The 53,997-nt window shown below is 38.3% G+C and overlaps 3 protein-coding genes across 10 annotated transcripts; 2 read left to right on the top strand and 1 right to left on the bottom strand.

Annotated features, from left to right (window-relative positions):
- Positions 1-4,813: 4,813 nt before the first annotated feature.
- On the bottom strand, positions 4,814-13,859 carry bag5 (BCL2 associated athanogene 5). 3 transcript variants are annotated; one of them, XM_015036940.1, is made up of 4 exons: positions 11,638-11,975; positions 11,164-11,563; positions 7,361-8,254; positions 4,814-5,881 (listed from the first exon to the last, which is right to left on the bottom strand). In XM_015036940.1, the coding sequence occupies exons 2-4, from the start codon at positions 11,193-11,195 to the stop codon at positions 5,341-5,343; spliced, it is 1,467 nt and encodes a 488-aa protein (XP_014892426.1). In that variant the 5' UTR covers positions 11,196-11,563; positions 11,638-11,975; the 3' UTR covers positions 4,814-5,340. The 3 variants fall into 3 exon arrangements, with proteins under 3 accessions (XP_014892426.1, XP_014892425.1, XP_014892427.1); XM_015036939.1 differs by lacking the exons at positions 11,164-11,563; positions 11,638-11,975 and adding an exon at positions 13,405-13,859; XM_015036941.1 differs by lacking the exon at positions 11,164-11,563 and having other exon boundaries at positions 11,638-11,976.
- On the top strand, positions 12,553-16,205 carry coa8 (cytochrome c oxidase assembly factor 8). The gene is made up of 5 exons (XM_015036942.1): positions 12,553-12,826; positions 13,892-14,089; positions 15,311-15,374; positions 15,596-15,686; positions 16,062-16,205. Exons 1-5 carry the CDS (start codon positions 12,701-12,703, stop codon positions 16,180-16,182), a joined length of 600 nt encoding a protein of 199 aa, XP_014892428.1. The 5' UTR covers positions 12,553-12,700; the 3' UTR covers positions 16,183-16,205.
- A 585-nt stretch (positions 16,206-16,790) lies between these two features.
- On the top strand, positions 16,791-51,383 carry klc1a (kinesin light chain 1a). Of its 6 annotated transcripts, none has more exons than XM_015036934.1 (16): positions 16,791-17,307; positions 22,712-22,979; positions 24,951-25,181; positions 25,948-26,026; positions 28,382-28,610; positions 29,745-29,832; positions 32,244-32,345; positions 35,623-35,796; positions 35,936-36,035; positions 36,950-37,002; positions 37,215-37,282; positions 37,556-37,664; positions 38,151-38,285; positions 46,764-46,897; positions 49,409-49,475; positions 50,624-51,383. In XM_015036934.1, exons 2-16 carry the CDS (start codon positions 22,713-22,715, stop codon positions 50,687-50,689), a joined length of 1,902 nt encoding a protein of 633 aa, XP_014892420.1. In that variant the 5' UTR covers positions 16,791-17,307; position 22,712; the 3' UTR covers positions 50,690-51,383. The 6 variants fall into 6 exon arrangements, with proteins under 6 accessions (XP_014892420.1, XP_014892418.1, XP_014892421.1 ...); XM_015036932.1 differs by having other exon boundaries at positions 16,792-17,307; positions 38,151-38,312; XM_015036933.1 differs by lacking the exon at positions 16,791-17,307 and adding an exon at positions 20,865-20,976 and having other exon boundaries at positions 38,151-38,312.
- Positions 51,384-53,997: the final 2,614 nt, after the last annotated feature.

Genomic DNA, 53,997 nt, shown 5'->3' with positions numbered 1-53,997 from the left:
AGTGATAACTCAAAACATTTATTTTTAAGAGGAGATTAGATGTTTTTAAAAAGGATTTTTATGCTGTACTTTTGTCCCGTTTATATCATTTCAAGCAAAAACGTCAACAGTGTATCTGCAGATTGGCCTGTTGTACATTTCAAAGCCCAGGCTGGAGTTTAGTTTAGTTTACTTTATGAAGCTATAGCCCATCACATGGTGTGCCTCGTGTATATAAATGCAGTTTTTCTGCATATTTGCACAAACCTCTAATTTGCATTTCACATAAATAAACTGAACCTGCACTTGGATGTTGGTTTGGTGTGTAAACAGCAGACTCCACTGCGTTTCCAAACAGTTCAGTGACCTAAATACGAAACTCAGCTGTAAACAGTCATGCCAAAAAGAAAAAGGAAAAGAAAAAAGAAAAAGCACTTCGATGTAGGGAGTGCAGACATCACTTTGAAATAAAGAGGCTGAATTTATCCTATATGTTTATACGGAGGTTTGGGAAGGTTTTCAAACCACTGGAACTTTTTCACATTCCCTGAAAGTGAAGCAAACTGTTATTTGAAAAATAGCTGAAGTTTAGTAATACTGGATGGAGAACAGCTTTCAAGTGCTGCCACAAACTAATCTAATTAATAATTAAATATATTAAGAAATGTGATTAATAATCTAAATCAGCTTCTTTATTTTTTAATTTGAGTTCAATTTATATCTCTGAACAGATTCTAAAAGCCTGCTGAAGAACATCCCCACAGAATGATGCTGCCACTAACATGCTTCAACGTGGGGATGGTGTTTCCATGGTAGTGCCACTCAGTCAGATTTGGAAAGTGGATTGTCTTGTCATAAGCAGTGCACAGGTTTTAACTTAGGGGCATCAGAGTAAATACAAAGTGCATTAAAATGCTTCTGAAACTTTCATTTGTTAGGAAAAAAATTGTATTACTTAATGCACTGATGAGCAAATTTTGGCAGATACTGATATCCGACATTAATATTGTTGTTTTGACTGATAAGCGCAGATATAATATATTGTTTCTCCATATTTTCAACACTTCCTGCTTTGGTTAAATGCCCCCAAGCGTTTAACCCAACGCTTTGGGGCGTTGGATCGCTATCACTTAAATACCAAATGACCAAACCCATCCTGTCCCCCTCCTGAAACACATAAACAAAAGGCAACAAAATGGAACTTAACATCAGTCCGTAACATCGGCCCAGTTTTACTTGTTGGACCGATACCGATATGTTAACTATCTACTGACATCCACTGATACCCATGTTAGCAAATTGGTAACATTGGTATCCACATCGGTTATTGTGGATACCGATTATATATTAGGGATATCCTATCCCTAATATATAAATTATATAAATAAATCTAAATATTGTGTTGTTCCCTATCTTAAAATTCCAATAAAATACATTGACGTTTGTGGCTTGTGACGTTTGTGAAAAAGGTCCAGGAGGTATGAATATTTTTACAGAACACTGAATCTTATTTGCGGCACTCCAACTAATGATAAATGGTTCTGTCAGTAGATTATTGAGCTACAGTTGACGCCGTAGGAGAAAGCAACTCGTATAGTTGCCTGATTAAGGTGCCAGTCTAATTGGAACTTTGTTGGGAAATAAATACGCATTTATATATATAAAAAAGGGGGGGAGAGAAGACAAAAAAAAAAAAAAAAATAGACTCCGACCAGTGCACACATGACGTGATACTGGCCAAAGTGCTCTCTCAATAAAACACATTCAGTACTTGGTGTCCTATTCTAGTGCATTGATGCATACCATAAAATACGCGTTCTATTTTTGCTGCACTAAAACACTGTCTTACACAAACTGATGGGTAAAAAAAGGCTGAAAAGTAAAAAGGCACAGCTTCAGACTTCTCTACACGTCCTTTCTCTCTCTTCCTCCTTCTCCAGCAGCTCTGAGAAGTTTCTAGAAGGTTCTGTCGACTGTGATCTCCGTCAGTGCCTCCCTGCCGAGGGCCCTCCAGCGGGGCCCCCAAGCTTCCGCCTCGACACGCCAGTCCTGCGGATATCGTCGCCTCGGTCTCTTTCTGTCCAATTTCCCCAAAAGGCTTCAGTCGCGCTCCTTCGTCAACAGAAAGCAGTGGGTAGAAACAAACATACAGACGAGAAGCCACAGAAGCAGCAACGCCGAAATATCGCCTCGCTTCTCCTGAAAGGATTCATATCTGATCTATTTCCAGCCTTATGTGATCATATCACGGTCAGGACAAACATCTGAGAACAGACGACAAGAGATGCAGCTAAAACTGAAGTCTAACATCTCTGCAACATCCTGCTTTCTGCTTAAAAAAGAAAAGATAAGAAAAGAACATTCTTCCATGACTTCCAAGTAATCTTAAAATAGATTTTTAGTGCTTCTTTGTCAACTGTTAGGTTGTGTTTTTCGAGTGGAGTTTCGGCGCTACGGCGGGCCTGGGCCCAAAACCGAGACTCGGGAGTCACGGACAGGTCGGTGACTTGAAACACACCATTTCTTTTAACTTGCTTAGAAAATAAAATCTGTGAGAGAGCGAGACGTGGGCTGATAACATGAAGGCTTAGCAGCAAAGTCGCTCTGTTTTCTCCGTTTGAGCTAGTTGTAACCTCACTCTGCCTGTCATCGAATATGGGAATCTTTTTGAAGCTACTGGTTTGGTAGCTTATCATGCTAATTGTTAACATAAGATGCTAAAGGTGGTTTTCAATGAGTGTCCTTTACTTTAAATGTTCTTATAGGGCCAGTTGTCCAGAATATATTGATAAAAGGCATCAACAGCTGTTAAAAATAGTAATAACTAGCTGTCTCTGCATTTGAAACTTTACTTCTTGAGCCCTTTCCACATTGAGCGGTCCCTCCACGATATGGTGATTGATTTTGTGACTTTTTTTTGCTATCAGAATCACAGATTTTTCGGTGCTAATTTAGAAATATTTACAAAGAATTTTTGACGTATTTACACTAATATATGGTGGCAAATGTGGCTTTGTTGATAGTGGATTATAAACTTGATGAATTCTGAGGCAGTATTGTATTAAAAGTAAGAAATACTGCCACCTGCAGGTGAGGATTAGCATCTCTTAAACAAAATGTTTTCGACAATTTGCAGTAAACTCAAAATTCTGCGTTAGCGCCCCAAAAAATGTGGATATCTGCTGATTTTGTGTGAATTTCTGTGATCGATAAATCTAAAGAAACTGTGGAGGGACTGACTGATGTTATATGGCTGTTTACGGATTAAAAACTGCTTAAATTTGATAAAATTATATTCAAGCACAAAGCTGTTCTATTGGAGGTTCTATTTATGTGCCCCTCTGGAGCAGAGGTATCCAAACATTTTATCTCAAGGGGCAAAACGTCAAGTCTGCTGAATAGATGTAGGTCTCACAAGAGAATACAAAAAGCTTGGTTATTGAATACTTTGTACCATAGCCAACATTTTTAAGATTTTTATTTGTAACAGTTTTTCCCTGGTTACAAATAAAAATCTCCATTTGCGTCAACCACCTGCCGCAAAAGGCACCGGGAGACACTTTAGATTCCTCTGCTCTGGAGACTAGAGGGCCACATAAAAACTAGGGGGGCCCACATTTGGCCCCTGCACCTTAAGATTGACGCATGCTTAAGTGATCAAAACTGTATTTTACAGCAACTGCTGTGGTGTGATGTCGCCTCTCCTCCTGATAGATAACCTGATTTTTCTGGCCTTCTTGCTGTGAAGGAGAAATTATTCTGAATGCTGTAATTAGATGTGGCTATATTAAAACTCAAGGGGAGAAATCAGATCTGATCTAAATCTACATCGGCAGGTCAAAGCTTTACAAAAATCAGAGATCAGAAGTTGGCCCCAAAATTCAGATCCTTGCTTCTTTATTGGAGAACGACCGTAGATTAGCAATATCCTACTGTCTAATTCCATCTTGTAGAACAGATATGTTATTAGATCCATTTGCTTTTCTGCAATCTGACCTTTGAAGCTGTAATAAAGTAGAAAATGCAGTAAAATCAGCCTGAAGTAGCTGCGTTTTCATTAGAAATGTGCACAAAACGTCAATATTCTGCTGATGTAAAAAAAACAACACAATTTTGCAATTGCTGTGTTTCCACTAAATAAGAAATAAGTTAAAATCGCACATGAATAAGTTTGTTCAAGTGATATTAAAAATATGCAGCACCATGATCTTTCTGTTTCCTCCTGTTTTCTTCTTTGTGGTTTGCGCCAGTGGCAACATCTGGTTGTTGTTGATAATGTGAGTCGTGTGATGCAAAAATGTGTTTCCATTGCAGTTTTGTGAAATACACTCATTTCTATCCTAGTGCCAAAACATTATCAAAAAACGAGTTATTCTTTTTAAATTGGCCTGTTTCCAGTAAGGAAATTTATTTTAAAAATGTTAAATTGAGCATGTCTAATAGCTGTGTTTTCATTGGCCATATAATTACACAATTTGACATTTTGAAAATAAATTTGCTTACTGGAAACATGCCTATTTAAAAAAAACTAATTTTTCTATAAAGTTTTGACACTAAGATGAGGTAATTTAGAAAAATATTGGTTTATTTCGCAAAATTGCAAAGGAAACATTTTCTTTGATTCACATGATCAACAACTGGAGATTGTTGAACCACGTCTCACGTCTTTGTGGTTTTTGCCACTGGTGAAAACCACAAAGACGACAACAGGAAGAAGTTGGAAGCGCGGCATGGATCTTGATGACTTACCGCATGAACAAACTTGTTCACATGTGATTTTTATTGCGTCTCATCTAATCGGAACACCGCAACTTGTGTTTTTTTTTTTTTTTTGACACTAACACAATAGACAAAGTTTTGCACGCATTTGGAACGGAAACACAGCTACTGCCTGGTTTTTCTAGTTATACAGGATGAGCCACCCCTGCCTCTGGTAGCGTATCACCAGCTGTCTCCATTAGCAACTGACAGTCAATTTAATAAAAGAGGCCACTGCTTTACAATCACTAACTGAACGTTTTATCAATATGAAGTGCAGTCTGGAGGAGAAGACAACGAGCGTTACTCAGTGCTTTGGCTGCAGGCTTCTACTATCATACACCAAATACAATGACAGCAACAAGCAAATCACACACGCACACACACACAAAGAGCACACAGAAAAATACGTGTCAAAATGTGTTTCACAAAAGGAGTTTCAGATGGGTTGGCCTTGACTACCACAAAGAGAAAAAAAAAGCTCTGCTGCAGTGGATTCTGGGTATTTCAGGCAATATTTACAGCTGACGGAATGATGACGCTCCATTTTCAAGCTCCTTTAATTCCTGCAACCGTGTCCGACCCAACGTGGTCTGGGATTAATCAATACTCCCACTCGTCCGTCTTCATATCTAGGTAGTTGAGAATGTTCTGGGCAAACTTCACCGCTTGCTTCCGTGCCACCTTGGTGGACGCGTCGCCCTGCGGATCCACAGCGTCCAGCGCCAGCAGCTGTTTGGTCAGCAGTTCCTCCAGCATCATGTAGCTCTTGTCGGCCCGCTTGCCGTCAAAGCCCAGAACTTGGGCCTGCAGGTCGGAGAGGCTGCCCAGGACCAGCCACACGGCCCGGTGCGACGGGTGCTCCTCGGGACCCGGCTGGCGGCACACCAGGGCCTCGCGGAGGTCCAGGAAGGTGATGACAGCCTGGACCTCGACCACGGCGCGGCGGCGGGCCTCTCTGATGCATGGGTTTTTGGCCGTGTCCACCTGGTCCAGGTGGGTGAGGAGGCTCTGGAGTTCGGCTTTGGGCCGGAAACTGAGGTCACCAACCACGCAGTGTCGCAGGACGCCCTCTCGTAAGTGGGAGACGTGGGTTCGGATGGCCTCGATCTCACGGATGGAGTTGTTCTGCGCCAAATCGTACCTACGGTGACAGACACAGGTTCACCATACTGAGCGCTACTTCCGATCATCGCTGGATAATGGAAACCAGAAGGAAAACAGAACAGGGTTCCAAACTTTCTTAGTATATGTGTTCAGCTCCCATAAGACAAAACTATGTGGAACAATCTTTTGCTGCAATGTCCAGGTACAAGTGTTTTCTAACATGTGTACCAGCTTTGAACTGCTTGTGGTTCAAAGCTGCTCAGGATGGTCAGGATGCAGCTCAGGATGCTTTCTTCTCGCCACCGCGAGAAGAAAGCATCCTGAGCTGCGGATCTCTGAGCTGCTGATCTCTGAATTTACTTTTACTATTAGAGGTGCATCAATAAATCTGCCTGTTAATTTCAGCGGATCGGCAATCGACCAATATTTATCCCCATGTCCAATCCCAATGTTTTCTTTAGAATTTTGTGGAAATGGAGTCAGAATTTATTTGGACATGATTTTTAGAGGCCTGTTATATTTTTCCTTTAATGCTATTCTTGTTGACTTTTTTTTCGGTACAACTTAAAAATTAGAAATTTTGTCTCTGTGACAACTGCAACCATTAATACGGTCCTGACAAGCAACATGCAAGGGCGGCTTCAGATGTTAGAACAGGACCTTAAAGACAAACTGACATATTTATTTCATGTCTTATTTTCTTTTTAATTATTTTATTTGCATGTGACAGTTGCTGCTCTCTACAAACTTTGGATTTGTGGATCTTTGCCACAAATTTTGCTCCAACCACAACACAAAGTGGTGTGTGTAAACCAGCAGTGTCTGTTGATACACATTTTATGCCGATTCAAGCAAATTTACATTTTAAATACCAAAACATTAATTTACAATCTGATGGGCATCAAAAACAGAATTATTTTGTTATAAATTCAGGCAGTTAAAGGTTAGTATTACTTTTGTTATGTCATTATAATTAGGCTTCTAACATAACAAATGTTACTGGACCAGAATAATTATTGCAATAAATGATAATAATGTTGTTGAGACCATTTTCAAATAATTAACTGATAATGGCATATTAATACAGATTCGCCCTCTCAAACTGTAATCTTCTGGAAATCACACTAGAACTGAAATGTATTTTAAATATCCAAAATAAAATATGACAACCAGAAACGGGAATAAAAATAAAAAAAACAATTGAAACTATAAATACAATGTATGAAGAGGACTCTAAACAAAATTGCCCTTCAATCATCAGAATGAAAATTATAGAGCTCATTACGGTGTGACGTCGCTTTTTGATCCGATATCGGCTCTTCCTATCATTGTGAAGCAGAGTTCACAAGCGTTGGATTGTTCACTCATTATAGGGAACATGAACTGGGTTTAGACCGTCGTGAGACAAGTTAGTTTTATTCTACTGATAATGTGTTGTTGCAATAGTAATTCTGCATTTGTCGCAATAGTAAATTGCTTATTGCGACAGTCTTAGTTGTAGTAAACTGAGACGTACCTGCGAGTGTCGTCCCCCTCTCCCTCCAGGTCCAGGTGTTTCAGCAGGCCGTTTATTTCCTCCACCACCTGTTTCCTGTAATTCCGGATCGCCGCGTTCCCGGAGACGTCCAGGGCGTCCAGCTCCACCTGCAGCTCCGTTAGGATGCGGGACAGGTGCGCGCAGCTGTCCCTCCCGCTCAGCCCCATCAGCAAAGCCAGTAGCTGGCTGCGAGCCATGCTCACCTTCACCATGACCTGGTTGATGCGGTTCACGGCCTCGTGGGTGTCGCCCGACAGGGGCAGAGAGAGGGTCTGCTGCGGCGTGCGGCTCTCCAGCACGTCCTGCACGGCGCAGAGCCGCGTGAGCGCTCGGTAGCGCGCCTTGCGGAGCGGCACCCGGCCTTCAGTCTTGATCTGGGTAAGCCTGAGGACGAACTCCTGAAGGGCGTCCACCAGCTCGTCGTTTATTTCTGCCACCCCGCCGGCCCGCTGCGGCGCCACCACCCGCTCGTCCACCAGCTCCCGTGCCGCGATGCTCAGCTCTTCGATGGCCAGGCGGGACGGGTGGGAGGCGTTCTCCTCCAGGTACCGCAGGAGGCCCTCCACCTCTTGCGCAGCCCTCTTGCGCGCTCCTTGCAGCTCCAGCTTGCCCTCCGTGTCCACCTGGTCCACCTGCAGCAGCAGCTGGGTCAGCTCGCGCTCCATGCGCTTGTATTCTCGGTCGTTCTGTAGGCCGCTGAAGGTGCAGACCTGCGGCCCCAGAGTCGAGACCTCTTTCTGGACTTCATACAGTCTCATCATTGCAGGATGCTGCGGATGGTAAGGCTGCTGCTGCTCCGCCGGATGCTGCTGCTGGTCCTGTGGACCGCCATGGTCCATCCTTTTTCCACCATCAAAAGGTTTCCCAAAGAGACTGAAAAAGAAGCACAATGAAATCAGATCAATTAGCAACCAGCACTGAGGCCTTGTGCACACGTAGCCAAAAGTCTGGGAAAACAAATTTTTATGGGTTTTGGCCTTTCATGAGAACTTTATCACTACAAATTATTATTTAAGAAAAGTCAGACTAAGCAAGAAATTTGAGAAAACTGTATATTTGTGTTTGCATGTGTACATGGGAAAACTTAGGTTCTGCAACAAATAAAGCGGCAATATATCCACATAGTTGATATGACAATCTCAATCGGCATCATCTTGTATTTTAATAATGTTATTTTCTAATACGCTACTTAAAAGTATTTCAATCTATATTTCTGTCCACACAAATGCACCTCCTATCGCCATGTTTAATGTTAAAAGTTGGGATTGTTTTCAAGCAGTCTGATTGATGTTTTAGCTTTGCTACACTGCCCCCTATGTGTTTGGCATGTTTAAAACAACACAGTGGCAGATTTGTGTGGGTTTGTAAGGATGCAAACTTTTCTGAAAACAATCCCATGTGTACGATATTCTTTTATAACAATGTGGGAGAGACATTCATTTTTATAAATTCCGGGCTAAGTGTGGATAAGTCTCAAGTCTGAGTGGAGACAGGATTGTGTTGAAGGTTACCTGCTGAATTAGACAACCATCTAATAGAAAAACTAAAAATCCTCAACTAAGCATTGAAATTAGTTGAGGATTTCAATGTCCAATATTTATTTGGACAGTTTTATTTTTTTTTTTTCAGATCAGTGAAAGCACTATAGTGCTAACAGCAAGAGGAAGTTCAAAATGTGTAAGCTTCTAGATAGGCTGCAACTTTTAAACAGGACATGGAAATTGTCAAATAACAGGAAGTGACACGTTACAAGAACACTAATCTGTCTTAGTCCAGTTCTATTACTTTAATACTTAGCTGGCAATACACACAGAGAGGTTTACAGTTAATGTTTACTGTCTAAGAGTGGCTTAGCAATCTAATTAGATAGTTATGTAGGTAGCTCGCTAGCTGGATCGCTAGCTAAATATCCCTAATATTTAGTACCATTGTGGCAAATCAGATTTCATACAAATAATCATAAATTCTAAATTTAGCAAAGCAACAATGACAAGGATCCACAGTATCATGTTCTAAAACTGAGCAGGAAATAATCACATAAAATAGAGACAAAAAAAACTTAATGTAATATATTCTGTCCTCCAAGATACTAAATGAGATATGCTGCGATGCCTTTTGGTTGGGTTTAGCTCTAGAAACACATCTGTGCCATAACCCTAAAGGATTTGAATCTATCTGAACACTTCAAGTAAGGCAGGGCAGCAGTTATTTAACTGTGGGCTGTTTTTGAGAAAATAGTTTTCATTTAAAATTTTATTACTAAGATGATTACATTTTCAACTTAGAAAAAGTATTTTGTCTTTATTCCTAATTCTTAGAGAGAAATTTGGAACCAGCAAGTCAGCTTTACAAACTCTCTGCTCGGTGTCTGCGGATGCATTTACAGACTCCTGATTAAATGTTAAATCACCCCTAAGTTCCTCGGATCCAGCTAAATAAAATATCATTGCACAAATCACCATAAACTAACTACAACCTTTGTAGTTCTGTGTGTTTGAGCTCTGTTGTGATTGATGCCTTCTGTGTCTTTTAGTTTCATTGTTGTAGTTCTGTCTTTAGCTTGATTTCTTTGAAGCTCTCATAGTTTTGTGCATGATTCCCCATATACTCATGTCAACCTCTTGGTCATTTGTTTTGAATTCATATAATATTTTGTCATTTCGGATGTTCATCTTTTGATATAATTTCTGAAGCCAAATGTGTCACTTTTTAGCTAAATATTTAATGAACCAACTAAATATGCAGCTCCAAGTTACATATATACTCAGTCTGCTAAGCATTTAGTTGGTAAACTAAATGTTTTGTAAGTTCAGAGCTAAATATTTAGTTGTTAAATTAAGTATTTCGCTTGCTAACTAAATATCTAGCTTCAAACTAACAGTTAGCTTGCTAACTAAATATTTGGTTTGAAGGTATGACATTTATAAATGAATGAATAAAATTGTGAAAATATGACTGAAAAATTAGCCCTCATTTTTCTACAGGCTAAATAACCCAAATTATTGCTGTTATTTATTTATTTTTGTGAAATTTTACAAACAACAGCACTTGGTGTACTCCGTGACCCGGTCTCTATGTTAGGGTTGCCAAAGTGAAGATTTTGATAAAAGAAAGTAATTAGAAATTCTGTTTTAACTCCCTCAAGTCTGGAAGGGCAGAGGTCTCCCACCCTGGTCCTATGGGCCCTCTGTCCTGCATGCTAAAGAGCACAGTTTCATGGTCCTAGAAAACAGGTGCTGTTCCACAATATACCGGTAATGTATTTATTTATTTTTATCAACAGCATAATGACTGTTGGAATAAATGTTATTTGGAGTCAACATTCCATTATGTAAGAGGGCGAGGGGATGTGCATTTCCAGAATAGTGGATGATCACATGCCAGACGAAAGCTTCCAAATCCGAATATCTAGTAGGATAAGCTCAGGAAAAACAAATCCAGCATGGAAAGCCACTCCTCTCCTGCTTCCCTCACGGCATTCAAGATTAGGAAAATAACTAATGGGAAGATGCGAACAATAACGTCCGCAGCTAGTAGCAAGCGGTCACCCAGCATGAAGGCTTACAGGGCTACAGGTAACATGCGATCCACCACCAAGCGCCATCCCCAGCTCCAGGCTGCCTGCACCGGCATTGCGCATTATGTCACCACGGAATACCCCGATCGGCCGACTGGTTGCTAAGGGATCAGGAACCAGCGCGCACACACCTCGAAGCATCTCCAGATGCTGTCAGCTGCATCCCCGCTCACACACACACCGACACATCATCGTTAGGTCTCACCTTTTCAAAACGCCGAACACATTCGCGCACATTTTGGCCGAGCTCTGTTTCCATCAGCCAGATCGGCCCGTGAAAGAAAAAGGCTTCCGAACGTGGTGAGACGAAGGCAGGAATTTCGGTTATGCTCCCGGTCAGCTTCACTACCTCACCACCGAATCTTCTTCTGTCACTGACTGAATGACTGCGGTTGGAATGGTGTCGCCCCTCCCACGATAGAAACCACGGTCTTCATTTACTACCATTTAAAGCTACTTAGTTTAGAAATAAATGCGTAACTAAAGCATACACACAGATTAAATGAATGATTTCAAACCTAAAAAGCACCGATCAAAAAAACAGCTTCCATCCACTGTTAAAACCTTTGTGTTTCAGTGCCGATGATCACCTGACTCTGCCCCACCTGCTGAAACAAAAACGGGTTTTTAGATCTAAAATAACCCCTCAATTTAAAAATATACCAGCTCTCCTCCTTACCTGCATAACCAGCGTACAGCCATCTGAACTGCTGTGGGATAGAACGCTCCTTCGTTGATTAAAGCTTAACATTAGCCTACCTAGCTACCTTCTAGCAGTTACTTTCCTGCTCAACTGTGTAAACTTACACGGAGTTGGATTTTTCCCAATTAGTATACGGTAATTTACTTACGTTGTCTATGTAATTAGAAAGCAATCTATGTATAAATGTTTGCATAACGCATGCAAATTATTTTTACATAGTGAGAAAAATACAATGAAGTGCCGACTTTCTGATAAGCGACTTTGCAATTTTCTAACTCGGTGTAAGTTTTTGTTGTCCAACATTTGGTGCGCTCCTTTTACTATCGCAGTCTCAAGTGGTCAGAGGAGAGGCAAGTACGTCCGAAAGCACCTGGGATACGGGCGGGGTTTCAAAGAACTGGGTGCGCGCTGGTTAGGTTTTCGAGCGCACCTACACACCCCATTGCGTTAACTTGATTAAACGTAATAAGGAACCGAGGTATCCAACGAAATACTCTCCCCTTGTCTATGCGCTCTGACTTTAATACACTGTATTTGTTTCGACTTGGTCGACTATTATAATCGATCTGCACCTTGGAGCTTTTATTTTAAAAAATCTGATTAATTACATTGTTTTTTATTCATAGGTACATATTTTAACAAATAAACTCACACCCCATATAATTTATTTGGGAATTACCTGAAGTTGGTGAAGAATCAGAAAAAGCTTTATTAATCATGATACAAAATTATATTTGTTAAATTTCTGTGTAGAATGTTATATTTTTTGTTCAGATATAATGGTAAAGACTAAGTCTGTAGGTATAAATATTTAATAAAGCATGTTTTCAAAGGACAGCTAGAGCACGCTGTTGTGGCAAGTTGTTTTCATTAGGGTGACACCGACCGGTAGGTGGAGCTGCTGGCAGGAACATTTGTCGAAGTAGTAGAGTTTGTCTGAACAGAGTAGAAACAGGAGGGCGCTAGCACATTGTGCTAGCAAAGGGCACAATGTTTTTCTCCTTTATCACAGATACGGATTAATGTCGAGGTAATTAAAATGGCAAACAAAGCAGCGGTGACCTGGAGGAGAGTCAGTGGTTTCTTGCTGCCCCCTCTGCGGCTGCACCAAATGTCAGGAGCCAGCAGTCGGCTCTGTAGTTCCGAGCAGAAAAAACCTATAAAGGTCCGTATCAGAGCTTTTATTTTATGTGTAGACTACTCGCTTAAAGCGTTTACTATCCACTGTTACTGCCTAGTTTATTTTAAAAGCATGGGTTGACTCAATATCAAAGAGAGCGGGTACATTTTCAAGATTATTCAAGCTTGTGTTGTGTTGTTTTCTCCTTGAAACCATTCCCATATTTGTAAGCAGTCGCCTCTAACCGTCATAGTCTGAGCTTTAGTAACCAACTTTAATGGCTCTCCGTCCCCCCCTTTCATCTGAACAAACCACAAGACTCCTACATTAACAGTCTATATGTATTTGGAGGAAACCAAACAGCATCTCAACACAAACCAACCATGTGTGTATAAAACACGGTGGAAAGGGGTGGTGATGATTTGGGCTTGTGTTGCAGTCAGTCAGAAATTTAACCCTGAACTTCTCTGTTTACTAAAAAAATCTGGAGTAATATGTGAGGCTATCTGCATATATGCAACAGAACATTAAATCTAAATAAGCGACAGAAGGATGAGGAAAGAAAATAATCTAGGTATAAGTCATTTGGTTGCTGAGAAGCTGTGTGTTTCAGGTGTGTGTACCTTTTTCCTGGCCCCTGCCTCCTGGATCGTGTTTTTCTTCTTGCTTTTCCCATGATGACGGCTGCTGAGAAATGATAAGCACAGCGTTTTATCATCTCAGTTAAAGACTTGTGACGTCCATCTGTGCCCAGGACAACTGCAATGCCTTGCAAAAGTATTCATTCCCTCTTTTTAGCACTCTGCAAAGTGACGACCATAAACGAAGAGTTTAAAAAAAATCCTGTTTGAATCATTTTATTTAGTTGCACTTTAGGTTCAGTGCATCATTTGCTCAAACTGTGGTTATCATTGAAGGAGAGAGGATCAAAAGTGGTGTGTTCACCCTCACTGGTGGAGAACACAAAGATGTTTTCACTGACGGCAAATTATTTCCAGAGTCTTTGTTCAAACTAAAGGAGAAGTGGTTGTAAACAACTCGCATCATATATATTTTTTAAAATTAAGTGCTTCTTTGGCTTGTAACCATCCCACTTTTTGATATATGTAGATATCTACATCAAGGCCGGATCCCTGCTCCACACATGACTGGATCGGTCCCCCAAACTCTCTGTCAAACCTGCGACCCATTGTCTACCGCATCAGTGAGAACGAGTCTGATCTGGAAAAGCAGCTGAGAAAACTGAGGCAGGAGACCGAGGACTGGAATCACATATTCTGGACCAGGCAGAATGTCAACTTCAGCAAGGTTTGAATTCACGTTTTCCAACTAGTTTTGTTTGATTTGTTTATCGGGTTACATAAGCATATATATTGTTTACAGGTAAAATTCCCAGAAGATTTCAATTTCTTTAATTCATAGCTCATGGCTGTGTAGAGCCTTATTTCTACCAGCAGAGGGCAGCAATGTACAACAGTCTGTAGAAAATATACTAAAATAATTATGCTTTCAGTGTTCCTACAGGTACATCTAAAAATAATGATAATAATAACAATAATATATTTTTTGTAAAAGTTGTACATATTATTTTCACTCATTTCAGAAATTGAAATTCATATATAGATTCATGCTATGAAGTCAGATGGTCATAGGTTCGAATCCCAGCCTGAGGTCTTTTCTACATGGAGTTTGCAAGTTCTCTCTGTGTGTGCATTGTTTCTCTGCAGTTACTCTGGCTTATTAACTTTATTAACTCAAACCACCAAGCCATGAAAGGTCATTGCTGAAGAAGTTGGTTGTTTATAGAGTTCTGTTGAAGAAGAGTGAAAGAAAGTTGAGTGGAAGGAAGGAAGGGACAGCTGCAGACTTAAGTAGATTTCCAAACAAAATTTGTCCAAAAATTTGGAGAAGCTTCACAAAGGATTGGCCTGAGTTCTGGATACAGATGAATCCTACACACCAAGAACATGACTGTGCCTCAGTGGTCCAATATTCTCTTTTCAGATGAAAGTTTAGTTTCCATTTCATCTAGAAATCAAGATCCCATCCTGGTCACCTGCTGCTGTTGGCCCACTGGGTTTTCTTTTGTCTGTCTACCAGGACATTCTAGAGAGCATCATGCTACTTCCTGCTGACACGCTGGATGGAGATGCTGATTTCATTTTCCAGCAAAACTTGGTACCAGCCCACACTGCCAAATATACCAAAAAATAAATAAAATACCGTGGTGGTACTGTGCTTGATTAGTCAGCAAACTGACCTTTAACCCCATAGAAAGTATCTAGAAGGTTTTCAAGAGGAAGATGAGAGACACCAGAACCAACTAGGCAGACGACCTAAAGGCAGCTACCAAAGCAACCTGGGTTTCTGTTGCACCTCAGCTGAACCAGTGGCTGATCTCCATGTCATTACTGATGCAGTAATTCATTAAACAGGAACCATAACAAGAACTCAGAGAATAGAAGTGAATATACATTTCAGAAGCCAGTTTAAAAGCAGAAAACAACTTTGTTTTCCTCTTCTCTACAGGAAAAAGAAGCTTTCATCATCTCACAGCTGAAGGCAAAAGGCTTGACTTTGCGTGGAGAAGATGGTGAGGATATATATATATATATATATATATATATATATATATATATATATATATATATATATATATATATAAATACACTTAAAAGGATTCAAGGTGTACAGTAGACTAGAAGAATAGTTGATGAGAATAAAAATTCCTTTAAAAGCTGCTCTGGGTTCACTCTGATGTTTTAAGATGACATTATAGTGAATTAATGTGAAGCATCTTGGTCTCTCCCTCAGGAAGACAGAGTTCCCTAAGCAGTGAAGAGATGGCTGTGTTTTACAAAAGCTTCTTGGACAAAAACAGAATGCGGCATGCAGATTACAACAGGTGAGTTGTTTTTGTACGCTTGATGTTTCCCATGATGCTGTTGGTGCATGTCCCAGTGCCCCAGCAGCGTCATACCACTCTGTGTGCAGAGACCAATCACGACAGGCTCTAGAGAGAGTTTTGTAAATAAACATGCTAACGTAGTGGACTTGTTTTCTGCCTAAATGCATCAACTCTTAAGATGATTTTGTTGTTTTCCTTTTTGCTCATTTTTAATTATTCTCATTATTTTTATAAGCTGTAATCAACCAGCTAGTAGCTTTTTTTTATGCAAATGTGTATCAAAAGCAGCAATTCAGTATTTTAACAGCACACTGCAAACTAAATATTTTTGCATGACTGAATTTTTTTTTGCCTTTTTTCCCACGCATCAAGAGAGTGGTACAGACGTAACTTCACCATCACTTTACTCATGGCTCGAATTGCCCTCAACGACTTTTGGAGGACTGTAACTGCAAAACATCACAAGAAGAAAAACAGCACGCCAACAATTTAATAAATAAATATTTACATACCATCCATGTGTCTGACTGTGTTTTGATTTCATTAGCATGATGTATTCAGAATGTTTGTAAAATTCTGACAGAAAGTAAGGATATATCTTTTTAAAATCAATTAAAAAGATCAAATCAATGGGGCATGCAGCTAGAAGAGTAATCACAAATCAAATGACTGGAGCATAAATGGCAGCTGCTGACTCACTGACTGCAACATAACATACCTGGTGACACTCAGAAACTAACAGCCAGATCCTGATTTTAACAGTTTTATTATATCATTTGGGAGCGAGAATAAGTAACGATCACTCAAAATTGGCAGGCTGTAGAAGAACAAATGTACAACCATACATACATTTATATCTTAAATTTATTAAAACTTCCCTCATGAATTAAATTTGCAGTAAATATGCGTTTAAGACTATCTGGCAAGGATGTGCACCAAATTTGCCCCCCCTTGATGGCGCCAACTAAACAGTTTTTTTGTTTGATTTGTTTTTTAATCTAACTTGGGTAAGATGTTTTTCATTCCCATTAGATAATATACTCTGAAGCATACATTGAAAGCCACCACTTTTTTTTCAACGCTTAAGATTTTATCACAAATGTGGCTCATTACTGTCACCGCAACTTCCTCTTTTATCCTGTCAAGATGACATCAGTATTACCGGGGGAGGGGTGAGGGGGCGCCGGTTAACGCCATTTTCACGCTCCGAGCAGTCACTCATCGTCTCGCGGAGCTGTCATCCGCAGCACCGATTCATTTGTTCAGTCCGTCACGTGACGCCTCGGTCTGGGCAGTGACGCGGAGCTGCTGTTGGTATGGAACAGGACAGGATATTCACCTGAGCGGCTCCGGTTGGACTCAATGTTTTGACGTAAGGCTGCTAGGTGCTAGCATGTAGCTAACCGGACTGTAGCATTTGATGCAGTAAGGTCCAGCTAACCAAAACACACCCAACCACTGGACAAGCCACTGGTTGGAATTTCTGTTTTTTCGTTCTTCATAGTCTTCACAACCATAAGCTGTTGGTGACAGAAAAGGGGACAGCTCGGGGGAAACGAGAAGGGTAAATTGGAACGACTCAGTGGAGCTCCACTGGCAACGAATGTCCCACAGAACGGTAAGAATGGCTCCGAGTATTCATTGGGCGGCACTCATCGGCTAATTAACACATCTCCCTTACATACAACGTTCAGAATGTGCTTTTTAAACAATTTTCTCAGCGAACACATATTTGAAATTAAAGCGTGTAAATAAACTGAACAGCGGTGTTTCAGGGAACCTGCTGGCTGTTATGTGTTCAGTGTTTACGTTGATGCCAGGAATTAGACGCCACAAACAACTGTCAATGAACGCTAGCTCGGAGTGTGCTCTGTGGTTCGACAGGAAAGTACTGGCTAACTAGTTCTTCTGGTTAATCCACTTGGAAGTGAACAAATAAGAGCACGGGCCGGACAGAAGTATGCCTGTCAGCTTCTGAAAACGCCTGAAAAAAAGTCTGTCTTTTGCATCTCATTGATATTCAGAAGAGATTGAGTAGTGTCGGTCAGTCCCCCTTCTAAGAGACAGTGGATCTCAGTGTGCAGCTCACAGCTGGGAGACCAGGAAGACCTGAAGGTGTCTGCTGTGGATGTTTCACATTTCAGGGCTCGTGCTGATCCACAGGGAAGTTTAATTGTTTTCACAGAGATACTCCCACTCCTACAGGTCCACTGCCACACCTGGACAATTATACCGTCTGAGTCAACGTCTTTTGAACAGAGTAATGATGACGCTCAGGATGTACTGCAAGATTTTCAATGCAGTTCAGTGTCATTTTGTTAGCGGAGTCCGCTAACAAAATGACACTTAACTCCAAAGTCATTTTTTAATTGGGCAACTATGCTATTAGGCTAACGATTTGATGACTTGGCACATGTGTTCATGTTAGTTTATTTTTAATGCAAATGTACAGAGAACCTTTGTAAATAAGACATGGGCTGGTATAAGACTCTTGTGTTGACCAAAAAGTTAAATGTGTAACATGACTTAAGTGTAAATATTTTAATCAGTAAAGAATTTTTAAAATTTCCTGCTGAAATAATGTTACATTGACTTGGACGGTTATGGTTACTGGACTGGACTAGTCATTCAAAACACTTTCACACAAGAGCCACAGTTACCCACAAGCAGGGACACGTCCACACATCCAACACAATGGTAGGCAACTTGAGGGTAGGAATCGAACCCACAGCTTTTCCGATTGCAAGATATGATGCCTATTACCAGTCAAAAAAAAAAGATGATCATTTTAGCAGGTTAATTAGATTGCAGATTGCAGGTGGCCAGCCTTAATAAGAGAGATGAGACTATTTTAGTTGCCAGACTCTGAATGTTTTTCATCACCAGAGATATCTTTAAACTGTAGAATCTTTATTTCTTGTAGAAATAAAGTAGATTATAGAAACCTTCTTTCTGGCTTCTGACCAGCAGTGCATAGCAACAGATGGGGGAGGGACACTACTTGTCCTCCTCCAAGCCTCAGGCAGCCAGAGAACACTCTGATTATGGTGGTGTTTCACCATATTTATGTTTTTTCTGAAACACAACCTTTATGTACCTTGATACAAGTCAACAGTTCATGTCTGTTGTGGATCAAAGTCTAACTTCCCATCAGCTCTGGCCAGCTGAAAAAAAAAAACAGGGTCACACAAAGCAGCAAAAAACTGGAGACCAGTCTGGACTGATTTACAGTTGCCAGATACAGTTACTGTTTCAAATTTCTTAGAGTCCTCTGATTGATGAGTTTTAGGCATTTTTTTCCATGATAACAGTTAAGTGTTGGTGGAGGGATGAATTTTACCACCAAGTGGATTTCTTCCAGAGTTGATGAACTGGAGCTCCAGCTGATGTGTAAATGTTTTGATAAGAAAATTACAGACAACCTGTCTTCATAAAACTGCTGCGCAACGATGGTGTCTTCAGTCAGAGGCATTTTCAGATCCACTGTAACACAGACTGCTTCAGGAGCTCTTTCCTGCCCACAGCCATCAACATCGACAACAACTCTGATTAAAATGACGCATTACATTTATTCTTGCTCTAACATTAATGAAGTATTTTTGAATTGCAAATTATTTGCAAATTTTGCTGAACAATAAATTGACCCAGAAATTATGATAGACTATAATATCATTGTTTTGAAACCGTTTTCAAATAATATATTGATAATCACATTATAATGCAAGTTTGCCTTCTTAAAGACCAATAAACTGTAATTTTTTAAAGAACTGGAAGAGATTTTAAATATCCAAAAACAAAACAACCAAAATCAATAAATTAAAACTAAATTAAGAACCACACACAACTAAAACCATTAAGAAACTATATTATGAAGTCTCTGTAAACATAATTGCTGTTCAAAAAGTATTAATCACCTGAATGGAAATTATGGAGCTCATTTTAAATGATCATGCAAATTAATTAACCGCTGTTATTGACCACGCAGGCTTAGCGGTTGTAGGCCAACTTGTGTGACTAGAACATTGCAGAAAACCTTAAAACTTGAACTTCATCATATTTAAACTCCGGTGTTTAATTTGTGCTCTGAACAGTTTTATAGAAAGCAGAAATGTTGATGTTCTTATGCAAGCACAGGGCAGGTCACATGACTGAGGAAACCACAGCTCCGTGAGATCAATGTGAAAAGGTGAAATGCAGGAAAAGCACAGATATTTTACATTAATGCAGTTTATATGGGCGTGTTATAATAAAGTTTTGCAAAACATGTATGCAATAAGTAGCTGCATAAATTGAAGCCACACAGCTTGCTAGGAGTACAATACAAGACACCAGCAAGTATAGAGTATAAAAACAATTTAAAGTTTAGTTTTTATCGCTGTGAACTCGTACTGTGAGTCAGATCTGTACTAATATTGTCTCTATTTTCAAAGTTTTGATTGCTGTTACTATTAATGAAGATGTCAATTATTACTGATATATTGATTTAGAAAGAATTTTAACATGTTAAAATTGATGGATGTTTGCTCAAAATGGCATGAAATATGAATGAATGTGTTGTATCAGTTATAGATATGGATATAGAAAATCCTAACGAAGAGACTGTTAACATGAGTAGTAATTTATTGGGTGATGCTGTAGATGTGAGAGGGGTGGGTGAAATAAGTTTATACGTCTACCAGCTCCTTTGAATGTGTAAACATAATTTACTACTGTTTTTAAATTTATTTTACTTTTATTATTTTATTATGCTCATTCAGTAAGGTCAACCTCAGTGTTTACATCAGATAATAGTCCTGCTGTGATTTGTAATATGCAAAAGCCAATCTTCTGAGCTGATGAACAACTTTCTAATTAAGTAAAAGATTAAAAGAATAGTTCTAAGTTGCATTTTATCATTTAACTGCACAAACATTTCTGAAACCCTTTTGGTTCTTAAAAAAAAAAAAAAATCAGCTTTATCTTAACTTAAATATTTTGGGGGCTCTATAGTTTCTCCTCGCTTCACAAACCCCGTTTGTCACCGTCTGCTTCTGCGCCCATCCGTCCCCGTAACATCAATACGCATGCAGCGTCAGCTTCCAACTTCCTGTGGATCTGATAGGCTGCGGGCCGGTTGCCGTGTCACATGGAGCAATCGGAGCTGCAGGCTTTCCTCGCTCCGTTCGCCTGGTTTGGTTTGCGGCTCGCTGTCTTGTCTCTGGTGCGTTCACTGACATCTGAAATGTGTGTGGCAGCTGAGGCAGAACTCGACGTCTCCACCTGGACCCGTAGAAGCGCTTACACAAAGGTGGGCCGGCTGCTTCGTAATGCTATCGGGGAAATGAACAATGATACACACACAGCACTCCACTATAATCCTCTTACGCAGTGAATGCGTGTGCGTGTGTGTGTGTGCGTGTGTGTGTGTGGGCGTGTGTGGGTGTGTGTGTGTGTGTGTGTGTGCGCGCGCATAAAGAATAGAAAGCAAAGAAGCAACAGAGTGTGGAGAAGTCTAAAGTATGTGAGGTTATTAAAAGTTGTCACTAATTAAATCTGCATAAGAGCATATATGAACTGATTGGTGTAGAACTTTATCATATCATTATGAGGTGTTTATTCCAGGAGATGTTTAAGGAGGCAGCACATTTGCCTCATTATTTGTGTCAGATGTTTGGAGGTTTTTATGTGCAACAGTCCATCCTTTGTATCACTTATCTGTAAATCAAACCCAGATCACATCCCTCACAACCATCAGCAGACAGCCGTCTGGTTTGAACCGGGTCCTCCAACGGCACCAGAGACACCAGGATGCTGCTGCTCTCAAACGGAGCGCTGTTCAACGCGTTTTATTGGATAATGTCTCGCAGTCCAAGACTATGTGAAGCATACTCAGAAGGATTCATGACGTTGAAATTACCGTATGAATCAAATCTGAAAATTGTGCTATTCTCATCAACAGTGAGTCAGTATCTTGCAGAGAAACTGTTTGTTGAATTTACAGCTGCAGTAATTCTACTAGTAGAGACTGAATGGTTGCCTTGCAACATTGCTCAAGCTTAGCCAGATACAATAGTGTGTGTGAACTATTTTCAAAGTTTTGCCTCACTTTTCTTTTTTTTCTTTTTCTTTGTAAAATCTGACTTACTTCTGTCTGTTGGACAGATGGAAATTAATATCGGTTATTGAATATCGACCCAGTTTTACTTGTAGGACCGATCCTGAAATACCATAAATATCAATGTGTAACATTGGACGATTCTAGAGCTGGATGATATTATATGTTTTTATGAAGTGTTTCATATCGGGCAGTATCAATAATTATTGATCAGTTTTTTTATTGTAAATACCTGAAACACTGCCAAACTGGCGGTGTGACGTTTCCTGTTTTATCCAGAGTTTTCAATCCAGATCGTTTTTATATATATATATATATATATATATATATATATATATATATTTTTTTTTTTTTTTTAAGCAGTTATCAGGCCCGGGGGGGAAACCTGAACCTGCTGCTCCACAGGTTACTCAACAGGTTGTTGCTAGGCAACCAAGTTCTGATGATGTTGATGCCACCCACTTTTCTTATCTAGCCTTGAGAGGTTGAGCAGATAAACTCTTTCCTCTGCCTACATCTCCCAGAAAGGAGTGCAGTTCTGGATCTATTCTAGCAGATGTTTTATCTATTAGTATTGATCATGTGTTCATCACCATATATATTGTTATTGATTTATTGTCCAGCTCCAGCTGATGCTGATATAGCGCTGTCATATTGTGCATCGCTACAGAAAAGTTGATTTTCTCTTTAACAACTTCCCCACTGAAGAGTGTAGTGTGACTTGTGTGTGTTCACACAAATTTCAGTGCATCTCTGTTAATCTAGACCACACCTTGTTCTTTAGAAAGGTATTTATTACACACTACTATTACTATAATACAATGTTTTTGCACTAAATTGATGTATTTTTGTTGGAATAATGTGGTTTTGCAAGTCAGTAACCACATCTTTTTAATGTCTTTTCTTTTGTTGTCTCTAAAATGTGCAGGATGCGTGAGGACATGTCCACAATGGTGTGTGTGAAGGAGGAGGAGGACCCGGGGGAGAAACTGTCTCAGGATGAGATCATCTCCCGGACCAAGCAGGTGATGCAGGGCCTGGAAGCCCTGAAGCAGGAGCACCATTCCATCCTGGAAGGCCTGCTGGGCACGCTGCGCTGCCTGAAGCAGGACGAAGAGGGAGTCCTGGTGGAGGAGAAGTCGCACATGATCCGGAAATCCCTGGAGATGCTGGAGCTCGGTCTGAGCGAGGCTCAGGTAGGCAGAATCAGCGCTTTGGCCCTTGATGAATGAGGAACCTTTAGAGATCAGGAGGATTTGATTGTTTTCAGGACAGGTGGAAATATTACAGCTTGGATGGTTAAAATTCCCAACATATATTATATACTGATGTTCTCATGGAACCAACACTGGAATAAATGACACAAGTAAATCCCTACTGACTGACTCATTTGGGAGTTTATCATATTGTTTATCATTATTTGGATAATAATAAGTTTAGATCAGTGGTGTCCAAACTTTTTTGCAACATGAGCAAGAAACCCTTAGTTGACAACATTGATGGTCTTCTCCAACTTAAAGCACAAAATCATTGTGTTGTGATTTTTATTTTTATTTTATATCTGCGCTCCAAAAAATTAAACAATGCAAGAAAAGTGGCATTTTTTTAGTCTTAATTAGTTGTTACTTCTTTTCACTTTACTTGGTCTAGAAAGTATTTTACTCAATTTCAAACAACAAAAAAAGAGAACTTTTTTATTTTAAAGGCTTTTTTTTCCTAGTAAAATCTCGCTGAATGTTTATAGTCCTACTTACTATGTAAGTAAAGTGAACTTTGGACTCCTCAGCCCCTCCATGATATACGGCAGCGGCAGCATAATGCTGTGGTAATGCTATTTTTCTGCACAGACTGTTGTAATATGTCTAAATTTGAAGATGTTTACTGTTATGAATATTAGACACTGAACATATGGCAATGATACGGGAATTTTGTGTGTTTGGACCTGGCAGACTGCAGCAAACTGTTTGTGTGTTGCAGGTTAAATTGAGACATTCTTAGACCAAACTGAATGGAAATGAGAAGTGAAGAACAAAAGCAGAAGTGCTCTTGATTTTCTTTTAAATCGCAACTTTCCTGTGCCAATGTGAGTCATAAACGAGTTGTTATTCATGTTGCTGCCTCTCTTTAAGCCATCAGATAAAACTGCACAGCATGAACAATCAGCACACTCTCATTTACACCATGTAGGTTTTCTTTAGTTTTGTGGCTTGGTATCACTAATGTCTCTGTTCAGCAAATTCATCATCTGCACACAAAAAACTCATTAAATTTGTACTTTAACTATAACATGAGAGTAAAGTACTGAAAGCCAGCCGCTGTCCCCTTTGGAAGAGGGTGAGTTTTCAGGCAAAAAAATAAATAAATTGGATTTAGCTTTTTATAATAGATCAGTGATTGGTCAAAACACTGCAATGGTTGCAAACTTAGAGAGTTTGAATTTTCTATTCAAAGTTCAAAATCCATTACTTTAGTTCTCTTTCTTACAGACCATGCAAGAAATAATGAGATTCTTCAGATATTCCTGATTATTGGAGGATCTGAAAAGATTATGCCAAGGCTGGACTGAAAACTAGTGCAGATAAGACGAGGAAATTCCAAGCATTATTGTATCGTTTATCACTTACCATGATAAATTTCTTCTTTAATTTATCGTTGTCACGTTAAGCTCCATATAGTGATGTTCAAGATACTCCAAAACTGTCTGTTACCAGGATTGTTAGATTTAATATTTTAAATCTAAAATATTTAGATTAAACTTAATCAATCAAGTTTATTTGTACAATACATTTCAGTAACAAGGCAGCTCAAAGTGCTTTACATCATAAAAACACAATGTTTGATCAATGGAAACATCAGCTAATGTGAACATTTGATTAAACGCAATTAGGATTTGGAGTTTGATGTAAATCACACTTTAAATGATTGGTGTCCTAAAGAAGTGAATAAAAAATGGGAGCAGTGTTTCTATGGCTACAGAACAGTTGCCTAAAAAGAACTAGTAAATCCTTCTTATCATCACTTCTGTCATTATCACAAGGGTCCCACAAAATACCACGGTAAAACTTTAAGTCCAGATCCCCGACACGGAATATGTTGCTTTTTCCACACATCATGCACCACCTTTGAGTCGTGTTACCTGACCTGTGCTGGAACGTGTCTCTGCTCAGGTGATGATGGCGCTGTCCAGCCACCTGAGCTCCGTTGAGTCAGAGAAGCAAAAGCTGCGGGCGCAGGTACGCAGGCTGTGCCAGGAGAACCAGTGGCTGAGGGACGAGCTGGCGGGAACGCAGCAGAAGCTGCAGAAGAGCGAGCAGAGTGTAGCGCAGCTGGAGGAGGAGAAGAAGCACTTAGAGTTCATGAACCAGCTGAAGAAGTATGACGAGGACCTGTCCCCCTCGGTGAGTCCTCAGCTCCTCCTGTACGAGAGTTCAGAGCATCAACTGCAAAGAAATGGATCCATTTTATGGGTTAGAAAACTTCAACCAAGCCACATTTAATGGATCAGTGTTTGACTAGTCATATTGAGTCTGACTGTAGGAAAACCTTAATTATAAATAATTACACTAAAAATGTAAAACATGTTAAGTTGGTTTTATTTAAAGGGGCATTATTATGTAAAATTGACTTTTTGAGCTTCACATCATAACATGTTATTCCCTCATCAAAAACAGTCCTGGAGTGTTGCTTTGATTCTTTCATGGATATTTGAGAAATAATTTAATCACCATGGCAACCAGTCAACTGTCCAAAACACCTGGGTGGACCTAGCTCCGCCTTTGAGGTGACGCTCGTCCTCAGAGCTGCAGTTTCTAGACTTCAGAGCTTCCTCCTCCTCAGAGCAGCCAGTTAAATTACAAAGTACAAATTGTTTTAAGTTGTATTTGATACATATGGCATTTTTTTTTAACAACTGAAGGTAACATAGTTAGTTGATTGTGCTATAAATGGGAATATGTGGAAAAAATACATAAAACTACTTAAATCCTCTCTTCTTGAATAAGACAGGATTTTCAAATATTGGTGCTCCAATTATCAGTTTGATATGAAAACCTGAGTGCAGAACGGCTGCTTTGAAACTTAACTTGTTCCTGTTTTTAGACAAAAACTTGACATTCTCTTCTCGTTTTTTTTTTAATCTATTTTTTTCCTTCTTTTAACAACCAGGAAGAGAAGGAGTGTGACTCCAGTAAAGAGACCTTGGATGACCTCTTCCCAGATGACCAGGATGACCAAGCTCCAGGCAGTAAGTGTTCCATATTCTTTCATCTGCTCTCTATACATTAACATAATACTGTGCAAAACTATATAGTATGGTACATGGTTTATTTATTTCTTTTGCAAGTTAAAATCTGAAAATCTTTGATAACCTTTAACGACACCCAGAGCAATTTTTGAAAAAATATACACATATATACATAAAATGATTGAATAAATATACACATGAGCTCAACAACAAATATATTGTTTTTAATGATTTTTTTTCTCTTGTTTTTAATGCTTCAATATCTAATGTTTTAATTTTGATTCATTAATTACATAAAGTCCTAGCCCTATATTATGCATATCAGATGTGTTTATTTGACTGAAAGTGATTTTAGGCGGTTTTAAGACATGTTAATTTTGCACTTGCATTATTTTCAAAATTATAAGGACGGAAACCTAGAAATGTGATACTGGTGATGTGGAGCAGGTGGGGAGAATCACACAGTTAAAGGAAAATAAATCAAGATAAATAAGATGGAAATGAGTGTGGAGGCATTACATAAGCTTGTTTATGCATAAACATGCAACACCTGCTTCTTCCAGCATCCACTGCTTCCATAATATCAGTTAAAATGATACTCTTTGTGTCTGGTATAAACAGACTTTGGATTCAAATACCACCTGCAGAGGCACCTGGTTGTTTATATTGCATTTATGAACATTAAGTTGACAAGAACAGTGTCTATTCACTTTACTGCCTTCCAATAGTGGAGAAAAAAACTAGAAAAATAAATTGGTATCATGAATTTGAAATAAAATATGTAAAATGTATGAAGAGACAGGATGTCTGTGTTGTGGTATGTGAAGAAAACGGGCCTCATTATTCTCCTTCTTTCTGTGCCTGAGGCGCCTGAGGCTCTCAGTGTCGGTACGCGGTGGATCCGGGGCGAGTTGTGGAGAAGATTCGATTTAGCTGAGCTCTGAGCTTGTTCAGACAGCCTGACTTGCTGTTAGGGGTTTTTATTAAACTGCAGTCAATGGGACAGGAACAATGGGAATGACAGCCCTGCATTCACTGAAATCAGCTCACCGCTTAAAGGCCCATTTTCCCTGCATTTACAATAAAATGCACCACCGTTTTCCGTTGTAACTTGAATAAAACATTGGAGAAGTATTTAAAGCAGTGCAAGGCAACTGCAAGTAATGTAACTGATGAATTTCTTGTTCACCTTTAAAAGTGACGTTTCAAGTTCCAGCTTGATTTTATTAAATGATACAAGAGTAACAATTACAATATGCTGACACATTTTACTGCGAGAGCTAGGAAATAAACCAAAGAGCACTTTTTGATTTTAACGAGATTAAAAAACTTGCTATAACTAGATTTATATCTCATTAAAACCAAAATATATTTCTTTCAAACAATAAAGGTGGTAACAGTAAAACTTCTAAAAATCCTGGGATTTTTAGAAGTAGAGGACCCTGGGTGAAGAGGAGGAGAGTCGTAGTGAGACCCTCTGCTTTTTTAACAAGTTGCAATCTGTCAGAGCAGCTCATCTTTATCTCAGTGTAATGAGATATAAATATATAAAACTCATCTCATTAAATGAAAAACTTTATTGTTTAAGGAGATCCATGCATTGTTTTTACACTCCTGTCCCTAGTGGGGTCATGAGGGGTTCTGGTGGCTATGTCCAGTGGTCAAAGAGTGAGAGGCGGGGTCACCTTGGACAGGTCATCAGTCCATCACAGGGCAACACAGAGACAGATGGGACAAACAATCATGCACACACACACACACGCGCACACACACACACCTGCACAACGCTCTTGCTTTTGAACTACAGGAGGAAGCCAGAGTACCCGGAGAGAACCCACCAATGCACAGGGAGAACATGCAGAAAGACCCCCAAACCAGTTCAAGAAGATGAATTTATGTTTCTTTTTAGAGGGATGAGTTTTATGTCTGGTTTTAATGAGAAACTTTTTTGTTTTAACAAGAAATATTCTTGTTTTATCAAGAAACTTTCTCGTTTAAGCAAGAAACTAACCTTAGTGAGGTTTGTTATATCTTCTTTTAACAACAAAAATTAGTTTTAACAAGATGAGTTTTATATTTCATCTTGTTAAAACGAGATGGGTTTTATATCTCACTAAAACTGGACTTTTTGACTAACACTGAAAAGTTTCTTGTTTAATGAGTTTTGCATCTTGTTATAACAAGAAAGTTTCCTGATTTTAACGAAAAACACTCGTTATAACGAGATATTTCTCCTGAGTTTATTAACGAGGTCTAGCAGTTAAACTCATCCGTAGCGATACCTGTGAAAAAATCTAGAGGTTTTTTTTGTTGTCGTCTTGTATTTCAGCAATGTGTTTGTGTTTGTGTGTGCAGTGCAGCCAGCTCACGGTAGCGCAGCGGCAGCAGCTGCCCAGCAGGGCGGCTATGAGATCCCAGCCCGCCTCAGGACCCTCCACAACCTGGTGATCCAGTACGCGTCCCAGGGCAGGTACGAGGTGGCCGTGCCGCTCTGCAAGCAGGCGCTGGAAGACCTGGAGAAGACCTCTGGACACGACCACCCAGACGTAGCCACCATGCTTAACATCCTGGCGCTTGTTTATAGGTAAGAGAGTTCAGCTTTCACTACACGACAGTAGTGTTTGGAGTTCTCATTCATTTTCTCTTAACATGTTTTCGATAAGTAGCAGAGTTGAACATTTTATCTTAAAATATGTTTTAAAATAAGTTTTGCACAAAGGCTGCAGAGGTTCACAGACCACAAGTCACTGAAAAAGGCCTACCTCAGAAATCCTTTTCTCCTTTTACGAGAGAGAAAATGACCACACGCATATATCAATAAGCAGTTAATGAAAACAAGCTCAATAATTTCCATTTGCACCATTTCTTGTTTTCTCTTTTCTGTCTTTGTGACAACAACCAGATGATAAAAGTCTTCAGTTTGGTGTTTTGGTCTCAACTAGCCCTTTGTTTGAAGGACAGTTTTGTTACAGAGATTTCATAATTAATTTTTATTTGTTGTTTCTGTTTTGCTTATTTATTTTGGATATTTAAATGTATTCCAGTTCCAGTGTTAAATGTTCATTAGAACCTAATGTGTCTTTGCATTAGCATTACATTACTTAAAAATGATCTCAGTACAACAATAACATTGTTTATCACAATAACCTTTGGGACAATTTTTCGTCCAGAAAGATTTGTTATTGCGACAGGCTGACCAATGGGCCTGTGTATGAGCTGCAAACCCTGCAGGAGAGGAATACTGGGGCGGCTAAATGCTGGAGCGGAGTGCTTCAGTTCTTATATCAGAGATTTTAGATTGGACTGATTTCCGATATTGATATCGGATTGGGACACACCTACTTGTAACATTGCTATTCTTTGAAACGTTTAGCTTGGATTCTCAGATTCTCGTTCCCTTGTGTTCAGATGAAACCAAAGATGGCTTTACACTAACAAAAATGGAAATGTCCAGCTCTTCCACCAGATGGGTGGAAATTAATACTAATAATGCATTTCATTTTTCACACTTCTCTAAGTACTCAAATACAAACTACATTCCCAAGATACCAGGAACAATAATGACACAGAAGAATTGTGCAACCATTTTTCCTGGATTGTTGTTGGATGTTTTGTTGCTTGAAACCCAACTTGTCAGCTCACTTATACATCACTGCAGGAAACAAAGTACTACCTTGCTCTGTGTATTTATGTCCCACTCTTTATTCCTGTCTTTAAGGGATCAGAACAAATACAAGGAAGCAGCCAACCTGCTAAACGATGCTCTGGCCATCAGAGAGAAGACTCTTGGCAGAGACCATCCAGCTGTAAGTACATCTGCCTGCATAGATTACTAGGGAATACTCATTCTGTCATTTGGTTTGTAGAAAGGGTTAGGGTTAAATATTTGTGAACAGAGCTGAAGGCCTAGAAAACCCTTTTAGAAGTAAAATGACTGATGGCAGATGAAAAAAATACTTGATTTATGTTGTGGCAACCAGTTGCTCAACTGAGTGTAAAGACCGAGAATGTAGAAATAAAGCCGTTTAGAGAGCTCATGACTTTGTTTTTTGGCTTGTTATAGTCTAGGCACAACAGTGAAATATATTTGTAATGAAATGTTGCATTTATAAACGGCTCCAAAAAAAAAAAAAAAACTGCTCCATAGAGTTTGACTGTCAATGGTTGAAATTAATTTGAAGTAAAAGTTGCCTTGAATTGTTAATATGCCACACTATCGAATGTTGTGTTCCTCTAGCATTAGGTTAACTTGGGGATAATCAAAGTTAACCTACTGTTAATGACATTACTTGTTGCGTTCCTAATATGATTTCATCATCTTATTATATAAAAGACCCAAAGATTTGAGTGTCTGTTTTTGCTGAATACATAAATGTAAAATTTAGAAATTTACTTTGTCAGACACATAGATGCATTTTATGTTGTCACACAAAACACATTACGTTTGTTGTCAGACAGTATGACTGCACTATGTCTTGACCTGCTCCCAATGGAAAAACACAAGAACCACCAACAGATAAACAACACTCCATTACCCTCACTTTTCACAATAGATGTAATTGGATGGTATTAAAACGCATTAACCCATATAAAATGTATATTTTTCTGGTTATAACTCATTAAGTTGGTAGTTTAAACAAGCGATTTATGCATCGATTTCCTTCTGTTTGTACATTTCAAAGTGAGCATTAGCAGGTGGACTAACTATGTTAACCCCAGCAGGACAGTGTATTTCCTGTTTGGAGCCTCATCACTCTTCAGTTTATCAAACTGAGTAAGCCCTCCTCTCCTCTCCTCCAATCTGCCACTAGGCCCTGATTATCCATTTTCTCATTCTTAGTGTTTTTCTATAATTTATAGTTTTCCTTTTACATCTTAAACAAGCTAAATGTGACTCATCTGTGATCACTTTTTTTTATTTATTCATTTTTTTAGAAATCTGCCTTTCTGTTTGCTAAGATTTTAACGCTTATACCTTTAGACTTAATTAGATGGCCTCACATTAAATCAGTCAAGCTAATTATCCAGCTCACCAGAATTAAAAGCCAATAGAAACAACTTAGTTCTTAGAAGAGATTTAAAATCAGACAAGCTCCTGACAGATCTTTGGTAATGGGAGACTGTTCTACAGTTTAATAGCTTTAGCTACAAGAACTCGGTCTCCTTTGCTCACCAGTTTGGCCCTTGAAAGAACTAAAAGCATTTGGTTTTCACATCTTAACATCCTAAAATGGTAATGTTTATGTAAAAAATCGGTACCAAAAGATTTAAAGGCAGAGAAAACAATTTCATTCACCAGTTTTTATAAAATGTGACCTGCTGGTACTGACTTTTAGTAACAATAATAATTAAAAATGTTTATTTCCATAGCACTTCTCTAAACACTGAAAGGAGAACACATGAATACATAGCATGTGGAAAAAAAACAGGATAAGCAAAATAAAGGCCGATTAGCTCATTTGATTTTCTTTTTGAGGTTCATAAAATGAAAAGATATAAAGACTGAATTAATGTTTTTGGAGGGTTTTTCAAAGCCAGTTTAAAGCACATTTACATTTATAATATTGGTTAACACCACTTTCTGGGAAATTGTTAAATGATCGTGTTGGAAATCATTTTGTTGGTTGTGATAAGTTTAGATTGTGTTTTTACTTTATTTTTTTCCGACTTGTATAAAAAAATAAAGGACCCTTTTCTATAGATAAGTTATATTAAATGAACTGAAGGAGTTTTAATAATAACAATAACACAGTTTATTTGTAGGTGCCTTTCTTGACATTCAAGGTCACCTTACATAATTTATCATATTGGATCTTTCTATGATCTTCTCCTGTCCACCGTTGCTGCTCTGCACTTTGTATCTTTTTGTATCAGCTCCACATCACACCTTCTCTTTTCCTCACGACTTTCCTCTTTTTGTCTAATGGTCCTCACAGCGTAGTCTAAATTGAGTTGCAACAACACACCTCCATAGGCCTCCTTTTTTCTGAGCAAATACAGGTTCAATCAACTTGATTTGGATCATAATACTGGTCACCACAATCACTTCTTGATTGTATGATGTCATTTATGAGGCATCTCACTTTTCCCCTTGTCAGTTACTCGTGTTGAATCGGTTGCACTACACTGGTGTGGGGGTAATTGAGTTGTTCGTGGAGAAATTTGATCAAACATTTAAAAACATTGTAAGATAATGAATGTTTTGTGTCCTTGGTAGGTGGCGGCTACCCTCAATAACCTGGCTGTCTTATATGGGAAGAGAGGGAAGTACAAGGAGGCAGAACCTCTCTGCAAGAGAGCGCTGGAGATCAGAGAAAAGGTATGTCTGCCATCAGTGGGATTAGTTTAAGATCATGTGCTAACGAACCACATCTCATTGAAAAGAAGGACTTGTCCTTGAACAAGGGAATGCGTTCACAGAATATTTTCTGTCTTTGACGGCGTTGTTTTAAACAGTGAAGGAAAAATCTGAAGACCATCCATCATTTTTGCAGGTTACAGTTCCCCCCCCCAACCACTTGGTGCACATGCGGAGACATTTTGAACTTTACATTGTGTACATTGCCGAGGTATCTATATATTGATGAAAACTATCTCTGAGCATCATGTCTGACCTGGACACTAACCTCAATTCATCTCGCTTTCTGGAAGCTTTCTGAAGTTGAAGAGATATAGACAGGATGCTTTGGAGCGCGTCCTGCAGGATTTTGTACCGCTACCTCTCGTTCAGAGGGTTATGTTGACTTTTGATCACTTCAGCTGGAGAAATGTTCCCTGATTTCAAAACTTTGGCTTAGACTTCACTTGTAATTTCAGTCTCCAGATCCACATCAAAATCTTGGGACATTTGATGCAGTTCGTGTCCATGCTCAAAATTTAAGTGCGATCATTTAATTTCATTGTTTACATGTTTTTACTGGGACCAGAGTCAGCTGTGTTTAATCAGAGCGGAGAAAATGCTGAATGCATTCATGGCAAAAAGAAGATTCTCTATTCAGTTTGTTGAATATGAAATTGAATCATTTTAAATATTGCACAATACCACCAACTATTTAAAATGTGCATTATAATTCATGCCTTTTCAACAAGAGAGTAATGTTTGGTATTTTTCTGTTGAAAGTTTATTGATACAAGAACAGAGTCAGTAAATAAATTGTAAATAAGTGTATAAATATGTATTAAGGTCCTGATTCAGTACATCCCTGGGTTTTAAATTTACACTTCTGTATGTTTTCATGTTGCCTCCATCTACAGAAACAATTTTACTTTGTTCAGCAGTAAATAAAGAATTTTTCACATTTGTGAAAATAGTTGCATTTTATTAATTTTTGAAAACTTTGAAGAGTGGCTGATAAAGATGTCTCTAAAGTGTTGGTTTGAATATTTCTAATCAACTAAGGATAATCAGATATAACTAATGACTATATAAATTATGTGACAATAAAACATTCTGAAAATGGTCAAGAATTATTATATTTTTGATCATTTTTGAATTAGATTGCACTGATAGTTGACTATAAGACATGCTTACATCACTTTGTAGTTGTATGATAATACGTGTCGTATGTGTACGAGTTGTCCCTGAAAGCACTTTAGAGGTTTGGCTGTTATAATGTCCCGTCTCTCTAGACGGTAGAATGCCACGAGACGCAGCAAGTTTTATATGTTCTTATATTTTCAGTCTGATTAGTAATCTGTTCACTCAGAATATATAAGATTAGTAAACTTGTTAAAATTTGAGAGAAAGTGTCGATATATTAAGTAGTATTTTCTTTTAGCATACTGGCAAAAAATAAAATCAACCAGATTTACATTGATTCAATGGATATCAGTTGTTTTATATCAATAAAGTGAGCTGTAAGTGGATAACTGCTTCTATAACACATGGGGCATATTAAGTGCCCTATATGTTATATGGCCGTCTCTCTAGACAGCCCTATAACACACTATAACACAGTGTGTTCCATAAACACACTGTTTATGGAAGTGAGAACTGATCTTGCCTCTTGAAAGCGTTTCCCATTTTCATTGGAACATTTGAGCCTCTTCCTGAATGAACTGCCAAGGGATGTGGTGAAAGGAGAGTGCTAGTGGTTGGGATAAACAACATGAGGATACGGGATCCAGCACTTCTGTATCACTGGAGGAAGTGTTAGCGGTCAGGACTAAGTTAATAGTGATAATAAATTTTCCTTGATGCATCAAAGCCACCATGTGGGTTACAGACACTGAAGTGTGTCCACAGTGGGTTGCAAAGCAATTCTGCAGGGTGGAGGTTTTCCACAGACTGACTCAGTGATCTAACAGCAAACACCAAAGTGGAAAAATAACTTGCTAGTGTGAGGGTTTATTGCCTATCTTGTCTCTGTTTTTATGAGCAAAGCCACGCTGAGGATTGCTGTTTCCTTTTACAAACAGCCGTGTGACACATCCTTCCTCTTTCCTTTATAATTTCTCTGCTTGGTGACCTGTTGACCCGGCCAGCTATGCTGCTCAGCCAGACTCAGAACACACCTTCTGCAATGATGTCAAGCTGCGTGGAATGATGCTAACAGAGATTCACTGATCAGTATCTTATAGCCAGTTTCAGGCTTTCCTTATGCTTTGAGTAGGCCAGTCACAATAACAAATTTTGCAGGACAATAAATTGTCCCAGAAGGTAACCCGATAAACAATAATATTGTTGTTTTGAGACCAATTTTAAGTAATAAAATGGTGATGGCATAATAATGCAAGAACACATTTTCAAAGATCAAGAAACTTTACATTCCAATAAACATTTAACACTGGAACTGGAAGACATTGTAAATATCCAAATGAAGTAAACAAAACAGAAACAACAAATAAAATGAATTATGAAGTTACTGTAAACAAAATTACCCTTCAAAAAAAGGGCTAGTTGAGACCAACGCACCAGACTGAAGACCAGTTTTGGTAGGAAGAGAGAGAGAAAACTGTTAAAAATAAAAATAATCCAAATGGAAAATATTGATCTAATTGTGATTTATCATTTGATTAATTTATTTATTGTTTGTTGTGACAGACCTAGCTGAGAGAGATTTAAATCAACTCTGAGAACAAACAAAATATCTTTCTCTCATCAGCTGTTCATAATGGGAGCCATAGCGGTGTCTATTGGCGCGTCAATGCTGTAGCATTCTTTACCTCCATCAAACGAAGAGCAAAATGTTTCCACCTCCACCTTTCAAAAGTCTCCCATAACCGCAGTGTTTTCTAACAAACCCTTCCTTTTATTATATTCTGACCAGAACCAGATCCCATTTGGACTGGACAGGATTTGACACTCCTTGACACAAGGAGACTTCAGGTTTTTTTTTTTTTATGGCGCGATGTCCTTTTAAATTATGTAGTTTCCCTGGGATTTCTGCTGGCAACACTGGTTCCAGAGATCTTCCTTTCTGTTTGAGGAAAGATCTTGTATAAAGCCAGGAGTTTTATTTTCCAATAATTTTATGAACAGTTGTTACTTTTTTTTGTCCTTCAACAACTCTTTGAAGACGTTGATGGCTCAAGATTTTTGATTGTTGCTCTCTTTTTAAATAAAGAAAACCCTTGATGCTTTTTTTTTTTCCCAGGTGTTGGGGAAGGACCACCCAGACGTGGCCAAGCAGCTGAACAACCTGGCCCTGCTGTGCCAGAACCAGGGCAAGTATGAGGAGGTGGAGTATTACTACATGAGAGCTCTGGAGATCTACCAAACCAAACTGGGACCAGATGACCCCAACGTGGCCAAAACCAAGAACAACCTGGTGAGGAAGGTTGAAGTTTTTAGGAGGGAAAACATTCCAAAGCATAAAACATTCCTGTCTCAAGGCTGAGACGTTGGCCTTGTTTGATCTCTTTTCACTGTAATTCTGATCACAATAGCTGGTTCTCTGTGTTCTCTAGGCTTCCTGTTACCTAAAGCAGGGCAAATTCAAGCAGGCTGAGACTCTGTATAAAGAAATCCTCACTCGCGCTCATGAGAGGGAGTTTGGCTCTGTTGATGGTAAGATTATATAAGAATATCAACTAAATAATAACATATATAGTTATGACAAACATGTTAAAGTATTCAACAATCCTTGATCTACCTAAAGAAAATCATTTTCTTTGTTCAGATTTCTATTGCAGTGATTGCAGTGCAGTGAAACAAAAAACATTTTTTGTTTCTTGGGTATCAACTGATCAGAGCTGGTCAAGTGTAGAAATGCACCAATTTGATATTATCATCTGTATCGTCCCAATATTGAAAGAAAGAAGAATTATAGATCAGATATTGGTGACGATGTGCTCGATCCATAAAGGCAGATCTAGTTGGTTTAATTCTATGCTTTGTTCTCTGAGCGGCATCATGTTTTATTATTTATTTTGCATTATATTTAGAATTTCTAATTGCACTTTATGAACCATTTGAAAGAAGGTTTGTTTCAGTTTATTTTTACATGTTTGACCAAGGCAGTCAACCTATTGGTTTTATCATTTTCAGTTTCTTTATTACTTATTTTACATTGGCTGTTCTACTCATAATTACATTGACTGTATTTCAGTGTGCTGTACTGGTGCAGAGTTGCCAAGTAAATTAGTAATTCAGTACATTTATTTCTGTTTAAATAAAGAAACATTTTAAATTAGCAATGTTTTTCTAAACCTCAGATATTGATATCAGAAGTAAAAAAAAAAAAAGTGGTTGCTGCATCCCTTGCCAAGTGTAAAATTGGCAAGGGATGTGGTGGCCAGTCAGAGGTCATCTGGTGTTCTGACTGAATGACAGCTGACGGAGACAAAAATAATCCAAAACTACTGGGTTTTTCTTAAGCAACCTCCAGCATCTGCTATCAAAAGGAAGACCGCTGCAAACAAAAACAACCTTTTAGTTTACATGTTCTAGTTGCCACTGCTGATATTTGTTTTCTCTTTCAGATGAGAACAAACCAATCTGGATGCATGCTGAAGAGAGAGAGGAACAAAGCAAGGCGAGTCTTCTTAAACGTCTGTTTAAAATCATTTTATTGTTAACGCTAAGGCATTGTGATGTTCCTTGATAGTGATGCACAAGTTGACAATTTCAGGTTCAGTCTTGCAAGTCAAAGGCTTTAACCTGCCTGTGTTAACAATACAACACAGAATAAATGCTGTATGTTCAGGCTTCTCTTTCTAAAGAATAGTTTTGTATGTTATTTCACAGGGGAAACTGAAGGACAGTTCACAATTTGGAGAATATGGAGGCTGGTACAAAGCATGTAAAGTTGACAGGTCAGTTTTATCTCCTACATCTGACATCATCAGCCTGAAATATTATTTATCAAGCTTCTTCTTGATATTCCAGTTTCATCCAAGTTATTCCCACTTCTGAATTGCCACAGAACACACCTGAACCAATTTACACATTTTCTTTGAAAGATTTGTAATTTGTATTGTGGAGATGGCTAAAATGAAAATGCATTAAATCAGTAAACAATTGCAGTTCTTATTTTATCGATCAACAAAGTGACTTATCAATATTATAATCCTCTCACTGCTTTCCAGCCCCACGGTCACCACAACCCTGAAGAACCTGGGAGCTCTTTACAGGCGGCAGGGCAAGTTTGAGGCAGCTGAGACTCTGGAGGAGGCAGCCATGCGCTCCAGAAAGCAGGTGGGTGTTTCACTTCTGCTGGTTGAAGTGAGACAAACAACACAAGTGTTTGTCTAATTTTGGGTTAAAAATTAAACTTTGTGAAAATGCTCATTTTGATTTAAACAATCTAAAAATATTGTGGGTTCCTTCTTTGAGAGGACTTAGAGAACAAATAGAGAATAGATGGCTCACACCGCAGAACCTTTTCTGAAAAACTGTGTGTGAGAATGTCCAAGTGAAACTGTAAGAGTCACATGGTTTAGAAGTTTAGAATATATCAAAACGGTATGAGATAAAAAAAAAAATGCTGAGTTAATTGCACCTAATATCTTATTCAAGTCCAGATCAGCAAATGACATTACACATTACTGTATAGACACTAAAAAGTAATTAATTGAATTACTTTGTTGCAGCTTATGAAATAGCTGCAGTGAAATGACATTAACTTGTTGTTGCGACCCATCCCATTTTTAAAGTAACCTACCGAGCTCTGTTGTGTTTCAGGGTCTGGACAATGTGCACAAGCAACGCGTTGCTGAGGTTCTCAGTGAACCAGAGGCCGGCGACAAGCATCGCAGCCGAGAGAGTCTGACTTCAGACACGGTGAAGTACGAGAGCGGGCCGGACGGTGGCGAGGAAGTGAGTATGAGCGTGGAGTGGAACGGGGTAAGTACAGTACACAGCCCTCAGCGCTTTATACCAGCAGCATGTCAGCTGGAACAACAGTTGCGTTCCTATGATACTCAGCCTCCATCTTTATGGACCAAAGCCATAGTTGCAAATGAGTGATGGGAGTGAGGATAAAAGCAGAATACTATAACCATCTGAAAGTTTGCTTCCCTCTGTTTGTTTTCGTTCAGTCAGCGTTGTAAACTTAACACCTGTTTCATTTATTAGATTACAATTAATGTCTGTTTGGGTGTTTGGGGGAAAAAGCATTGTTCAGTGGCTTCACTCAATAAAGATACATACAAAGTGTTTTTCTAAAATAGAATAGCATTATCTAAAATGGAAACAAGTTTACTGTTCGATCAGCTACATGTGGATGATTTCAATAGTATCTTACTGATGATGCTGATTGACTGTTGCTGCTGTTTCCATGCTGCTGTTATAGTTGGGGATTGCTTATTGTAGGTTTTTCTTTTACAGAAACTCAGACTTTTTTGGACAAAACAGGCACAAAAATATAGATTTTAAAAATATGGAAAACAAATCCCTGTACAGGTCTGAAGTCGTTGGAAAGTTTTAATGCATTGAAAGTGGAAAAATTTTTTATTAAATTTTTATTTAAGTTTTATATGTTGTACCATGTGGGGTTGAAAATTGAATAGACAATTTAAAGATGCCTCAAGGGTTAAAACTTAGGACTCACAAGTTAAATTGTATTTCTTTAATTAGCCATCAAAAAAATCAAAGATTTAATTTTTTTTGTATGATTTCTGATCTATAATTTTGTAAATTTCAAATGTTGTTACTGTTAATGTTACAGTAACATCCAAAGGTTATAGTAAATGGACTTGAATTATAAAACATTTTAAAATGAATTATAGTTTATCTTCTATGAAACAGATTGAAGTTTCATTGAGGGAAAAAGCTATTAGTTATTGAGTTATTGTAACCACTGAAAGCTTTTCTCTTATGATGCATTAACTAGTTATATTTGTGTATATTTAACAAAGACACAATGACAACAAACTATAGCATCTTATATTAGCAGTTACTAGCTTTAGCCCGGCTAGCCACCTGAATGAACAGCTTACATACAGCTTCCTTTCTAAAAGCTTCTTGTATCTCTGTGCTTCTTCTGTCTTCTTTCTTAAACATTTCACTAACACTGAAATTGTGGAACTTTCAGTCGTCTTTCTGAAATAACTTCCATACGGAAGTGTTATTAGCTCAACCTGGTAGCATTTAATGGTTTTCTTTATGGCAGTCGAGACTTTGGACTTATCCACGCATAGCCTGGTTCTTATAAAAACAATTAACTCCACCACATTGTTTAAAAAGAAAAATAACGTACACTTACGATCGGTTTCAGAAAAGTTTTTATCTGCATGAAACCCCTCCAATCCACCTCTGAGCTTTGTTTTAAACATGCCTAACCAATAGGGGGCAGTGTAACGCAGAGCTGAAATCTATGTCAACCAATCAGATCCTTCAAAACAACCTCGACTTCCTGTTAGGAATTAAACATGACTTAATTTGTGTGGACAGGCGTATAAGTTGAACTGCTTTTAAATAACTTATTAGAAAACATACGTATTAAAACATAAGATAATGCTGATTGGGAATCTTATCAAAGCAAGTATGTTGATATATTGGTGCATTGTTTGTCGTAGAACCTAAAACTGTTTTTCCATGTGCACATGCAAACATGGAAAAACAAATCTCCACTTCTGTCGGAGTTCTTATAAATTGTTTTTAGTGATTTTAAACTGAGCTTTGTGTGTGAAAGGACAAAATTCATGAAAATATATTTGTTTCCCCCAGAAATCCGGCTATGTGTGGACTAGGCCCAAGAGTATGTTTAGTTTAAGGCAGGCCAATTGGTGATCAGGTCCAGTCAAGGATAAAATCATTAGATCCCAGATTTCTGCTCGTTTCTTGAGTATTCCTAGCTTAACTTTTTCTCTGTTCCACTTTCTAACCCACTAAAACATTTTTCTGCAGTAAATCTACCACATATAAACCCATCCAGTCTGACTCTCTGCAGCACAGCCACGTTTCTAACCTTCTGGAGAGTCTGCAGTGTTCTGCTTCTAGTCGCTGCAGTGACACTACATGTAGATGTAGACTTGGCTGTAAATTGCTGCTGCTTCTGCTCAACTAGTCCTCTTGCATAGCAACGGTTGCCATAGCACCCTGAACAATCAATGAGCATCTGAGCCACCCCTGGTCATGACTGTGGGAGTGTTTCTAGAGAGGATGCAGCCGAACCAAACACCTGAACCCAACTGAGCTTCAGAAGGGATCGTTTTTGTCTTCATTTATACTTGGCAGAAAAAAATATTCAACTGAATTTATATTATTAATAGATGTTAAACTGTTGATTTACAATACATTATTGTCAAACTTGTTACATCTTTATGCCTGTACTTCACCATCTCTCTGCAATTTCAAAGCCATATTTTGGTTTTCAACTTGTCAAAGAAATCATTTCCTCTTCAGCGCCCTCTACAGGCAACTGTGAAACCACTTCTCTTCCCTCTAATTAATAAATCAAACTTAAAAATCTTTTCTGACTTAACCAGGGCTCTGTACTGTACTCCTGCTCGATGTTCTCTATCTGTGTGCATTGTGCTGCATGTGTCCATGTATTTGTTTGATGTGCTGCTTTCTGAGAATGAAAACTGACTTTTCTCCTCATTTTTTTCCTTCACTTTTTTTTTTTTTTTTTTACCTTTGTCACTAAATATGTTTGCAGCCACAGAGGAAAAAAGAAATTGCAGGACGTAGCGCATCTCTTCTTAGCTTGATTTTAAATACAAGAAAAAAAAATCAGAATTGGAAAAAAATATCTAAGTTAATAGCTTAATCGGGGGAGGGTGACATTTTTTTAATAAGTTAGTTGAGCAAAAAAAACAAACAAACAAAAAAAAAACTCCTATATCTATTTGCAAAATAATTCAACCACCCAGTTCAGCAGCGCTCTGGCTGCTCTCGTGTGTTTTCTTTATTCCTCTCCTGTTTTGTTTTTTTTTGCTGTGCTTTAACAATAACAAATTTCCACCGCCTTAAAAAAAGTCTCTCAAATATTTTCCAAATTCAGACACAGGATTAAACCAACACAGTGAACTGTCAAATAGCTCCACCTAGTGGCCACATCTAAAAAAAGCAGTATTTCGTGATAAAGTAATAGTGGAAAATGGAAGTCCAGACCTCGAGAAAAGGCTTTCTAGCCAATTGAAGAACCTTAGACCCATTTGTGGAAATCAGACCTGCTGTACTTGCACAAGTTGGGAAAATATCAAATTGTTTACCATATTGAATGACATAAATATATATTTAGATTTGTGCCTTTTGTTTTACTAATGTTTTTGTTTTTTCTGATGTGTGTGCAGATCTAGTGCTTCCTTCCACTGTTTGATGAACAGAGCTTGTGTCTGATTAGTGGAAACCCTGTCTGCTGCTGTTTTTGTTTCCCTCCATCTGCCTGCTTAGCTTTGCTTTTGCAACTTTTGCTCCACGTCTCATGTGCCTTTGTTCCTCCACCTGTCACTGTTTATATTTCTCTCTCTTTCTTGTCTTTCTGCTCTGTCTGGATGGCAGGCTTAACTCCAGATGCCTTGTAATGGTTCTAAAAACTTGTCTTCTGCATGACGGATGCCTGGCCTCACCTCGCCTCCACCCCTCCAGCTTTGCGGTTTTCTTCAATTTCCGGCTCCAACCCCCTCGAACCTCTCGCTCTTTTTTTTTTTTTTTTCCTGGAGGGATTCTTCACACCACACTGAACCACACTGATACCACTCTGACGCCTCTCTAACCCCACTGAAGTGTTCATCTGCTGTGGGTGGTGGGCGACCGCTGTGACAGTATGTCCATAAACATAGCTGTTCTGCCCAGGAGTTATCTTCATTTTGGCCTGAACTCCAAAACAATGAGCTTATTGTTGCTGTTCCTCGCAAAAGTTTTCATATTTTTGGAACTTTTTCTCTTTTTGACAGAATACAATCATAAAATTCAGCTTTGTGATTTTTGGAGGATTTTATGGGAGAGACTAACACAAAGTAGTGCATAATTGTGAAATGGAAGGAAAAGATACAGTTTTCAAAACCTTTTACAAATTAAAATCTGAAAAGTGTGGCAGTGTTTTTTTTTTTTTTGTTCAGCACCTTTTACTTTGATGCCCTAAAAAATATGTACCATAGCAACCAACTGCCTTCAGAAGTCACTTAGTTAGTTGGTACATCTGCTGCACAACATCCACAGTGAATCATGGTGGTGGCAGCATCATTCTGTGTAGACAGAAAAGAAATAGCTGGTCAGAGTAAATGGACAATAACTTGTAAACAAGTGGTCAAAGATCTACATTCATATGTGGGACTGCAGCTAACAATTATTGTAGTAATTGAGTATTTCATCAAGTATTCTGACATTTATTTGGATAAAGAAATTGGCACATTATGCAGATTTTTCATTTAACCTTTTAGGCCTATTTTATACTAGAAATATGTAAAAAAGAAAAAAAAAGGCAAATAAAACAATTCAGTTCCTTTCTCAAAATAAGAAAATAAAAATTTCATTGCCTAAAATTTAATAACAGCTTTCCTTTACTGAACACTTGATCATATTTAGCTAATTTACTATTTATTTAACTTATTTTACTAATTGACTAGTTAGTTTGCGAAGTTGTTAAGAAAAGCTGTTTGATAATGACTGAAGAGAGCTGGATACAAAAAAATACATGGACGTTCAGTTATGTGCTGCTATTTTGTGTTGGTTTGTTGCCTAAAAGCTCTAAAAAGAATATAAAGAAAAAGGTTTGTGATTGTAACTTGAATAAGTTATAAGGGGGAATGAATTCTTTTGCATCACATTTAAATATGAATAGCTAACGCTGTTTAGATCTCAACACAGCTGTCAGATGGTTGTTCTAATTCTTACACATGTTGTTTTTTATGACACCTGTGTACGTATATGCAGTTTTATGGAAACGTGGATCGTGAATATAGGCAAGTTTTCGCCTATATTAAAAATAATCAGGATCAAGCATTGGATCTGCTCCTCTGTCATTAGTCATGTTTGTAAAAACGGAACCGACTTGAAGGCTACACGTCCAAATGAAGCAAAACTGTAACAAAGTGTCAAGGACGAAGACACTTTGTTACAGTGTCTTAGAAAAGAGACATTATGGTTGATGTTGATTTTCCTTTGGGTCAGAATGACAGGGAAACGTTTGGATGTTCAAACATATCAGCCCCTATTAAAATCCACTACAATAATCTTCATGTCTTATAGAAACATAACCTGTCGATGGCATTATGACGTGACCTATTCCAGTCAGAGAACACAGTTCAAACTTTGTCACCAGGTCATGATATCCTGCAGGTCTAATGAACTGAATTACCCATTTTCTGTTGACAGAAATAATCCGAGTAGTGACTAAACGCATTGTAAATAACAGCATCAGCATGATCAGGAGCAGCGTAGTTTGTAGTTCTGCACATCTAGGTCTTGCTTCCTGCCACAGTAGCCAGTAGTTTGTCACTTTGTGCTCATCTGTTTACTGGGAGGTCAGGGGTCACTAGAGCATGTGAATGGCAGCTGGTTTTCATGCAGGAGGAATTAAAATGTGGATTTAAGAAAAGCTGTAAGTTTTTTATTATTATTTATTTATTTAATTTAAAACTGTATTCAGATAAATTCGACTGAAAAAGAGTTTCATCTTTACCGTCTGTGTATCTATCTTAGGGTTGGTAGTGAGAAAGTGACGGCATTTGGTGTAAACAAGCATTATTTGTTGCATTTCCTGGAACTTTGGGGTTTAAGTAGCCTTTTCCTCAGCCTGTCCTCGACTTCTGCTACTAATATTCTGTGTCCTCTGTCTCGTTTGTGCATCTCCCAGTTTGTCTTTAACTTCTAATAAAACCTAATCTCTCTGCTTTACCTGAACCTGTGCCTCTTGCCTCTTTGTGCATTCCTTCTCTGCTTCTGTGTGCCTTCGTGACCGAATGAGAGTGAAGTTTCTGCACCACACAGCAGCAAAACACTTTCATATCTCACTTACCTGTGTCATTTTTCATTCCACATTTTTCTAAATTGTCTTTCAAATTGTCAGTCTTTGTGTTCCAGAGGTTTACTGAGTAGTTTGGTGTCTAGGAATTCACTAACATCAGTTGACTTCTTGGAGACATAGGGTTTGTCAAAGCTACAGTCCAGATAGACTGAGATCAAAGTTAGCTGTAGTTTACAACATGATCAAAATGTTTTAGGCTTAAACAGAAAAGCCTTTATGCTTCAGAAATAATGTAGCATAATTATCACAGTGTAACTAGTCATTCTTTTCCAATATTAACGGACTCAAGGATTTACCACGGTAACCACTAAATTTAGTGCCAGATTTCAACTAGGAGCAAAGAATAATATGCAGTCCAGAGAAAAGAATGTAACACCCTACAATAACGTTTACGATATTATTGTATCGATAACACAGAACCTAGAAACTGATCACCCAAAGATGGTTTATTGGTAGGGGTGCACCGATAAATTGACCGACTGAAAAATTGGCCCCGATTTCCATAACTTTGGGTGACCGACTATCAACCGATCTTAAAGACGGGGAGTTGAACCCAGGACAGTAACCTCCACACGTGGTGCGTCTGCTCCACCAACTGCGCCACCCAGTGCTCACCCGTCTCTTTTAGTGCTGTTAGACAGATAAATGGATAGAAGGATATCGGGTTTTTAGATTTACTTAAGTCTAGTGTATAAGTAATTTTGCACTGCCAATTTATTTGTGGGTATAGGCAACATGCTGTGTGTGCACTTTTTGCATTATGAGTGAAAAATCACTTTTTCTCTGTGTGACATTTTAGAGACCTCTACTCCTGTAAAAGTGGCTATAACAGATTTTCAGTCAAAATTAAACCCACACATTAAAGTTCCCGCTCTGCCTTGTCAATGAGTGTGCAAATACATCAATCAACATCAGTTTGTGCTTCTTTTGATGTCTTTTTTTGATTTGTTGCAACACTTGTTTGTCTTGTATGAAATATTGTAAAACTGTTTTGCATAAAGTTGTAAATATCACTTAGTTAAAGGTGTAAAAGCTGATAAAACTCTTGACCAGGAGTCTCCAACTCCAGACCTCATGAGCCTTTGGCTCTAACACACCAGAATCAAATGACACAATTATCTCCCCGGCATGTTCTTGTGCTGCAGAAGTCTGGCTATAAGCCATTCATTTTATTCAGCTGTGATCGAACTTGAATTCATCTAAAAGTTGCTGGGCAGTCACTTCCCATCTGGCATTGGAGACTGCTGGTCCAGGCCCTGGGATTGTATAATTAATTATATAGGTGTTTCACCAGTTCATCATATTAGTGCACCAACCTTTGATCGTCCATTTCTTGGACACCAGAGATGCACAAAGCAGAAATTTGTGACAAATCACAAAGTTTGACGTATCAGTATTGATTTTAGCCAATTTCAATTTCACTTTAGTACATACAAATACAAATAATAGAGTTCAAAGTACATGTACAAACCGGTGGTTATTCGTGTTGGGATCTGTGGTGATTTCGGTAATTGTGTTTGAGGAAAGAGTGTTGCTGCCAGTAGCTGCGTTTCCATTACAAATGTGTGCAAATCTTTGTCGATATTCTGCTAATGTCAAAAAAACATAATTTCGTAAGTGTTATGTTTCCATTAAATAAGAAATTAAATTAAAACCACACTTGAATAAGCTTATTCATACAAGTCATTAAAAATCCTGGCAGCAATAGATGCAAAGAGTTTTTCATAATTCAGCCATGGTGCTAGCGCTCATATTGGTCAACCAATCAGAGGCGACGTCGGCGTCTCATTCAGGCGTTGGAGCAACTAGGAAGCGACAATGTGGCGCTTTGTGGAAATTGTAGTTGTGATTTTACAGAAGATCTATGAATTCAACACGTTGGAATGACGAGCAACTTTTCATGACCTGTGTGATGCTGAGAGCTCTGATGGAGACGGCTGTACATTGTCCAAAAAACACAAAAACATCATCCTAGTTTTCGCCATTAGTAACATCCGGCTGTTGATCACATCACCAGTGGGATGTGAAAACAGTTTTTCCACTACAGAAGCATACATTTCAATACGGCTGTAAAACCGCCTGATCCTAGCGCAAAAAACTTTTTATTCATAAACTTGAGTTTTTCAAAATTGGCCTGTTTCCACAGAGCGGATTTATTTTCATAGTTTCAATTTGCATAATTTTACAGCCAATGGAAACACAACCAGAGCGACCTGGTAGGCCTTAGTCACTGAACATCATCCGATTCCAGTCACAAGCCAGTTTTTCTTGGTGCATCTCAATTGCAAACTAAATGCTGGTCATATATGAACGTCTTTAACATCTGTGCACATCTTAGAAAGTGGCGTGAGTAAGGGTAAGCCTGTGATGTGTCCCACCAGGACGGATCTGGGTCCCTGAAGAGAAGCGGCTCCTTCAGTAAACTACGGGCGTCGCTCCGTCGAAGCAGCGAGAAACTGGTCCGCAAGCTGAAAGGCGGCAGTTCGTCACGAGACGGCGAGCACAAAAACCCCGGGTAACTATCCGCAGCTCTAGAGTCCTGCAGTGACTGCTGCAGGTGGCTCCTGTCACACACTGGAAGCCTGGAGGAGCAGCTGGCTGGTGCGCTAACCAGAACCAAAACAAGTGAACTCTTCTACTTCACCGGTGGTGAAGTGGTGTAACCCTGAAGCTGTGTTTGCACATAAGTGTTTTTAGGGACTCTTGTCCCATATGCAATTATTACTTTTCCCCCTACATTTCTTTATAGGTGTCTTATCTATAGATGAATCAAAATATGAAACAGAAGCAAACTCTGACTTCTGCAAACTGCCTTGGTTTTTGGTAAAAACAGTTATTTTTTTAGGTGAAAGTGGGGTGACAAAGTAATTTTAGAAGTATTGTAAACTAGTACATGATATCTTTTATATAAACATGCAGTATTGTAAAAATAAAAGATTTAAAGACATTAGTGGTATTTACATCTGGGGTCATTTTGTAACATTAAAGAAAAACTTTAAAACTGTTAATTCTCCAGATAAGAAACATCATTTTAGAAAAAAACCATAATTTAAAAAGGAAGCTGCCCTAATGGAAAAACACGCCTCGAGGAATTTACCACATTTCCAAAAGATTATGTTTAAAAAAAAAAAAAAAGAAAATCCATCAAATCCTTATATTTTATTTAAGAAACATTTGCTATTGTCTTTTTTTATGTTTGAGTTCTTGCTTTTTTTAGCACTTGCACTGACTGATACACAGCCCTTAAAGTGTCGATAGTAAAAAAATCTTTAATCTCTGTGTGTAAGATCATTTTTTTTGATTGACTTGAACAACGGAGATTTGAAAGTGTGCGAATCGGACTTTAAGGGCTCCGTAAACCAAACCTGAACATCTTCACGGTGAAAAGCCAAAGACTAACAGATAAATGGAGGGAAGGTAGCAGGCTGTGTTTAACTACTAATGTCTCCCAGTGATTTTCCATCGCACTTGTTGTGCCCATGGAAATAATTTCCAACTAATCGTTCCATCTATTCACTGCATTTTGTGGCTGAACTGTAACTGTTCTGGACTTTTTTAAGTCCATCTTTTTGTTATTAAATGTCTGCATGGCTGTCCTGTGTAGAATAAAAATGTATTTTTTTCATTGTTCTGTTTTTCTTTTTTTATTTATGAATAAATTTTTATTTCTTCTGAATGTCGACTTGCATGCTTCATCTTTGTTCTTGCTGGTCTCTTGTGTTCCTTGGTGCTGCTCTTCACTGTGCCTCATGATGGTGATGGACAGGATGTTGGTGTTCCTCATCATCATCATCATCATCATGACAGACTCAGATATGTAACGTCACTGCAGAAACATCTTTGACAAAATAACTCCCCTTTTATTTGTTCTGAACAGATATCACGAATGTGTGTATCAGTTTTTTACTCATATTTAAACCAAAATAATTAGACTTTTAAAACTGTATTTAGCATCTCTACATTAGCGATTAGCCCAGTTAGTACAGCTTGCTAGCTTTGCTAAGTTTCCTTATGTATTTGTTTCAGGCTATTTAAGGAGGAATGTGAATTGTAAAGTTTTGTTGTTGTTTTTTTAAACCGTACTAAACCCTTGGAGTGTTAAATGCACTTTAAGTTGGATGTTTGCTGTAGTGACATTCACATAAACCTAAATTTTATGCTTTATGTTTGCATGTGTTGAACTTGTAGTGTGAATGTCTTGGTGCACAACATAGTAAAACAGTGTTTCTTAAATCTTTTTATTCACTGCAAAAACACAGAATCTTACCAAGTATTTTGATCTGTTTTGTAGAGCAATCATTATAGTTCACTTGAAATAAGACAAAACTAACTTAAAAGTAACTTTTCAACAAAATACAGCATATTGTTTTAAGTCAATATTCCTTAATATTGATAACAAGTACTTGTTCCATGGGCAGATTTTTTCACTTATCAGAACATTTTTCCCATATTATAAGTGAAATAATCTCCCAATGACACTAGTACTTTTTAAAATCAATGTTAAGGAATTATTTATTTAAAAGAAAAGCTTAGTTTTGTCTTATTTCAAGTGTACTCGGCCAAAAATACTTGGAAAGATTTAGTGTTTTTCAGTGTTTGTAACTAAGCACAGATCAGTAGCTGGTTTCACATTTTGGTCTGCCAGACTCAACTCAATCTGAATGGTCAGTCAAATTGCTATACCATCAGTAAAGGCAGAATAATCTGACTTTTTTTCTTTATTATTATTTTTTTTCCAATTTTACACAAACATGCAGCCCAAAATGTCATAACTGATGTCTAACAACACACAAACACTGCTGAATTTTCCATCAACCTAACAAACTAAATGTATTAAAAAAATTGCGGATTTGCATCAAGAAGTGGTGCTAACATTGTACCGATACATTATTGTGGAATTAACTTTTTTGTGACATTATCATTAACCCTCATGTAACTCCACTGAGTTTAAAAGCTCACAACTGACTCTCCACCCCTCACCTCTGACCCCTGACCCCTCACCCTGCCTCTCTGCATGTGGGAGCAGCATGAAGCGGGCCAGCTCTCTGGGGGTTCTTAACTTGCCGGACAAGCCTGCCAGAGACCACTACCAAGTAAGGAAGCCTGACTGTCAAAACATTGGTTCAACTGTTTGCAGTGAGTTCTCGGGTTTGTTTCTGTGTTTTGCCAAACGCTTTCATAACCGTTAAAGTTTATCACAATTATTCATGTTCCATTTGTGTTATTATATGTGCTGTTAAGTACAAAGTAGTGCATAAGTTAACTGGAAGAAAGACAATCTGTAGATTTTTGCCTTTAAAAAAAAAACCTGAAGAAAAAAAGTCATTTTGTAAACTATTTTATTTAAATACCTAAATTTAAGACATCTGTGCTTCAGTTTCCTTGATGGACAAACGAGTTTTGAATCTAACAGCAAATGGAATTGTTTAGATAATTCTTCCCATCTTTGCGTCAAAGCAAAAGTCCCTGAACTCGTCTGGTATTGGGCAACAAAAAGCTTGAAAGAAACACAATGATAATGCTGTTTAATTGTTATTAATCAGATGTGCGAAAATTAGTTGTTTTTTTTTCTTGTGGTGCATTTAATGAACTAAGGAAAAAAAAAGAATTTTCAGAATCTGATTCCTGTTTTTCCTCCACCCAGATGTGATCAAGGATAAACTGCAGAGTTAGACTGGAGCTTCTGTTCCTCTTTGCCTGTGGAACCATTTGAACAAACTTCAGCTAAACATGAAATTATTTTCCTCCATTCTGACGACAGTGAATAAAACTGTTGATCCAACCCATGAAATTAAGATTATAATTTGAAGGGTTTTATTTATGCATGTATTTATGCATAAAATATCATGTATCAAGCAGTTAGTCCAAATTCCTGGTAATTATGTGAATTACACTTTGGTGGTAGAACAACGTCCTTCATGACAAAACAACAAAATTCTGATTTTACACTTTTGTGTAAGTTGTAAATTACTGTCTGATTGGAGCAACTTGACCCTGGATGCTGCAAAAAAAGGGAAGACAGAGAATTAAGATTTTAAGCAAACTATTGTACAGTGATCAGTTGTTTAAAGTGATGAAAAAAACCTTCACCTTGTTTTCAATTCTAAAAAATTGAAAAGAACTGAACCCCCTGTTTCTCCTGTATGTCTCTCTCTCTTGGTGTGTATATATAATATGTGTTGTTATTTCACTAATATCACTGATCTGGCACTGACCTCTGACCTGTCTCTGTTCCCATCAGGAACGAAATCATCGTTTAAGAAAACATCACGACCTGAGTGCCAGCCAAACCGATCTGGCGCATTGAAGGACATGAACTACCACCTCGGACCGCTGGTCTGCCTTCACTGTAAATTTCTGTTTGTAGGAAAGCTTTGCGTGTTCGTCGTTCTTCAGCATCGCAACGCAAAGTACTCACTGGACGGCCTCTGAACTCTGACCCCACTGCTGCAGGTTTGAAGCCTGCGCTCCTGTCACTGCGTATCAGGTGTGTGAATGTACAGTGGTCTGCTGCATGTGTGTGTCTGTGAGAAAGCTTGTGTTACGTCGAACTGTTTCCTGGTTTTAGTGATATGAAAAATATGAATTATGCTGGAGTTAGTTTGAAGGCAGACACAGGCGCAGGTTTTACTTCACCAAACCACGGCTCAAAATGAACTCCCCTGTTTCACCGAGAGAAACTGGATGTCTAGTTACCGCTGGGCTGAAAGCTCCATTTTATGAAATTATAACGTTATAGAAACGGCAAAACAACTCTGTGGTTTAGCAGCCATTTTCTACAAAATACTGTCTGAAATGACTCACCTGCCATCAAAAGGAACAACTTTTCTCTTGAAAAACTATATTCAGATTATTATTATTATTATTATTATTATTATTATTATTATTATTATTATTATGCACTGTTCTGTTCTAAAAATATCCCTAAATTAAATAATTAATTAATCTTACAGGGGCAGTATTATATATTTTCCAGGCACATAGCGCTATATATATATATATATATATATATATATATATATATATATATCAAATATGACTAAAGAAATTTGACTCTGTATTTAACGTCTTGAAATTGGGCCTCTGTCTCTTTAAATACTCCTGCTTTTTCTGAAACTCTGCCTTCAGGAAAGCATCACAACATGACTCCTTTAGCAACATCTTTACCAGTGTTGCACTGAGAAGTAGCTCCTATATCGAGCTCAAAAGATGCTCAGGTACACCAGGTGTTTGCTAATTAAATCTGGCTAGATTTAAGTGAGGTGCTGGAAGCTCGAAAGCTTTATAACTGCAGCTCTGAGGAGAAGCTCTGGCCACAAGGCGGAGCTAGGTCCACCAAGTCGTTTTTGCACAGCTGCATGGTTGCCATGGCAATTAAAGTTTTTTTTAAGCATGCACAAAAGAATCAAAACAACACTCCAGATATGTTATTGATGAGGGAATAACATTACATCATAATATAAAGCATAAAAAAAGAGTATTTTACATAATACTGCCCCTTTAAAGGAATATATTCAGGATTTTTTTTAAAGTAAGGTTTTGTTGAAATGTTATAAGCAGTTAGCATTTGTTTTCTTTTACGGGTCAGTCTTGGCATTGCTGGCATACCATATAGAGAAGCTGGTTGCCTGCATGCTTCCAGGACATATTTGCTCTACAAAAAGGAGATATAAAGAGCGAATCCTAATGGCGTTTATTAAATCAAGACTCCATCTTGTAGAGCACACTGAGGTAATAATAGCCTGGTTGTTTGACCTGAAAGCGTTTCATTTGTGTCGGTGCGTGGGTGTTTGACGTGGCTGGTGTTCAGAGCTAAGTGGTTTGTGTTGGAGTGGGTTTGACCCCTGGAGGTGCACAGATGTTAGTTAGACCCCAGGTCATCCCCACACCTCCATTCCCCCAAAATAACAGTCTTAATATAATGTCTGCTTTGGTGTTTGGTGTAGCTGTTAACTTCAGTCTGTGGGATCTAATCTGGGTTTATGCTAAATCAAAACAGCTACAGAGTTATGCTTAAGCCCGAAAATATTCACTCTCCTTTCTGATTTAGTTTTGAAGTCATCTTTAAATTTTCTCACCATGTTTCTTCTGACTGGAAGAAATATTGATGTTTTGGAGTCCCAGCTTGAATGTGCAGGGAGCTTTAGGTTGGGGTGACCCATCAGCCTCAAACACCTGGGGCTCACTAAAGTCACATTAAAACTGCAGTGTAAATACACATAAAGCTGGTTAGCATCTGTAACAGTTGCTAACCTTTACAGTTGCTGCAACGTCAATCAAGGTTTTTCCATTCAGTGTTGAAATGGGTTACATATTTTTTACAAACACAATTTTAAATAAAATATGTGAAATATAGATACATATTTGAGAATCAATACCCTTCTTAAATAGTTTTACCTATTGGGAAATTCTGATCTCATTTCACATCAGAAAAAGCTAAATAAAAACAGTTTTAACTCAGACTCTGCCAGGGGTATTGATGAGTTTGGGCTCAGTCATATTGACCGCCGGTAAGATATTAACTACTTACAAGCTACTTAAAACCCTGTTTAAAAAAAAAGGAAAAAAGAAAAAAAAGCAAAGCAAATATTTGTTCAGTTAGGTTTTGATGTTACTCCGGCGTCCATTTATGACTGACTGGAAAACTTAAAACTTTAAAATCTCAACAAATCAGGTTAAGTGACCCAAAACCTGTACATGAAACCGAACAAATGTCCAAAGTTTGTCTGATAAAATATCTGCATTAGAACATGTCTGCCTTCCCTGTGCAAAAAGGAGAAAAGCGACGAAGAAGAGCGTGATCGTCTTGTTCCGAGTGTCTAAGTTTAACGCTAGCTCCTCAGCTAGCTCTCAGGTCTGATTTGAGTTTATGAAGGGACAGAAAATCCACTTGTATTTGAAGGACAGAAGTTGAAACTTGACTGGCCTCATCTCAGCTGCTTCCTCTTTAAAACGTTCTGTTCTGTGTTGATTGAAGTTTTAGCTTCTGATATATGAAGTCCTGTGTTTACATTTCTGTCAATGCTGTTTTATGTATATTTATCCATGCTGTGTTCTGGAAAATCCTTATGTTTATGCAAAAAAAAAAACATTCTGGAACTGAATCAACTGGAACGTGACAGTTGAGGCTCATTTTACACAATTTGAAATTATTCATCAGTTTTTCCAACAGTACCAGTAGAAAGATCTCCAGTTGTTCTCAATGTTTGATCCGGACAAGACTTTACTTGAGTGAAGTGCAACTTATGAATAAGATTTAAAGATGATTTAAATTGTAAACGCAAGATTTTAGCGTGTATCCTGATGCTTTTATTCCAAGAGGTTTGTAGGAAGAAAAAGTTCCAGTGATGTGTTATGCTAGTCTGCTCTGCTTTAATCTATTCAAGCTACCTATACAATTCTAATTTAATTTGTAAAGATCATTTTGAACCAAAGCTGTAAGATTTAACCTTTGATTAAACGTTCCAGCCTTCCTGAGCTTTTCTCTCTGCTTTTGTTTTCCATGAATAAACTCCTGTAGTGTACACCAGGTCGATAAATGCACTGTCCTTTTAAACAACATCCAGCAGTTAAAAACCTTGCTGCATAGCCCTGATAGTTGCTTTGAATTAAATT

Source organism: Poecilia latipinna, unplaced genomic scaffold (genome assembly GCF_001443285.1).
Source record: "Poecilia latipinna isolate Pla-1442-1.1 unplaced genomic scaffold, P_latipinna-1.0 Scaffold386, whole genome shotgun sequence".
Classification (NCBI taxonomy): Eukaryota; Metazoa; Chordata; class Actinopteri; order Cyprinodontiformes; family Poeciliidae; genus Poecilia; species Poecilia latipinna.
This window is presented reverse-complemented; position numbering and strand designations above follow the sequence as displayed.

Coding starts and splice junctions, on each gene's coding strand:
- coa8 (XM_015036942.1), top strand. CDS start 12,701: ATGGCAAACAAAGCAGCGGTGACCTGGAGGAGAGTCAGTGGTTTCTTG. Junction 12,827..13,891: donor AGCAGAAAAAACCTATAAAG/GTCCGTATCAGA, acceptor TGATATATGTAG/ATATCTACATCAAGGCCGGA. Junction 14,090..15,310: donor AGAATGTCAACTTCAGCAAG/GTTTGAATTCAC, acceptor TCTTCTCTACAG/GAAAAAGAAGCTTTCATCAT.
- bag5 (XM_015036939.1), bottom strand. CDS start 13,499: ATGATAAAACGCTGTGCTTATCATTTCTCAGCAGCCGTCATCATGGGA. Junction 8,255..13,404: donor AGGCAGGGGCCAGGAAAAAG/GTACACACACCT, acceptor CTTCTTTTTCAG/TCTCTTTGGGAAACCTTTTG. Junction 5,882..7,360: donor GAGGGGGACGACACTCGCAG/GTACGTCTCAGT, acceptor CTGTCACCGTAG/GTACGATTTGGCGCAGAACA.
- klc1a (XM_015036932.1), top strand. CDS start 22,713: ATGCGTGAGGACATGTCCACAATGGTGTGTGTGAAGGAGGAGGAGGAC. Junction 37,283..37,555: donor AAAGCATGTAAAGTTGACAG/GTCAGTTTTATC, acceptor ACTGCTTTCCAG/CCCCACGGTCACCACAACCC. Junction 46,898..49,408: donor GGCGAGCACAAAAACCCCGG/GTAACTATCCGC, acceptor ATGTGGGAGCAG/CATGAAGCGGGCCAGCTCTC.